General features: G+C 47.9%; 1 protein-coding gene across 1 annotated transcript; it reads right to left on the reverse strand.

Annotated features, from left to right (window-relative positions):
* Positions 1-14,794: 14,794 nt before the first annotated feature.
* On the reverse strand, positions 14,795-56,691 carry LOC147663055 (uncharacterized). Its single transcript, XM_086950712.1, has 2 exons — positions 56,605-56,691; positions 14,795-16,745 (listed from the first exon to the last, which is right to left on the reverse strand). The coding sequence occupies exon 2, from the start codon at positions 16,712-16,714 to the stop codon at positions 14,795-14,797; it is 1,920 nt and encodes a 639-aa protein (XP_086806838.1). The 5' UTR covers positions 16,715-16,745; positions 56,605-56,691.
* Between the last annotated feature and the right edge of the window lie 15,398 nt (positions 56,692-72,089).

Consider the following 72,089-nt stretch of genomic DNA (forward strand, 5'->3'; position numbering starts at 1 on the left):
AATTTCCATGAAGGAACGGGCTTTGATATTAGCGAAGGTGTTAGTCTTTTTGTCAGTTAGTCCGTAGGCGGCATCTAGCCGTTAGCATCTCTGCCATTATTCACTTTCATGGTGGACAAGTCGCCATCTTTGAAGTCGGAGAAAGATTTAAGACCGAAACTCTCTGAAGATAGACTGAACGAGAAGTGGCGCGGAGCGCACTAACCCAGAGAGAGAGAGAGAGACGGTAGTTAATTAACAGCAAGGTTCCGAGGTCCTGAGGGAGAGCAGACGAGTTTGAGCCTATCAGTGCAGACGTGTACCTGTGACGGCTGAGGGTGACTGCAAGGCGAGCCAGGACCCAGAGACGAGACAGGAGCCTAGATGACTGCCGAGTCCCGATTTCCCATTAACCAGGTGAAGTCCGACCGATTCTTATAGTGCGTGCACCCTAATCTTTCTCTTTTATTTCTTGTGCAAATGTAATGCTGCCTAGTAATGTGATTTATGTTTATGGTTAATAAATGCCCTAATTCATATAGAATTATCGTGTACCTGGTGCTTGTTTTCAATCTTGGTAAATTATGCTCCTAGTTGAGCACTGTTTAGACGAACGGATGAGAAATCCCGATCAGACGAATAGTTATCAAATAAAGAGGGAGTGAGTGGACCTTTGATGTCGTAAGCACGGAGTACACTATACCATCTGAATCCATATCCAAAGTTATTATTTTAGTTTTATCCTAAGTAGACTGCTGAGATATCATCCTAATAATGTTTCATAGGAATGTGGTCGTCGTTGATATGCGGCGTTAATGAGAACGGCGGGAGGGACACCGCCGTGTAAAGCCACCGGATTGTGGTATAAGACTAAATGAGAGCGTCAGGGGGGATACTGACGTTTATGTTTCGCAGGATCGCGAACGCTTTGGAAAAGGGAGCATTGGGTTCTGCAGGCCCGTGTGTAGACACGCCGGATTGTGTGTCAGATCTGCCCTGGGGTAGAACGGTCTGGGTCAGAGTGACCGCGAGGCCAACCGATGTGAATAAGATATTGTAGAAAATCCATATATGTATATTGTTATTCCCCATTCTTAGGTGCAATCTGTATATTTATCTGTATAGCTACTTATTGTGAATACGATCTAAGAAGGGAAGGTGAGTACGTTTTGGCTGGGTCACAGGGGCCCCTGGGGGCTGATCCCATCTAGACAGAAAATCCAGCCATTACATCGGGAGATGTAGGTATTTCAGAATCTGTAAATACCGAATCTGTACCGATTCTGTAAATACCGAATCGGTATCCCCATTGATTCCTATGGGCCTTGAAGCCCATAGGAATCAATGGGGAATACCGAATCGGTATTTACCGGTTCGGTAATTACCGATTCCTGCAAGGGTGCAGGGGGTGTCACTTAGACACCCTCTAGCACCCCAAATACAGGCATGTGTGCCATGTGGCACACAGACATGCCCTAAGGGCATGTCTGTGTGTCACATGGCACAGGTGTGCAGGCACACATGTGCATGCACACCTGGATTCGGTATTTTACCACCCAAATGGATTGGGTGGTAAAATACCGACTCCTAAAGGCCTGTGGGACTCAGAAGAGTCCCACCTACATCTGGAAGGTACCGAATCGATAAAAATACCGATTCGGTATTTTACAGATTCTGTAAATTTACCGATTTGGTAAATTTACAGAATCTGTAAAATCTGGCCCCCTACATCTCAAGATTCCAAATACCGGTCGGAAACGGCCGAATTCGGCCGTTTCCGACCGGTATTTGCCACCTACATCGGGCCTCTAGTCAGGGAAAAGATAGCGGTGAAGAAGGAATTTGGGCCTTCTTTCAGAAAAGCAGTACCTGTCTGAGCAATCCACGGAACAAGATCAGTGTCACTACCGCCGCATGCTGGTAAAAGGGAGAACAGAGTTGTATCAATTGACCTAGTCAAACCACATCATGTGGCCGATAAAAAGTAGTAGGCCCAGTGGACTCCCAAGAAGTAGCAGACAACCAAATCTTGCTACAATCCAAGAGGTTCAAACTGAAAGACTAATCACCTTTGATAAACCTGCAGTAAGAAAAGAAGGACTATGCAACAAATCCATGGAACTTGTGCCTCTTGAGGCCCAAATAACAGTTCCTCAAGACACTCCTGTCTACAATGATGTAGCGTCTGACTATATAAATATGGCAAGCATTTACAACGCAATAGGTCTCGCAGCATTAAAGTTTGAGTTATTGGCATTGTGTATGACAATGTGTTGCATAACTTTTTTAGCAAACTTTGAATTGGTGAGCAGTCAGAGTGTGTGCAAGAGTATGCTGTTCTTGAACGCAGGGTGGTACAGAGTGCAGGAATTTGGATGACCTGAGCATTAAAAACAACACATGAATAAAAGGCATTGTCATTTACAATGTCAATAGCTCAATCTGTTGTAAATGCAAGACCTATTGCATTGCAAATGCTTGTCTCATGGCCAGCTGAGATTCGGTTCTCTCAGGACTTTAAGTGGCCCGGTCCGTCTGGATCTCAGACCAGTAAGAGTCAACAACGGATATTGAAACGGAAATATTGAAATATTGTGTGTGCGCGCGTGTGTGTATGTGTGAGGGGGGGTGTCTCTGTATGTATGTATGTGCGTGCGTGCATGGGCGCTTGTGTGTGTGTCTGTGTGTATGCGCATGCGTGTGTGGTGCTTGAGCTTCCCAGGAGACAGCGCCTGGCCACAGCGCGCGTTCGCGTGCGCGTGGCAGTTTCAAATCGCCTCCAAGGCGGTGCGCGCGGCCGGTACTGTCTCCTGGGAAGCACAGTCAGCAACAAAAGATCTCTGGCAAGACACAGCGCTGACGCGCTGTGTTTTCGCTACGAGACCTAAAAAAAGGAAGAAGAAGCTCCAACGATTCCAAACTATCCTGATGCTATTCCAACAATTGACAGAACTGCCTCTAGCTATTTCATCAACTTTGATACCTTTTCTGAGGATCCCAGTGAACCTGAAACAACGCCAGCAAACAAATCGTTCAAAGAAAAAAATAACAGAACTCTTTCATCAACAGGAAAAAAATATCTGGTTTCACCATGGGTTGAATTTTGGATTGTATTAGGTGTACTTTTTCTCCTACTTTGGCTCATTCTTGTTTTAATGCCTTAGATATGTTCAGTACTTATACATTTAGTTTTATTGAACTTAATACAGTGGAGTGGGTGTTGTATATGAATCTAGGACCCTAGTGTAATTTTTCCGATTCATGCCCATATATAGGTATAAATTACCCTATCATTATATAGGCAGAGAAATCATAACCATATTTAGACTTAGCCTATGCAGCCCAAATACGGCATGGCTACTTCCACTAGTTCCGAGAATACACAACGATTTCTTGGAAAAACACGCCTTCAGCAGCTAGGGACTTCCCCTTGCTTGAATACTAATTTATCTAAGAAATCATGGATTTTCAAAGAACTGAGTCTTTGATGACGTTAATATTTCCAACCGTACGTCAAACTCGGCACCTTCAAGGTATAAATATGCCCACATTTGCCCAGACAAACACACATTGGTTTGGAGCAAGTCGACTATCTACTTGCCTGACGCATCACGCCACAGCAAGTGCCGAAGGAAGCCGACCCTCCAGCAGACGGACTGAAAGACGCTTTTTTCTCTGGCTGAGAAATCCAGCTCCAGTGTTTCCAGAATACCCTTGCGGGTTGCTGGGAAATCGAGTCCTGAGAGAGAGATACACGACCTCCTTCATTCTAAACCAAGGTACGGAGCGGATTAGACCCTTAGAGAATTCTTGGAATAGATTCTTGGCAAAAAGAATACTGAAACTAAGCTACACCTCACTTACTTCTTCCCTAGACCTAGGTTAGGTCCACCGGGGTAGGCGTATTTTAGAAGCACCAGTTGAGTACTTTTAGTCATTATTTATTAATGTATGTATTTTATGTTATTTTATATGGCTTAGAAACCATAACATGTTTTTACAGTACTACTTTATAATACTCTTCGTATTATATGCCGTGTACTTTATAACCAGTATCCCGATTGTAGCAGTTCATTTCTTGTGCTTGAGAAAGAAGACTGTTCAATAAATACTTTTATTGAAAACGCCAGTCTCTCTATTTTCTCTGCACCTCTGGTGAAACGAAGCATGCACGATTGACTGAGTGAAATACCTATCTATTGTTTCCGCGACTCTAGAGATTGATTTCTAATTCTTGCGAAACAAAGTTGTCATGTTTATGCGGTTGTCAGAAACGAATCCCTTCTTGTCTATTTGAGAAAGTTTTTAGTGACCTCTGAGCTAGCTGGCACTCACAATGAAATTTAAAATATTCGTTAGAGACCTAGTCGACCTCAGTCCTACGTCTAAACTAGAGTATGTGTTATTCCAATGCGCAGAGCCTATTGGGAATATAGGAACTACACTACACTTGATGCAATCATCTCTAAGCAGAACACCTTATCCCTACCCACTGACTGGACTCACCACCACCTAATTCTTTTCAATCTCAATGCCATCGAACCAAAGGCCCACCCCCAAAATACCCGGCACAACTACTGAGCGAGGAACATACACTGAATCTCCCAGGCAGAGTTAGAAGCGTTAGCCAGTTCCCAAATTCCAAGGTGATGATCTCACTGCCCACTACAACAGAAAAATGGGAGAACTACTTGACATAGACGCCCCTTTGAAACTCAAGAAATCAAGAAGTATCTGTCATGCCCCGAGATTCTCGATGTACTGTCCCTTTAAAGGAAACCACTATAAATGTTTACTGAGCCCTGGGAACGACGCTTTACGTTTTTGAGTCAAGCTCCGTTGTTTGCAGTTCCGTCTTGTTCCTGTGTGCCGGATTTCCTGTTTGATCCTTCCGCCTGGTGTCTGAAGTCGGAAGTCCTCTGTCCTTCGTGTAATTGCACGTTGTACACGGCTCCCCCTTAGACACTCTACTTGTACTATTATTCTTGTCTCCCGGTTGCTGCTCCGCCCGACGGCCGGGCTTAATCTCCGCTGTCTGGCCGGGCACTATTTTACTGCACCCTATCCCGTCTGCTGCTCCGCCCGACGGCCGGGCTTAGTCTCCGCCGTCCGGCCGGGCGATAAATCCCTGCAAACCTCCACATCCCGTTTGCTGCTCCGCCCGACGGCCGGGCTTGGTCTCCGCCGTCTGGCCGGGCAATTTACCCCTGCATTCTTCTCTATCCCATTGGCTACTCCGCCCGACGGCCAGGCTTGGTCTCCGCCGTCCGGCAGGGTGGTGTGTGAGTTGCCCTTTTCTTCTAGGTATTTAGGTTTCATACCGCCCGTAGGCCGGGCTTGTTCTCCGCCATCCGGCTAAGTCCCATTGTTTGTCCCTTCATTCCGTTACTTGGCTGTCTTACGGCTAGCCCCTTCATCATTCATTTCCTGGGCCAGCATCCATTCGTGTTTGGGGATACTTGCGTGGACTCGATTGGGGTGCAAGATTCCAGCTACACATCTAAGAATCACGATATTCTTGCACAGTATTGGTGTTGGCATCGGATGTTTGTCAAGTACATATTGTTGAATACCACATCCATCCTGAAAGTCTTGTACAACAAACCAAGTGAGAGCATTGTGCTTTAGGTGCTTATTAATACACGTTCTTAGTCATAGGAGAGTTGTCACTAATCTTGGTTCTATCACTCTAGTTATAGCTCAAGACAAACTCCCACTCCTCCTACACATCTGTCCTGAGACGTAGACAAAACATTGGTGGTATGTAATGTTTATGTATAGAAACATAGCGACATATGTGTGTTGGAAAACTGTTGTTAGATAACTTGTATATTTCTTTCAGCCCCACGTCTACCAGAAATCCTTACAGTGTTGTTACACCTTCACGCAGAAGATTACAGTCAAGATTTATTTTTTCCCTTCCCAACATTTCCTTGTTTTGTCTCCCTGTTGTCCCCTGGCGAGCCTCTTGATACTCTAGTGTTTGATAGAGACGGTAGGCCGTAGGGGAAGGCTGCGGATTTATCTTCGGATTCCTGACGCTACTACGGAACCTGCCTGGAAATCATTACAGTATCCTTTCCAGATCTTGGTTTAACCAAGACCTTAACAAAGAGTCATCAACTCCGGTTGGCTGAAAGAAACTGGAGACAACAAACCTTGTTAACACATCTTGCGATATCGGGGGCTAAACGCATAAAATACAAAACACACATCTTCAGAGAAAAATCCCTCTTCTTCTGAGCCCAACTTGAACGCTCTAGGAACAGACCTAAAGACCTTCTTAACGTCATCAAACAGCAAACCTCCTCTTTCCCTCAAAACTCAATAAATGACTCTACCATGCGCACCGAAGAGTTTGCAACATTCTTCTCTGAAAAAATATCTAACATTGAAATCTCTCTTGACCCACCCATCTCTCCGTCCTACACCAAAGATGCTCCCCCTAACAAAGAGGGTCTACCCAAGGCCCCACCTCCAACTAATGGTCATCTCGCCAAGCTCACCCTATGCCAGTGGGACTGAATTATACAATGTCCCTTAAGAAGAAGTGCTCCAATAACTCGCTTGTATGAAACCAACATCGCACATTTCTGATCCCCTCCCTCCTGAGCGTGTCAATAATCTCAGTCACATCATATCTTGCCTGCATGTGCCAAAATCATCAACTCCTCCTTTTCGAGAAGCTCCATGCCAACCTCCCTCAAACTCGGCCAAGTCACCCCACTCATCAAACAACACAGAGGCCGACAAGACACCCCCCTCATCAAACAACACAGACGCCGACTAGAACAACCTTAACAATTACAGACCTATATTTATTCTCATTTACCTTCAAAAGCATGTCTCATCAAAGCACAAGAGTGCCTGACGAACTTAGAAGTCCATACGCTGGTACTTTTTAGACTAGATTATTGGACCTCTTTCCTGTCTGGTCTTCCCAGGGAAAATTAGCATCACTGAGAGAAAGGCTTCATACAGTTATCCACTTTGTGACAGGTCACAAAGTTTTTAAATCACATTTTTTCTATACTTCGCATCCTACAATAGCTTCCAATTGAAGCAACAGACCAATGTAACACTGAATGCATCACCCACAAAGCCCTCCACAACTCCACACCTCCCTACTTGGTAGAAAAGCTCAAAATCTCTCGTTCTAAGCAAGGATCGAGAATTCCGAAAGTCCTCCTGCTGGAACAAGCGACATTCAGGCAAGAACGCTTTATAAAGCTCGTCTTCTCTGCCAGCGCTACAAGGATCTGGAACTCCCTCCCACAACCACCTTGAACAACCACAAGTCTTGCCACAATTATAAACTCAAAATCCCCCTATTTGAGAGACGCTCTGAATAATAAATCTGTGGTCGCTTTTCTGCATCCACTTTTCCAGATATTAACTGCTTGAACTTTCTCCCCTGACGTGATCTGTGGGATTCGTCTATTGCTTATCTGTTATTTTATGGCACATCTAATCTGCATTTTGGTCTTTCTTCTTTAGAAAAGTGCTTCAATGCCCTTCAGCAAAGATTGGATCATATAAAACCATAAAAATAAACACATTTAGTACCCATGTAGGGATCCAGCCTTATTTATTACTAGAAACACGTTGACTAGATTTCGCACTGACTCATTTTACAGACTGGTAACTTTTCCACAATGTAATGACTGGTCTAAAGACCTGGTAATGTGCCCATGTGACGACATCTCCCATCAATCTAACATTCATTGCATTTTGTTTTGTAAATTCTATCAGATCCCCAGGAAAAGGTTTTTAAAACTTATACTTACAAAGTGGGACATAAGGGGTTGCAAAGTGCCGTTCTGTAAAATTAAAACAATTAGAATCTGAATATGTTATAAAGGCAGTATCTTCTTTTCTAAAGATACTTATCAGATTCCGGAACACCATATGATGTATGTATTCGTTCATTCTGTTTTTAACAGGAATATCATCTGAACATATGTACACAATGTATATCTAGATTATAATATTCTGAATTGACCATGTATGTATATGAGTGCTCCCCGCTAACCTTGAGACTGGTAAAAAAAAAAAAAAAAAAAAATCAATTTGGAGATTGGTAAAAAAAAGAAATAATCCATTTGGAGCGATGATTATGGTGATTGACGGGCTTGCATAAATTGTACATCAGTTTTTAAAATATTTGTATGTCTTTTTAAATCATATAGGGCCAGATGTAGGAGCCCTAATACCGGTCGGTAACGGCCGAATTGACCGGTATTAGGGTTTTCTGATGTAGGGGGCTATATTTTACTGATTCTGTAAATTTACCGAATCGGTAAATTTACAGAATCGGTAAAATACCGAATCGGTATATTTACCGATTCAGTAAATCCATATGTAGCTGACACTCCTAAGAGTGCCACAGGCCCTTAAGAGTCGGTATTTTACCACACAATCCTATTGTGTGGTAAAATACCGAATTCAGGTGTGCATGCACACCTGTGCAATGTGACACACAGACATGCCCTTAGGGAATGTATGTGTGCCACATGTCACACAAGCCTGTACTTGGGGTGCTAGAGGGTGTCAAAGTGACACCCCCTGCACCCTTGCAGGATTTGGTATTACCGATTAGGTATTGCCCAATGATTCCTATGGGCTTCAAGGCCGATAGGAATCAATGGGAAATAACGATTCGGTATTTACCGAATCTGTAAATACCGAATGTTACAGATTCTGTAAATTTGATTTTTGATTTACCTACATCTGCCTCCTTCTAATTTACCGATTCATAAATACTGAATCAGTAAAATTCGGTATTTATGAGTCGGTAAATTAGATTTACCTACATCTAGCCCATAGACTTTTTAAAAATTGCTTTTAATATGTGCTTTTATGATTTTGTAAACCAAATATCGAATAAAGGGTATTTGACTTGACTTGACTTGAACACATTTGGTATAATAAAGAGGAACCAGAAAAAAAAAACTTTTTGAAAAGTTTGTGCAAATTTGTCAAAAGATTCTAAAATGATTAGCAATGAAATAATTGCTTTTCAAAAGAAACTCTTATAACCACAAACTACGTGGGAGGGAAAGAAGGAAGAGCAGAAGAGAGAGAGAGAGAGACAGTGAGAGAGAAAGAGAAATAGAAAGGAAGAAAGATTGAAAGAAAGAGAAAGAGAAACAGAGAAAGAGTGACAGAGAGAGAGGAGAGAGAAAGAGAGGACAAAGATAGAGAGAAAGAGAGAAGGATAGAAAAAGAGAAACAGAGAGAGACAAAGAGAGAGAGAGAGAGAGAGACACTATGGTTTAAGTGAGTTTCGAATAATTTTTAAAAATAAATTAAGATGTTAAAAGCAATCCCAATATTACCTTCATTGTGACCTTTGTGTTTTAGATCCAAGACTTCCAGACAGCGCTAAAGACATCTTGGGGATATTCAGAAAGCATCCCTGGGAATACATTCCACCCATTCCTTACCATTGGATTTGAGGTTTGTAACTCACATCCGTCCCTCCCGCTGCCCCAACCTTGTTTACTATATTCTTCCACAAACACACTTTCTGTAAAAAGGCCTTTAAATCTTGTTTTTATCTGGTCACATTTGCATTGCATTCAAAGACAGAGGTCAAATGTCAAGCTCTCTCTTTGAGAAAGCTTGGTGTTTACTGTTCTTCCTATGACTTCAAAATGAGAGAATGTATGTGACAATTCTGCTGAGTATCCATACAAGAGGAGAAGGTGTAAGATTTTTTTCCTAGCACACAACAAAAAACAAGCACTGGCAAAGCCAATTGGTCTTGCCTTGCGAACCTACTGACTTTGCAAATGACTTTTAGCAGTGTCCCACACCATCAGTCGAAAAAGAAATATCCTACTGTATTTTGCTGGGTTGCAAAGATTAACACGTAGTTACTGAGGCCTACCCTTTGAATTTCAATCAAATGTGGTGGATATGATTAATGAAAATAGAATGCCGGGAATGGAGAGTTATTATTGTGCCATCAATAAGCTCCTTAGGTGCTCCACCTAAAAATGCTGATATTACATTTTTTTCTGAATGCCGGGAAAGGGGACTATTAGTCTGATAAGAAGCCTGAGATGTCCTGATGATTTTCTGCTTCAATATGGCCACCACGCAGGCAGCGTCAAGGGTGCTGGCATAGCAGGGCATGAAGGTAATTTTTCAGCCCTCACACACCTCACACACCTTCTTCACAGCAGGCACCAGGTGTGTGTAGAGGGGATCTCCCCACACTCAGGTGTGTTATTTATTTATTAATTCAGTGTTTTATATAGCGCAAACATGACCCAACTGGGTATCAGAGGGCTTCACAATTCTATAGTACTGTACTTCTAACATTTGGTTTGATTAGTCCTTTAAACAAACTATCAAGTATATATATTCAATTTTAAGTGGAAAGCATGTCTACTTTAAAAATAACTTCTGGATATCGGGTTGTGCACCTGATAGGCAAAGCTAGCCGTTAGTTACGGTTAGAGCTGAATACCAGTAGGGGTATAACCAACAGACACATAATGTAGCATAATGTAACAAGCGCGTAACTAACAACAAACTAACAGCGAGTGTTAACAAACATAATAGATACTCAAAACAGTTGCCTGTAACGGATAGACTAAACATAGCGACATTAGCCACATTTCACACTACAGCTGAGATTTAACTTACACACACAGCGCGCAAGAACAGTTCTAAGTAAAGTTACATGGATTTAGAAAATGTTTTGTTTGTTTAATTTTAGACGTTCCCTGACGAAGGTGTAGTTACACACTGAAATGCATTGGAACAATGGATTGTCTTGAATTTTGAAAGGAATGAAAAGTGAATAAAACACCTTTAGTTTTTGAACAAAAACATCGTATGGAGTATACATTTCTGAGCAATATTGAAGTTGAACTTTGAACTGAAACCATAGCTGGAGATTCCAGCATTAAATTACTGGTGCCTAGGGCGACACACTTATGAGGCAATAAGTGTGCAACTTGAAGTTACTTTACAAATAATACATGTCCTAAACATTACTGGAGATCAACTTGCATTACAATAGTATGTGTCCTAAATATTACAACAATTGACATTTTAGAAATACATGTACTAAGAATACCTCATATCATTTAGTACAGTGGATTGTACGTAGCAAACAGACTGGTTACAGAATTTATAGCTATTATCCTATACTGCTTTCGGCCGGGAAAAGTTGTACAGATGTGGCAGGGTCGCGTCATAATGCTGCCGGTGAGAGCTGCCAGAAGATGCTTCAATGGCACGGCCCTCGGTACATGCCAATGTCCCCTCCACCCCAAGCCGTCCTTCCATTACCTTAGGTGCCAACTTTACAGTCGACGGTGAAGTTTCTGGTCGGCAGCAGTAGACATGAGCACTTTAGTTGAAACGGCTGCTACCGTTATGCGAAGGGGAGGTGATGAAGGCAAGAAAATGAAGTAATTTGCTTTTATAAATAACAAGCAAGGAGAGGCAAGCAGCGATGAGTGAGACGGTGAGGAACTGGCTCTCTTACTTTGAAGTCAGGGAAAGAACAGGCTTTTTAGGGGAAACATCATCTGACATTTGATCTCGGTCTGTGAATGAACAGCAAATGTGACGAGATATGAACAAGAATTACAGCCATTTAAAAAAAAGCTTGGAGCGAGTGAAAAAAGTGCTCATATGAAGTGCTCTTAGAGAAAGAAAAAAGAAAAAGTGCCTAAAGCAGTTGATAATATGGGACCATTGCAAGGATACAAGTAATGGGACGGTGCTCCGTGGGAGGGAACAATTCACAAAAAGGAGGGACAAGTAGGAAAGACTAGCCATTTGGAAGCAAGGCTGTTTAAAGGAGATTCGAAGAAACAAATAAAAAGCAATGGGTGGGCAGTAAGCCCACAAAGTTAAGCGCTGCTGCGGCAAGACCTAAAAAAAAGAACTGGGCTGATGTTTCAGAATATATCAGAATTAGTACAAATGAAGCACTTTTTTTTGAATTACTGAAGTGTGGAGAAAAATATTTGAATATGATTGAAACACATTAATACACTAGGGGATGACATTTGCAAACATTATCATTTATGTGCAGTAAAACCATATTTCGGTGTAAATATAATGATCATTGCAATTGAAAATGTGTTGTCTGTAATGGCGGTGCGCTACCACACCAAGTATACTCCACACTACGCCACTCAACTCCACACCACTCCACTCCAATCGAATCGATGCCACTCCACTCCAATCCACCCCACTCCACTCAAAAGTACCCCAAACCATCCGACTCCAATTCACCCCATTCTAATCAATCCATTCCCAATTTACCCACCGCAATCTACCCCACTCTAACTCAGTCCACCCCATTCCACTCCAATCTACCGTAATACACTAAATCTAACCCAATCTATCCGACTCCACCCCAATCTACCGCACTCCACTCAGATTTACCCCACTCTGCTCCAATATACCCCAGTCTACCCCACTCCACTTCAATCTACCCCAACTCTAATCTACTCCAATCTAACTGACTTCACCCCAATCTACCTCACTCTACTTCAGTCCAATTTACCCAACTCCATTTGAATTTATCCAACTGTAATCTATTCAACTCATCTACACTCCTACCACAACCTACCCAACTCTAATCTACCATAATCTACTGTACTCCACTGTAATCTACCCCACTCCACCCAATCTATCCCTCTCCACTTCATCCAATCTACCCAACTCAATCCAATCTACCCCACTCCATCCAAACCACCCTACTACAATCCACCCAATCTAACCCATTCCACTACACCCTAATCTAATCCACTCCACCCTACCTTACCCCACTCCACACCAAATTTACCTATCCCAATCCACCCCATCCAATCCACCCCACTCAAATCTACTCCAATGAATTCCACCACACTCTACCCCACCTCAACCCAATCTACCCTACACCACTCAATATAACTCTACTCGAGCCCAATGTACCGCAATCCAAACTACCCCAATATACTGCACTCTAATCTACTCCAATCTATTCCCCTTCTATCTACCCCACCCGACCTTGTGCCACTAACTTTTAGCCATGCCGACCAGCAGTCACACTGGTGTACATAATGGCTAAAACTCGTTGCCAAAGCCAATAGCTTTCGGATAGGAGACACCTATTTGTTTTGCCAATGCTTGTTTTCAATGTTTTTAAACCCCCCATCATATACACACGCAGCAGTTCCCTGCAGCCAACACCAAGCAGGCACAGCTGTTCAACGGTGCCTGGGCACAGCAGGGGATTCCCTAAAGGGCCTGGCTTATGTTTTTTTTTATTTTTAAGGGTTCCCGGACACTTTCTTGGGGTTCTCGGACCCTTGCAAACTTGTGTATCCTTATTGGACATCGATAGGGTTTCAGACCGAGCAGCAGGTCTCCGAACATCACAAATGTTCACCAGGGTACAAGGACAATTACTGTGCCTGCGCAGACACCTGCCTAAGGTTTGCGGACCTCAAGGGTCATGATGTGGAATCTAACCTCTGTTCAAATTCAGCAATTTCTTTCTACATTTTAACATTAGTCAGCCCCTGTGCCAGGGGGAGACAGGATGGCACCACAGCTCTTCATGGCTTCTTTAGTATTTTTACAGGATGCAGGGAACAAGTCTCTTCATCAAGTAATGGTTCAAGATGTAGCCAGCCAATCAGGGAGCTTCAGGTCTGCAGACCCAACTTTGGGTTTACGTATCCGAAATGGATGACGGGAGAAAAAGCTTCCTCATCCAATCGGATCCAAAATATTTTTACATTTGTGTCCGCGAGTCCAGATGCACGGACCATTCATGGGCTAAAGGTCCCGCTAGCTCTATCTTAAATGACTAGTGGCTTAATTTGAGGACCACAAAAAACACTGCATGAAACTAGCCATGCCAATCCCAAATAGTTTTGTGAAGATTCATTGAACTGTGCCAAAGTTATTATATGTGTATATATATAATTATATTACATGGGATTCTGTAATCCCTGTATAAATGGCAGTTTCTAATTTCTTTATAATCAGGAATTTGTGACGCACCAAGTCAGTGATTATGAATAAAAGACGTCAAAACTCAGCTTTTATATGTTATTACAGTCGAGTCCTGAGGGCACAATGCCTGCTGCCAGGGCCAGCAGCTGATGTGAAAAGAAGGTCAAGTCACGAAGCATAATTGAAGCAGCTGTTGACAGCAACAATCATAACTTTGCTTTTATTACTTCTGCTGTATGTTACTAGCTTACTATGAGAAGCAGAGGGAATATGTTTAATAGTTTCCTTAGATAAAGGAAGGGTGGAATCTTTCTGCATGTTTCTACACGTTTTGAGCTACTGCAGCTTTTTGTTTTAAATGGACTTTTATTGAACTGTTTCTAACATCTTTTTGCAACAAATATCTAACAGTTTTTATTTTTACTTTTGCACAAGAGGTTTAAGGTTCATTCTTCATATTTGCACACGTTAGCTGCTGCATATGTAGGAGCTACGCACCAAGCTTTGTGGGAAAGGTGATGGTGTGACCATGTATTATACGGGATAAAGTACCACCTGGTGCATATAATAAGATTATTGCAAGTCACCTCAGAGTTCCATAACCTTTGTGTATCTGTCTATCATGAGGTGGTGTGCACTCCAGGAGAACCCTGCAGTGACAACAACATCCCTGGTCGGCCCTGCTGTTGAGGCCGAATACAGACTAGGATTTTCATATCAGGAACTGGAGACGACTGCGTCTTACCCAATGTAACTGTGCAACTGGAAACACAGTTCCCTCTCCAGACTGCGCATGCCTGCTATTCTCAATGAACACCACATCACTTGCATCCAACTATTACATGTGATTCTGGCCAGTAATTCCTCCCATGAATTGCGCTATTTCCAGTTCCTCAGCCTGGAATGGGGACAAACAAGGAACGAGAAGAGCTACTGGCCTGTTTGTCTCATGCAGAGTCCCATAACCAGGCCTGTTTCTACACAGGGAGGATGCAGTCCTGTGTGGAACCAGAGGAGGAGAATGCAGGGAAACATCTGCACCGTGTGTTCTCGTACTCTGGGGGTCAGTATCGCTCAGTGGGTTCCATCCAAACCCTAATCCTCCCCTCAGAGACTTTCTCAAATCTGCCCATACGCATTTTGAAGAGGTTACATGTGTTAGTATGCACTCCACAAGTCCATTTATAGTAAAACACATACCTTGGGTAGCTTTTGTATTTCCTCTCGAAATTGAATCTTCATCTGCAGTATCCAGTCCTAAGAATGATGGAGGCACCCACTGACCCCACTCATCAGGACAGAGCAGTTCTGCCTTGCAGTTCTGATGTTGATGCTGCGATTCCGGGTGCAGTGGTTCGAGTATGTAGTTCTGATCTGAACCCTCTGCATTAGTACAGGGAGGTTCTAGCTTGTACTTTTGATCTGAACCATGTGCATCTGCACAGGTCTGTTCAAGCTCGTCATTCTGATCGGGTTTCTGTGCTTCAGGAAGCACTGACTCTAGCTCTCGGTCCTGTGCCACAGTGTGCAGTGGTTCTAGCTTGTACTTTTGATCTGAACCATGTGCATCTGTACAGGCCGGTTCTAGATTGTCATTTGTATCTGGTTCCTGAGCTTCAGGGCGCATAGATTCTAGCTCATAGTTCACGTTTGGATCCTGCGCATAAGGAAGTTCCTGCTTCAAGCATAGGTGTTGCTGTAGGCACTGGGTTTGTTGTGACTCCAACTCATCAAAGGACAATAGCCCAGACTCTAAGTGTTCGTCTGATGACTTCCCATCAGGTGAAACGGGTTGTAGGCACTGGTTCTCCTGGCGATCTTGAAAATCAGAACACATCAATTCTTCCTCCAAGGGATCATCAGGTCCGTTCTTATCTGGCAGGGTGGGTTGTATACGGTGATTTTGCTGTGGTTCGTGCCCATCAGGAAATAGTGGGTGTGGGCAGAGGTTCTGTTGCTGGTCCCAGCTATTATCAGACAATGGAGATGGTTCTTGCTTCAGGGGCTCATCTGGCTCCCACTCTTCTGGGAACGCCGTCTGTACGCTCTGGTCTTGGTCTGGTCTCTGCCCATCAACAAATTCTGAGTGAAGGCACAGCTTTGCCTCCTGTGATCTGCATGGAGGATTTGTCTGAGGGCACCGGGATAGAGGACAATCCTGCTGTACTCCATTTCTATCTGGAAACCCAGGTTGCACGCACTGGTCCTGCTGTGGGTGATGTCGATCAGGAAACATTGGCTGTAGACAAAGGCTTGGCTCCTCTAGATGCCCTTGAACATCAGTTGGCGAGGAGAGCGTACACTCCTGCTTTGGTGCATGCCCATCAGAGAACACCGGCTGAAGACACAAGCTCGGTTCCTCTGACCTGTCCAGTTGAGGTGTCGCAGGAGACTGGCTAACAGCACAATCTCTAATGCTCGCCGGACAGACCATCTCCAAAGACACTGCACCATTATCTAGGGAACCTTGATCCTTTTCTATCCAGATTTTCTTAATCAGCCCAGCGACTCTAGAAGGTACGCCCTCCACAGTATTCATCAAGTTATCCAGTTTGGCTTCCAACTCCTCCAGCATGGATAGAAGAATAATGTGGGGCAGGTTCTCCGAAAGCGGTTCCAGGTCCTGGTCCCTCTGAGCATCATTTCGGATTCTTGAAGTTGAGATGTCATGAAGAGGTAAAGATGGGACTGTGGCTCTTACGGATTCACGTGAAGACAGCGCTGTCACTTTCTTTTCTGGAGCCCGTCTTCTGCCCATTCTGGTAAATTGATGTGCAAGTCTCAAGTGTCTGCAGAGGAGAGGAAAAGAGAAAAGACAACACGTTATTACATTACAGTTAGGTCAAAATACTCCTGATCAGAGAAAATTGGGAATTTCTAAAACCTGAAAAAAATGGAATCATTAAAATTTCACAATACCCGCAGCATAGTTCATATATTATGAAAGGCAAGGATTTGAAATGTGTTTCCAACACTATGTCTGTTCCTTGGTATGCTCAAATTGTACACTGTGCAACCACAAAAAAAGAGAATATTGTAACAGCCGTGCAGCAATGAAAGGTTTATAGCACCCTAGCAGACCAGAGTGCACTATCATTCTCACTTGCACTATACAGCTCTCTTTTGCAATATTCAGTTCAGTGACTGAAGCATTTTCCAACATACCAAACCTCTACAGGATTTACAAAACGCTTGTTATGCCATTGCATATATAGAGAGCATGTTCAACCTGTGGTTTCTTGGAACTGAATCAGAAATACATTAAAGAGGAGATAAAAAATCAGACCAGGGAAGAATCTAGGGCCAGATGTAGGTAGGCATTTACCGGTCGGTAACGGCCGAATTCGGCCGTTACCGACCGGTAAATGCAATTTGAGATGTAGGGCCCTGTATTTTACAGAATCGGTAAATTTACCGATCGGTAAATTTACCGATTCTGTAAAATACCGAATCGGTATTTTTTCCGATTCGGTAAAATTGATATGTAGGTGGGACTCTTTTGAGTCCCACAAGCATTACAGAATCGGTATTTTACCATCAAATACTATTTGATGGTAAAATACCGATTCTGGTGTGCATGCACATGTGTGCATGCACACCTGTGCCATATGACAGGCAGACCTGCCCCTAGGGCTTGTATGCCTGCCACATGGCACCCAATCCTGTTTAGGGGGTGTCAAAGTGACACCCCCTGCACCCTTGTGAAATTCGGTATTTACCGATTCGGTAAATACCGAATCGGTAAAGCCTATTGATTTCTATGGGCTTTGAAGCCCATAGGAATCAATAGGCTTTACCGATTCGGTATTTACCGAATCGGTAAATACCGAATTTTACCGATTCGGTAAAAGGGAACATCTGGATTCCCTACATACCAACCCCTCACATTTACCGAATCTTAATTACCGAATCGGTAAAATTCGGTAATTTTCGGTAATTAAGATTCGGTAAATGTTACTTACCTACATCTGGCCCCTAGTCTGAATAGGCTTGTGGGCTGTCAGATTTCTGGATGAAAAGAGATTGTACCAAAGCTGTGACAAATAGTCATTCTAAACTAATAAGTTGTCATGATAGCTGCACCTGTCAGTCAAATGACGACAGTCACCACCTTCCCCCAGAATGCCCTGATTGCAGCCGCAGCCAACATACCGCCTGCGCTGCGACAAAAGCTCACCATGCACTACATCCAGGCCCAAGTACAGCCTGCCATATTATACGTAGAGACCCAGCCACAACAAGATGTACAATACGTCCAGGCCCAGCGACAGCCAGCTGATCAGTACATACAGCCACAGCCCCCAGTACCATACATAGCAGCACAGCATGCCTACAGAAATGACCAACAAAATTATTATATAAATAACAGAAGGAATGCCACCAGAAAATGGGGTATACAGGGAAGAGTGAATGGAATGGTACAACTGAGGTTCCAATCACAGCCAACACAGGGCACTTGTTATTATTGCTACAGAATACGTCACATGCAAAGACAGTGCCGTACTACACTTCGAGACAAAGGCCAGCAACTTATGAGTCCAGCCCAACAAGGACTAAGCCCCTATGAATGTGGCCCAAGTCCAACAATAGCTCCTGTGAATGCACGTTCCCATGCAACAGCAACAATAGACACCTATATACAAAATGATGCCCCAAAAAGAAAAATAACTGCAGCACCCAGGTACTAAGTACAAAATAATTTACTCATACCTGCGTCCGAATTCAGTACCAGTTAAAGCAGGCAAGGCATCGGTCTGAATGCAAGAACAGATTGGGGAGGGTGTCACAACAGAGCACTGACAGTTGATGTTCGCGATTACAAAATGAGGTTTTCGAAATTATGGCTCGCGTTCAAGTTGAATGGCGCCACTGGCCTTAGAGCAACGTAGATATCGGAGCAGATAATGATAAACTAAAAGAATCTCCCCCAATTTCTTATGCACAGAAATAGTGAGAGAATAGGGGGATAAAATGATGGAATGGAATACACACTAGCATGTAGAGGTCCAATACATTATTGTAGGCCCTTAGGAGCAAAGGGCTAGAATATACGGCGTTTACTCAGCGTGCACGACATACAGAGAACATGAGCCTGTGTTTAATGTGATATTAAATATTCAGTATATATATTCCAACAGAACGGCGATCCAACGAGCACTAGGAAAACAACACCAGGACTCAGGTATAGTGCACCAGAGCAAAAGGGTTTATTACGTCATAAACCGTGCGACGCGTTTCGCGCTTGAAAATATATGTGCATAAAAGAAGTAATATGTATGTATATGAATTGTTTTGTTTCTAGGTTCTTCAAAGCTGCAGGAAATAGCGTGTACTTATACTGTATCGTGAATGTGCTAAAATGCTTCTTAAGCAGTACATAAGCCAGGGAGTAAAATATTGATTGTGCATTGACAAAGCCAAAAGGTTAACAAAATATTTGAGGCCTACTGGATTTGGCAAGGCTTGTTTATTTTTATGTTGCAAAGAAATGGTACGTACCTGATTCAAGTAGTTTAGTGAAATGTTTTAGCATTTTGTTTTCTTAAACTGGGGCAGGTTGTGAACAGGTGTCACTGTGACAGAGATTTTCAAATATGTTTGACATTGAGACAAACTATAGCCCAACATTTTTTAAATTCCTTCTTTTAGATAATGGATTTTTCCTTAAAATATCTTATAGAAAAGGCAATATAATTCCCAGATTCTTTCCTTCATTTGGAGTTCCCTCCATACCCCGGCTAGCCAACATACAGCATACAGCAGTGAATAGTACTGCTATTGCCAGGCCGGTTGAAGTACAGTTGCAGACTTCAGATGGTTGAGTATATGTTTTACCTGCTTTAAAAGTTTAAATACCCTTGGAATTATGACAGTATCATGTTTTTGGTGCTTAGTGCATTTTTTTAAGTTAATGGATGTTCCAAGGTTTCACAAAATTATTATTTATGCATCAACACAAGTGAAAACTCTTCTGAAATAATGACAAATATTAAAAACAAAAAAAGTTTGTATACACTAACATGCACTGCTAGGTTTTCTTTTAAAGTCAGGTTTCCAGGAAGTGGGGCCACATCAGTTCTGGCCTTTGACATATCAATAATGGAACACAGATCTTGGCCCAGAGACTTTTGGAAATAATAGACTACTAACCAGCAGCTGCCCCCATTGCCAAGAGGAAAGAAATAACAGGACAGACTTCAGGGTCAACCCTGCAAACTAGAGAAGATTACCTTGTTTCCATTTGACTGTCCAAGAGGAAGAAGGTGGTGACAGCTTGGTCGTTTATGGATTCAGACGTAGCCACAACACCTGCTGCAGAGAAGTGTCTTATCTAAAGTTATGTAGTTTGTATTATAATATTTTGCAATACTGGCAGAAGTGGCATTAGGTAGAGGGAATTGATTTTGTCTCATTGTGTTAATAGGAAGACTTGTATTGCTCATATTTTTGAAGTTGCCAATAGCAACAAAGTCACCTCCAATATATCTGTTAGCACATGGAGTAAATGGCCCTTGCAAGCATGCAGAAAGGTTCAACAGTCCCTCTACCAGCACAGTCAGCACCCCAGAATAATTGTATTTGCAACATGTGTCCTCATCGCCCTCCCCTGATGGAAGTAATAATGCAATAATAAGAAATAGTGCCCAAGCAGCTAGACAGCATCCTGCTCACGATTCTCTATACAGCATGTGATACAGTCAGATGACAACAATAGGTAGACAGAAGACTAAGGCGCACTGTTACATGACTCATACACACCCCATGCAGGGAGAACAGATAGATTTTCTCACCTAGGCAGATACAACCACAGACTATAGAACATCTCCTGCAGGATACACAAACTAATGTCAGATTATTGAGGCCACTGTCTCTAAAGTGTTTATACATAGAACAGGAAGGGACCACCCCTCCACCTCAATGTGTAGTTCCTGAAAATTTCTGGAACCCGTGAAATAAACTTTGTCGTATTTTGACGATTTTTATGCCAAAATACCGATAATGACTAGTACATTGTGCACAAGCATTTGCGTCACAATCAGGTAACGATTTCACCACAAAATCGCCATTTTTGTTTCTGAACCCTTGACCGCCATTTTGCGTTTTGGCATCCATCTTATATGTTGCCCTTCACATAGTCTTGCAACTGCAGCTGAATTTGATATCAAGGACACGTACACCTTAATCGACTTCCCTGTGACCTGGTCAAGCTGAAGCCATCACCCCAAGCCAAACCTGTTTGGTCAGTTCCTCTCCCAGTGGCCGAACGAGATAGCATCAACACACAACAGGCCATAAATCGCGTACATCGCACACACACCCTGCCCAAATCTTGCTCACACCTGGCTCTGCTCTTTTCTTCTCTTTTTCTTTATGATGAGGAGGAGCCCGGTTTTATTGAGGGTACACCGATATCTGATGGAAATGTTGGGCCTGGCCGGGTAATTGATCACGAACTGGACACACTAAATGTATACATGTCACCATGACTCTACTTTTTCTCTTGTAATGAAAATATGTGAATAGCCCACTGTAAATTCTAGAATGTTTGCACCGTAAACTTAAGAATGTTTCCTGAAGCCTAAAAAGATGTATAAAAGAAGAGACCAGGCTTTGTACATTGGAGCAGTCTCCTGAGAACATACATGCTGTTGTACTTCTAGGACGATTGTTACCTGGTTGCAGCCAATAAATTTGATCCTTGATTTTACCTAGAAGACTCGTGTTTCTGTGGTTTGAATCAGGAAAGTACTCGAGGTCTACGGGTGTTATCCCTGACACCGCTGGGTTACCGGATCAGTACTGGTTCTGAAAAACCCAGTACCTCAGTTGGCGCCCAATGTGGGGCGGTATCAGCGGTACCGGTCCAAGCCAGAGGTTCGTGAGGAGCTTCGTGTGAAAATTCCGGAGGAAGGCCAGCCACTTCAGCGACCCCTGCATGTCGACGTGGTTCCGAAGGTCTTTGCTGCGAGGTTCTCCGCGTCCCGACGGCTACGAAGGACTGCTGCCCTGACTGCCGCCCTGATTTGGACCCTTGATGTTTGGTAGAGCGAAACGATAGACGAGTCTTCTGGTGACGTCATCGATATTTCAGTTAAGTATAAGTGGAGCGGGGGAGGAGCTTCGCGGGCAACCAAGATGGCCGCGTAAGCTCGGAGCTCCGCGGACCCTCCGACCCTCCGCAAATATCCTGTTGGAAATCCTGATCCACATTAGTGGATTCTACTTGGTGAATGGTCGCAGACACGGGAGCAGCTTTCCGCTTCCAAATTGGTGGTTCCTAGACGAAACTACGTTGAGTTGAACTCCGTGCCAGGGATGCACCATTGTCTCCTGGGTGGTCGCTGCCCTCACCGACGCTCCGCACGATTGGAATGCGAAGCCCTTTTTTTGTGGTCCCTGCTGACGGAGTGATTGAGTCTGCGGAGTTGCCTACCACTGGCCTGGTGTGATTACTGACGCTGTCTCTGCCCTGGTCGTGTGTTTCTTGTTCGGGCGGAGTAGCCCTTTGTTCTCCTGGGACCCAACATGGCTGGCAGAGGGGACTCCGACAGGACGTCGAACAGAGGTGTTCGTAGGACGACCCAAACGCAGCAAAACAAAATCGATCTATATGCTCAACAACGGACCTCGCCCACTGTGGTGGCCTCCCCTGAGGACCTTCATCGTGCGGGCTCGCCTGAAGGCTCTGAGCCTACCCTGGGCGACGTTATGGGGGCCATCACGGGCATTCGCTCAGAAATGCAAAAGCAACATGAGGTCCTGACTCACAAGGTGGACACTCTGGCTGTGGACCTTACTCTTATCAGGGCTGACTTGGGGAAAACTAACGACCGAGTAAAGTCCCTTGATCTCAAGACCTCCAGCCTAACCAATGACGTCTCGGACCTTCAGACGGAGGTCCGGACCCTGAGACTGGCCAACGACCAATTTTCCAGAAGACTGGAGGACTTTGAAGGACGTGCCAGGCGGCAGAATGTCCGTATTATTGGTGTACCGGAGGGAGCGGAGGAGGCGGCAGTGGACCTTTTCGTGGAGGACCTGGTGCAGGCGCATCTCGCACCTTCAGGCTTGAGCAACTTTTTCTCGGTGGAGCGGGCCCATCGGGTCCCGGGCGGCCCACCGAAGTCGGGTGTGGCGCCTAGACCCATCTCTTCAACTTTAGAGACCGGGATGTTATCCTTCAGGCGTCCAGCCGGCATGGACCGCTCAAATACCAGAACTCTGAGGTGCACTTCTATCCGGATTTTACTAGGGCCGTGCAGAGGCAGCGCCAGAGTTTCGCAGGTGTTAAACGGCGCCTGAGAGAAATGGGATTTAAATACTCGATGCTGTTCCCTGCCAAACTCCGGATTGAGCACGACAGCGGTGCCCTGTTCTTTGATGTGCCGGAAAATGCAAGCGACTGGCTGGACACCTTGCCACGACGCCGGGAAGAACAGGACGAGCACTCCGGAGGCGCAACTGGTGGCTCAGAGCTCTAGGACTTGTTTCTACTGTGCGGATCATGGCGGTTGGTGTCCCTGCTGTCTGTGACTGACAATACCAATGTTAATTCGATGTTGATGATTCTCCTGTCGTTTACAAGGAGGGTGGCGGGAGGGATTTGTGGAGATTCCTTACTCCTTTGGGGACTTTTTGTGGACTAGTTCATGGGGCGACAGGCACACTGCTGGTTGGGGGGGCTTTTTAGTCTGCTGCAGGGGTGCAGGGTGGGGGGTGGTGTTGGGAAAGTTCGTTTGTTTGTTTATCTTTCTCTCTTTCTATCTCTTAGGCAATGGGTTGTATACACTGTTCAGTTTCGATGGCTGTTGAGGTTTGCTGGGGCTGGGGGGGGCTGGCGACACGATGATGGGGGCTAAGAAACTACGAGTACTCAGTTGGAATGTTAACGGGTTGGGTAACCGTATCAAGAGGGGGGTTGTGATTCAATTAATTAAATGCCACATGCCCGATGTTGTTCTCCTTCAAGAGACGCATCTGGTTGGAAATACGTGTAAGGCGCTTAACCGTAAGGGATACAAAATGGTTGCCCACTCGGGGTTCTCTTCGGGCTCTCGGGGGGCGGGGGTTCTTGTTCGCTCGTCCCTTCCTCTTGAGATCGACGTCACTCTGATAGATGAGAGGGGGCGCTACGCCGCAGTCACGGGACTGTGGGAAGGGCGTGCCTTGACATTATTTTCAGTTTACGTTCCCCCGGGCCTGCAATCTAGCACTTTCCAAGACCTTGGTGGCGCCATTCTAAATTTGCCTGCTGGTTTGTTGATAATGGGGGGTGATTTCAATTCGGTTTGCTCTGGCTCCTTGGACCGCCATCCGCCTAGAGATCTCCGGGGCTCCCAACTGTGGTTGCCCTCTTTCCTTGAGACTATGGGATTGGTGGATAGCTGGCGGCTGTTACATCCCACGCTCCGTCATTTTTCCTTTCATTCCGGCGCCCATGGCAGTCTATCTCGGATAGACTATGTTCTCACATTGGCTGCATATGCGCCTGCTGTCTCTGAAGCCCGATTTTTGGCGCGGGGCATTTCTGACCATTCCCCGATGTGGGTCTCTTTCGACTTTGACATTGTTTTGTCGGATCGGCCGGTGGCCGTTAACCCATGGTATTTCCGCAACCCCAAGACTCGCAATCTTCTGGCCAAGGCCATCGACCTCTACTTTTCTGAGAATGAGGGTTCGGTTCGCTCGGCCGCGACTCTATGGGAGGCGTTTAAGACTGTCCTGAGGGGTGCGGCTTTTGCTCTTATAGCAGAGGCCCGTAGAGCCAAGGATGCCGACTTGGTGCACATCGAGGAGGAAATCATGGAGTTAGACTCCCAACTGGAGACAGACCCCGATCCCATTCTCCTGCACGACCTCTCCCTCAAACAGTCGGAATACCGTGACCTTGCCACGAATGCTGCCCTTACTATAGCTAAGGAACAGCAGGGTCGGATCTACGACGTTGGCGATAAGGCCGGGAAGTTGCTAGCCTGGCTGGATAGGAGGGAGATGGCTAGTCGTGTCGTACCCGAGATTTTGGGGGACGGCGGAGTAGTCGTCTCCGATCCCAGCGCCATTGCCGAGTCCTTTGCCGACTACTTTCGATGTGTCTACACATCTGTTTCGGACCGGTCTGAGACCGATTCGACAGAGCTTCTCTTGACAGTTGAGCTTCCCTGTCTTTCAGACGAGGAACGCGATGACTTGGACAGGGACATCTCAGTTGATGAGATTGCCCTTGCAATTCGCTCATTGCGATCGGGCAAGGCGTCGGGCCCCAATGGCATCCCGGTTGAGCTTTATAAGGTCAGGCCGGATGTGGTTTCCCCGCACCTGCGTAACATGTTCCTGGAAGCGCGGGACGCCGGCCTACTTCCCCTGGACCAGAGGTTGGCCACCATTGTGGTCATCCATAAGGAAGGGAAGCCGAGAGATCTGTGTCGCTCTTATCGGCCCATCTCTCTCCTCAATGCCGAGCCTAAGATTCTCGCCAAGCTACTCGTCAATCGTTTGATTGGGGTTATTGGCGACTTAGTGCACCCGGACCAGTCGAGCTTTATTCCTCATCGCAACACTGCCCTTAACCTGCGTAGACTCCACAGTGCCATGTCCAGGGATCACACCCTGGAGAAGCCGGCGGTCTTTGCTTCCTTGGACGCCACGATGGCTTTTGATTCTCTCGAATGGAGCTACCTCTGGGCGGTGTTGTCGAAGCTCGGTTTTGGCCCGGTGTTCATTGCCTGGGTAAAACTCCTTTATGCTGAACCGCTGGCTAACGTTGCCGTCAACGGCCGCATCTCGGCATCTTTCGCCCTGCATAGAGGCACTAGACAGGGTTGCCCCTTGTCACCTCTCCTGTTTGCGCTCGCTCTTGAGCCGCTCGCGGCCACGATGCGCACACATCCGGATCTGCATGGCATAAGCTGGGCCCTTGGTTTTGAGGATAGAATATCTCTCTATGCTGATGACATTCTGCTCTACCTCACTTCCCCTTGCAAGTCACTCATAGTGGCATGCGATGTACTTCGGCTTTTTGGCAGGTACTCTGGCCTCGTTATTAACTGGGCTAAGTCCTTCCTATACGTACTGAAGGGGGACACACCACGCCTCCCTAGAGGCTGCAACATCCAGGTGGCCAGCCAGGGCTTTAAGTATTTGGGGATTTACATCTCCGGTAATGCGAGGGTGAGATATGACCACAACTTGCTTCCCCCTCTTCAGCGCCTCCGGCGTGATGTGGAGGGTTGGCGCAAGCTCCCACTCTCTTTACTTGGTCGCGCGGCATTATTTAAGATGATGTCTTTGCCCAGGTTTTTGTACGCCCTGCAGAATACGCAGGATCCGGTTCCCGCTCGCTATTTTCGGGAGATTGAGAGCCTTCAACGTGCCTTGCTCTGGGATGGTCGCCCCCGCGTCGCCATCACGAAGCTCACGCTTCCGTGGTACGACGGTGGTATTGCACTGCCGGATGTGCGCAGATATTACTGGGCCTCCCAGTTGGCGGCTATCAATCATGGTTTCTACGGCCCGGGAAACAACCCCGGATACGCCATGGACAGGTGGCTTTTGGGTGGCGGCAACTACTACAGGGCACTCTATTCGAGGTCACTGGACGGGCGGATGTCGGGTCCAACGAGAACTGCGATCCACATCTGGCGTACGATTACCAAGGCGCAGGGCTGGCAGGGCAGGCTGACTAGATTAACCCCTTTGTTCGACTCCGACATTCTGGGCAGGGTATGGCACACCAAGGGTTTTGACAAATGGGACCTCATAGGAATTTCCAGGGTGGACGATATGGTCTCTAAGGGCGAGATTAAGACCTTCTCCCAGCTACAGCCTGAGCACCAGCTGGGCGACACGGAGTTCTTCCGGTACGCCCAGCTGCGACACGCGCTGCTTTCTGCTAAGCCGGCAGAGGGGGCGATCCCAGAGAGCTCCCCGCTGGACGACAGAGTGTTGGACGACCATATGCCTGACAGTGCCATCTCACTGTCGTATAAGAAACTGATTAATGTTCGCACTGACCTCCTCCTCGGTGTGCGGGAGCCATGGGTGCGTGATGGCCTGGAGATCGACGATGACTGGCAGAGTGCTGTGTCCTCCCCTAAGGAGGTTGCCATTTCCTCTCGTCTTCGGCTGGTGCAGTTTAAGATCTTACACAGAGTGTACGTGACTGGCACCCGGCTTGTACATATGTGCTACTCGACCGATGGGCTTTGTCGCCGTGGCTGTGGCGCTTCTGCTACTTTTCTGCACATTCTCTGGGAGTGCCCCGTCATAGCTTCCTACTGGAGACGGGTGCATCGGATTATGGACGAGGTGACTGGGGTAGTGGCGGCTGCGGAGGCTAGGAGATGCCTCCTTAACATCTGGGAGCCGTCCGATCACAATGTGGCTCAGACGCAGTGGGTGACCCTTGGCAACGCTAAACGCGATATTGCACAGAAATGGGGGGCAGTGACGGCTCCCCTGGTGGTACAATGGAAAGCCAACATGGATTGGTGTATGTTTAGGGAAAAGACAGTCTATGTTGCCAGGGGTAAGTCCAGAAAGTGGTCGAAAGTGTGGGGGGCCTGGAATGCTTACAGGGGAGAGATTTGCTTGCCCCCTGAACCTGTCTCTTTGGAGGAACATTTGTCGCCATAACCTGTGACACCAACTGTTTTATGATATACTGCTAAATCCTGTTCTTCCTCCCCCCCCCCCCCCTATCCTGCTCTACTCTTCTGTATTTGTGCTACAGTGTAAGCTGTTCCCTGCCCCGCTCTGGCACTTCTAAGGCTTTCCCTGCTCCATTGCCACTCTTCGACGCCTTTGGCGTCTTCCTCTTTCTTTGTTCTATTGTTCCTTTTCTCATAAAATATAAAAACAACCTTCATGATACTGTGTCACATGCTCTTGCACTATTGCACTCCTGCTTCACGATGCTGCCTTGCCTCCGGGATGTTAGGCTGAATAGCTGTGTGCACTTTTTCAAATAAAGGTTTTAAAAATTAAAAAAAAAAACAAAAAAAGTATAAGTGGAGCGCCTCCCAGTCCTTAGTTTGTTTGGTGTCCCTTTTGGACCGTTTTGTATTGGTACTTGCAAGCACCAAAACCGAAGGACTCGTGTATTCACGAGAAATATCGTAATCGATAATCCTTTGAAGTTTGGAGCTAGACTAGTGAGCGAAGATGCCTGGTCTTAGCAGACTTGGAAATTTGTTTTGCCTTGGTTGCAATAATAGGGATTCCCGATTGGAGGACTCGTGTCCGGTTCCTCCGATTGGAACTCCAACATATGAACTTTATGTGAAACATGGGGTAGGCCCCATCACATACAATGAAGTGTGGATCAAATACACCTGAAAGGATGGTGTTTTAAAATGGCCCCAATATGGTAGTTTTGATACGGAAATCCTAGATAATCTCGAAGTTAAACTTTTCAAGAGGAAAGCCCGGCCGGCAATGTTTGACTCTTTCCGCCTATGGCGTAAGGAGGCCAAACAAAAAGAAATTAAATTAGAGAAGAGGATTAAGAGAGAAAGGGGTATTTCGATAATGCAAGCTGCCAGGCAGCATAAAGACAATGAAGAAGAACAGATGAGCGAGCAGTTGCACAGGCAACGTAAAATGGTAATAGATAAATGTTATCCAGTTTTGCCGCCTCTTCAGCAAGAAGCAGCAAAAGAGCGCGAAAAAGATCCTCTAATGTCGCATTTGTTAAGTTCACCACCCCCATTTTTTTTTTTTTTTGTAAGGCGTTTATTAGTGTTCAAAAGTGCAGTACACATAGCAAAGCCTACAACCCTGCGGGCCGGCTGCAAAAAAGCGGAAGATCGTAAGGGTGAAGGTCTGCAGGGGAGGGTGTGCTGTGGCGCCCCACTTGTCTCTAGCATGTTAGACTTCAGGTATTATGGTCACATTACTTTCGTTCAGCAAATAAACAGTTTCATAAGTGACGTCTTATTTTACAATTTTTTTAGAACTAAACCATGAATTCAGCAAACGAAACAGAACAGTTCGTATCGGCGTGTCCCAATGTTCCTTTCGTGGCTGCGCCGCGTCGTGCCTGTCCTGCTTGAACAGTGTCAAAAGAAGACCCCTCCAAACGGTGCAGCGTACACTGATAATGTGTCAGTATATTAGGGGGTCAGTGGTGCGCATGCGCAAATGATCGCGGACTTGAAGTGGAACAGCTCCTGTGGGCCGTGGTGCCTCGTCGGTCGTCGGTCTGGCCAGCGGCGTGTGTAGCAGTTTAAGTTCACCACCCCCATATGCGCAAAATGCTACCGCACCTCCACAACCTCTAGTTATACAACCCATGGTTGTTGTGCCTCCTGTTCCTCCACAGCACCCACCAGCTACTCTTCAGCTGGCTCCTGTTCCTCCGGTGCAGCCTCCTCAAGGGCCACCAACTTTGCTACCTGCTCCGTCTCTACCTCCTGCGACTTATTCACCTGTTCTTGCCACCTCCTCTGCTACCACTTCTCCCTTAGCTTCTTCTCAATCTGCTTTATCTCCTGTCCTGTCGACCTCTCTTTCGGTTCGACAGAGAATGACAAACACTGTTGCTAGTCTTTTCTCTCCTTTCTTTGGGTCACATAGTACGACCCCTGATTTGGAACGCACGCAGTTACGTAGTCAACTGCCTGATTCTAGAGAGAAAGAAATATTAGATCGTCTTGCGGGTAAATGGATTAACGACCCTGCAAGATATGACTTAGAGTCTGTTATGGATGTTTTCCGCCAATGGGAAGCATCGAAGCAGAGGTATGTCTTTGATACAATGTGTACTTTTCTTTATGAGGATTTGGAGGAAAATGATTTGAAGCCCATTCCGTCTGAGTTGTGTCACGTCCGGTTTGAGTTTGCAAAAGGTACGATTGTGGGTTCCGATGTAGACAAAGCAGTTGCAACATTACTGTCATTTAGGAATGAGGGTGTTTCTCAGTCGTTGTTTGAACAAGATTCATCCGTTAAGAGAAAAGGACAGTACCCAATGAGAGAGGTTCCTCCTGTATGGAAGGAAGCAGTGGCCGCTGGTCCGGCCAATAATCCACCAGCTGTACCGGCTCATTTCCAACGTGTTTGGGTGCATGTCCCCTGGAAACGTGCAGAAGTGTTAGCAATTAAGCAGTCTTTGCCTGATCCACGCAAAAACCCAGCAGGGTACTATAAAGAGTTGACTCAGACTGTGGGTTCGTGTATTATGAATTTGGCAGACATCGACATGTTGTTTGGCAATGTTGTTCCACAACCTATTTGGAGTAAGATTCATCACACAGATCATGTGGTTGAATTAGGTGATACATGGGTTAACCTTAGAGATGCTGACAATAGGCAAGTAGGCGGCGCCAAGCCCGAAGATTTGATTACTGAGCTCCCTAGTAAGATCATCGATTACATGAAGACGATGATGCCTGCGTTGCGTGTAAATTGGGATAAGTTGTCTGCGTGTAAGCAGAAGAGAGATGAAACGGTGTCTGATTTCTTCACCAGGTTTGAAGAAACGTTTGTTGACCACAGTGGTCAAGATATGAGCACAGAAGGTGGTCAGCGACTGTTCGTCGATAAATTCGTGCACAATCTGCTTCCAGAGTTGTGTAAGAAGTTGAAAGATTCAGAGAGTTCATGGGCAGTTTCCTCTTCAGCACAGATATTGGCTACTGCGCAATATTACGAAAATAGAGACAAAGATGAGAAAGATAGAGCAGAAAAGAAAACTAAGGAGTTGAAAACGAAGGTCTTATTACAGCAAGCATATCCGCCACGTGGCGGTAATGGTCAGAATAATGGTAGTCAAAATAACTATCAGAATAATTACCAGCAGCCTCAACAGTATTCGGGGAACTCGCAAAGAAAAGAGTTTCCCCAACAACGTTTACCATATGGGCCCAATCAGTGTGCGTATTGCAAGGAAGAGGGTCATTATAAGAATAACTGTCCCGTTTTATTACAACGCATGAATGGTGTTTCTGGTACAAGAGGTAGGGGTGTTCAGCAAACACCTAGAGGTAGAGGACGTGGAAACATCCCTCAGAATGCACGCTCCTTTCCGCCTCAGGATTCTATGAATAAGTTTGACCAGCTGAATAACACATCTGGTAGGACAGCTCAGTATTATGCTGATGATTATTATTGGACCGGAGGTAATGATTGCTAGGACAGCCATGGACAAAGAGAGGGAGTTGTTTCAGTTCCAGTAGATCAGAGTGGGCCATATGTGGAGGTGATTACATCAGGTGTGTCTGAACCTTTTCTGTTGGATACTGGTGCTACAAAGAGTTCTATGATGCACTCAAAACTCCCTGGCGCACCTTTGTCTGGCGAAATGAATGTTTCTGTAGGTTTTTCTGGCGCCCCGGTTAGGAACCCGATTTCATGTCCCATGTCCCTGTCTGTTGGTCCTTGTGAATTGGAAGCACCTCTTATTTTGACAACAGGTTGTGGTGAAAATTTGTTGGGATTAGACCTGCTAAAAAGATTGTATGCGACTCTGTACTGCTCTCCCTCGGGAGTACAACTCACACTAGGTAAGAAAGTGGTTTCTCCAATGTATTTGTCGAAAGATAAAATCCCGGCAGAATTGCTGTCTCTACCTAATATTCTTTGGGCTACTGGTCCTAACGATGTGGGTCTCTTGGAAATACCACCATATGTTGTAACATTGAGGGCCAATGTTAGAATGCCTCGCATTCCCCAATACAAGATCTCCAGTGAAGGTGAGAAAGCGTTATTAGCGATCATTCACAATTTGATTGAAAAAGATGTGATTGAAGAGACAAGAGGCAACGTTTGCAATAGTCCTGTTCTGCCTGTTTTGAAACGAACTGACCCATCTCAGCCACCTGTGTATAGATTTGTGATTGACCTTAGAGAGGTGAATAAAATAGTAGTGCCACAATTTCCAGTTGTTTCTGACATTACTGCTCTGTTGACTATGATTCCAGCCTCTGCAACGTGGTTTTCGGTGATTGATTTGAAGAATGCTTTCTTCAGCATCCCAATTGCTGAGGAAAGTAGGGATATTTTTGGCTTCAGTTTAGGAGGACGAAGTTTCCGCTTTAAGCGCACTCCCCAGGGCTACTGTGAAAGTCCATCAATATATAGTCAAGCTCTAAAAACACAGCTTGATACGATTGTCTTACCTGAAGGTGCTACCCTCATTCAGTATGTAGACGACTTGCTTATCGCTGCAGACTCTGAGGAAATATGTAAAAAAAGCCACATTGTCATTATTGCGTCATTTGTGTGATCTGCATCACAAGGTGTCCCTGTCTAAATTACAATATTGTCGACAAGAAGTGACCTACTTAGGTCATCTCTTATCGAAGGAGGGAAGGAAACTGACCCCAGAAAGAATCCAGGCAATAGCAAAATTAAGTGTGCCAAAAACACAGAGAGAAGTGCGTGCTTTCTTGGGTATTACATCGTACTGTAGACAGTGGATTCCAAATTTTTCTTTACTGGCCAAACCATTGGTGGCATTAACATGTAAAGATACACCCAATCCCGTGCCTTGGTCCGAAGAGTGTCAGAAAAGTTTCTCTGAATTGCGCACAGCATTATGTTCGGCTCCTGTGTTGGGTACCCCCAACTACAGTAAGCCCTTTACATTATATGTCCATGAGCAAGAGGGTTGTGCATTATCAGTGTTGACACAGTTGTTTGGAGATAAGCAGCGTCCATGTGCATATTTTTCACCGACTTTGGATCCGGTAGCTAGGGCATTGCCGAGTTGTCTGAGAGCCACAGCCGCAGCAGCTGTTTCTATTCGACAGTCTGCTGGTTTGGTGATGAATAACACGTTAGTGGTTATGGTTCCACACGCAGTGGACACGCTATTGAACAGAACCAAGACACAGCACTTAACTAGTGCTCGATTGTCGGGTTACGAACTAACTTTGTTAGCGAGCCATGTTCACATTAAAAGATGTGGTACACTGTAATGGCAGAGTTCTTGGCTCTATTTAGCAGTGATATAGATCTTAGTCTTGCTCACATCTAGGATAGGTATTCTTAGCTTGTGTTGGCCCTTTTAAGCCCTTTCTTCCAGACCTAGAAGAGGATAGCTGCTTAATATGATGATAGATCCCTTATTCTTGACTCTAACCTGTCTATTGCCTATTGGCTTTGACATACTTGACACATTGGTATGGTTTATGTAGGTATTCTGGCAGAGCTAAGGGGTATTTCATTCCTTTCAGGCCTACAGGCCTAAAACTAGAGGGACTCCATCTTGATGGAGCTGAGAGGCTTTTTAGAGTAAAGGTAAAGTTTATAGTTAAAGCTGTTGTTCACCCTAAGCGAACCAGAGAGAACCGGCCAGAGCTGAATCTAATCAGGAATTGTTCCCGGGCTCAGGTCTCTAGACGAAACAAGCAGACTGGTCACTGTGGGAGCGTCTAGCGCAAGGAGCCTGGTGCATGGGATTGGTGGGAGGAAGCTGCTGGCTGGAACTTTCCATGAGGAAACAGCATTCTATATCAGTGAAGTGCAGAGGCGGAGTCAGTCAGTCGAGTGGAGGTGGCGGAGCCAGTCAGTCGTGTTGAGGTGGAGGAGTGGTAAGCAGTCGAGTGGAGTTGGCAGAGAGAGAGGGTTCAAGCTGGAGAGAGCGGAGTTGAATAGTGAGCTGGAACTGAAGGAAGCAGTCAGAAGCAGTTACTTATCAGGAGGAGGTGTGAATAGCTGGAGTCTGAAGTAATGCCTTTTAGAAGAGACGGAGGAGAGATCATGGACTAACCTGCGGGAGCAGATGGAGTTAATTGGACATTGGCGCAGAGACAGAGTGAACAAGCTATGGGAATGAAAAGCATTAGAGCGGCAGGAACCATTAGATTGAAGCTGGAAGGTGGAGACAGTTCGTGGGGGAGAGGAGTCCAGTGCAAAGTGATCAGCGCAGAGGTGTATCCAAGAGTGCAGGAGAGAGAGAGAGTCTGAGATGAGCCAAGGCACAGACGAGAGAGGAACCCAGATGACAGCTAGAACAAGACTTCACACTAATCAGGTGATATCAATTTCATCACATTAGTTTACTTTACACTTGCATCTTAATCTTGTCCTTATTCCCTAGGCTATTGTATGTCTAATCTTTTCCCTTTCAGCGGTGTGCTCTATCTATAGTCTTTGCCAGTTACAGATCTGTGTAGGTGTTTATATTGTTCTAATAAAACCCCAGTTTGTAGCAAACTGCCATGTGCCTTGTATTCTTGTTCAATCCAGGTAAATGTATCTCCTAGGTGTTTAGTGTTTACATGAATGGATGAGTAACCCCAATCAGGTAAGTGGTGTTCACATAAATAGGGAGCGAGTGGACCTATGATGCCAAGAATAAGAGGTACATTATATTAATTGGCTAACTCCTAATATTGTAGTAGCAAGCCCTTAGTGAATAGGGAGAGAGAGAGACTTCCCCAACATATAACTGAAGGTGTTCATAGGAATGTGGTCGTCGTTGATATGCGGCGTTAGTGAGAACGCTGGGTTAGATTACCAGCGTGGATACCCACAGGATTGTGGCTTGTGTAAGTGAGAGCGTCAGGGGGATGACTGGCGTGGAGGTTTGCCGGATTGCGAACCGTTTGGAAAAGAGAGCATTGGGTTCTGCAGGCCCATGTGTAGACGCACCGGATTGTGTGTCATATCTGCCCTGGGGTAGATTAGTCTGGGTCTGAGTGGCCGCGAGACTATAAGGTAATCAGTAAGTATTCTTAGTATCCCTATAGATTTAGTGGTGTTTCTAATAATATGAGCTTGTATATTGCGAGTTCCCCATCCTCAGGTAGGTACCCAGGTGCCTGGATAGATGGTCCTGAGGAGGGATGTGGTTACGTTCTGGCTGGGTTGGAGGGGCCCCTAGGGGCTGATCCCATCTAATCAGAAAATCCGGCCATGACATCTGGCGTCACGAACTGCTTACCTATCCTGTGTGCCTGGCCATGTGCTTGGATAGTTTCCCATGTGTTGTGAGGGAGTGCCCTGAACGCCAGTTTCATCTGGCGTAGTTTGGCAGTTTATGTAGCCTGTGTGACCTATGGGCTTGAACAGTTGCAGCGGGAGGAGATTGCATTACATCATGGCATTTGGTTTATTCAGGGTGGAAGGAATGGTTTTCATCTTGGTGTTTAAACTGTCAGGGTTGAAGGATGGCATTACATGAGGGAGCCAGTTACATCTTTGTGATGGTCCAATTGTATACATGTGTGTAAATAATGCTTTTAAATTGTCCATTAAATTGCTTGCTGCATCTGCTTATGCTGTGCAATGTGAAATGTGTTCATTGTTATATGATTTGTGGAGTTCTTTACATATTGCTCCTTGTAAATATGGCTTGTGAATAGCGCCATGTTATTGTGGCTTGTGAGGTGCATGTTCTCATGTTGATCTGCTGTGTTCCTTGTGAATTGCGCCTTGGATATATTGTTTGTGAAGAGTTTGTCTTGTAAATATGGCTTGTGAATAGCGCCATGTGGTCATGGCTTGGACAGGGCATGTTATCATTACGTTAGGCAGGAGAGAGCTGGATCTCTCTCGGGTGCTTGGGGATAACGTTTTGAAAATGTGTGTACGTGTTATCTGTAAACGTGAAGAGATGTGCTCATGACTTTCCCATGTATCCATGGACATTGGGGAATGATTGTGCTTGAGCTGCCAAAGGGTTAATATCTTGAATTGAGATGGCAGTCTTTATTTTTAACATGCTGTTAACACGCATGGTTATCTGACCTGACTATAAAAGTCAGTGGATTATTTGTGGTTTGATTTTGACTTTTACTGGTTCCTGGGTCTGCCTACGTGCTTTGTCAGCTTCTTGACGGAAAGGTACCATCTTGTGCTTTGCGAAGGGCTCTGTTAAATGCGTCTACGAATTTGTGTGGGTTTGCCTTGGAACTGATGACTTCATGTGTCTGACTCTTAGGGGTCGGTCGGTTATAAATCAACCAGTCGGACTGAGATAAGGGTTTGCACGGAGAGAGCTGTGTTCTTTTAAATTTGCTTCTTAATATGCATCCACAGACGTGTGGAGAATTATTTTTGAATGCATGATTTAAAATGAGTAAAATGTTAAGGTGGTGGCCCGTTAGAATGCATGCTACGGGCTGTTTTCATTAATTATTTCTTTGAGGGTTTTCCATCTAGAAAGGAATGTGCTGGCCGATGTTTTGCAATGATCACAGGTTGAGAATAATCAATCTTGCCCGACAGTGCATGGTAACATGTGCTTTTAATTAGTGAAAGGCAACCGTGTGCTTTTAAGATAAATGTGTTCTCATTATTATTTTCCCAAATGCAAACTGAACCTTTTTTTTTTTTTTCTAATGTGACTGCATGCAGCAAAACCGGCATTGGTAAGTTAACCAACTCAGTTAGAAAATAAATGGCTGTTTGATAATATCTGAATGTGGCCCTTTTATTAGGTTAAATTGAAAAGTTTGCGCTATAAATTACGCTGTAATGCATATTTACATGTTGTCCCTGGTTGAACAAAATACAATGGTGAAATGTGTCTGCATTTTATGTTGTTTTAAAATTATTTCTCTTTCAACAGCTGACAATATATGTTTTTAATACCTTGCACGATAAACATGCTGCCTGATAGATATATGTGCAGAGAAATATTAAACCCAATAGTCCATGATAATTCGTTTTTTCAAATGCAGAATGCATAATCTTGTGTGCAGAAGTAAATTGTCCCTTTTTGTATGTTGATCTGCATGCTCAATAACTGCTCACGTTTCTAATGTCTTGCTTTTAGCTGAATTAGTTAGACAAAAGTCTTTTTAGAAAGTGGAGCTTTTAAGTAGCAGTACATTGTAACAGAATTGTTTTTTTTTTAAAATACTAGCTTTCGTTAGTTAGAGAAATCAAGCCTGGGAACAGTTTCCAAAGGAATTTGTTTGTCGACCTTGGTAGACCAGCTGGTTTGTGAAGACAGTTTTTTTCCTCTGCGGGCTCCGAACACGGCCTGTCTATGATTGGCCATAATCCAATTTTGTTCTGCGGACGGAATGTTTATGTAAGGGAGGGGTGAACTCGCTCTTCCTGGCTGTCGACGCAGGCAGCTTCATTGCCTGCTGATAAGGGATTCTTGCAGACTCTTGGCCCTTGGAGTTAGTTAGATACAGTAGGCCTGGGCGGGCTTCCCTGATCAGGGAAAGGGAGGCTTGCAGCGCCCTGCTCCTGCTATGAATTAATCATTTGGCAGTGATTCAAATTACTTCACACTGTAGCCTGGCTCCTGCGTATTCTGAAGGGAGGGGCTGTCTCACAGAGGATTAGGGTATGATTAGACCATTCTGAATGTCCTTCAAAATTAGATTTTGAATGTTTTTAATTAAATGGGATATTTTCTTTTCAATAATGAAAGGCACCCGGGGTGCTTTTTAAATAGAAAATTTTATTTTGCAAGAATAATGATACTTGTTTTCTTGTCCTAGGATTGCTGGGTTGTGGTGTTGGTGCTTGGGTCGGCCCCCCCCCCACTTCCTTTCTTATTTTAGTTTTTTACTTTCATGTTTTTATGTTAGTTTGTTATTTTTGGAAGATGGAACCAGACCAGACCAGACCGGAAGGGTGGTGGATGGCCGCATCGGAGGAAGTGTCCAGATACCGAAGATGCCGGGTGGTGACCTACACTGATGTCCCAAAATTGACATTGGACTTATAATTTATTTTTTTTTTTGAAAAAATATACCAAGACACTTTTTTTTTTAATTTGCGATTTCCTGCAAAAGGATTTTCTTATATAATTCCTTGGCCTGCATTATTCCCATGTTTTTCTTTGCGATCACTATGAACAGGCCTCACTTTAAAAAAAAAAATATGTATGAAGAGAAAAAGAAAAAAAAGAATGGTGGTGCACACATGTGTTCCACAGTGTGAAGAAACTAGGTGTTATATATATACACCAGCTATCTTGTAGAAATGGGGTTGTCTTTTACTGTTATTACATTTTCACCTTGATTGATCAAAGGGTGGTTACCCTAGACTTTAGTTGTCCTGGGAGGTGTGTCTTTTAGTATGATTATGTATTAATGTTTGCCCAGACCTTGAAAATAATTTGTCATGTCTATTTCTCAGATTTCACCAAAATGTTTCCTTAAATTGACCATAGTAGGTAGGCCTCATTTAGGCCCATTGTTATTTTCATCCCACAAACAAGCCCCTACACCAATAGATTTCATGTGTCATCATTAGCTTAAGTTGACCATAGTAGGTAGGCCTCATTTAGGCCCTTTGTTGTTTTTTCATTAGAAGTTGAAACACATTTAGTTCTTAAGTTGTCCGAAGTAGGTAGGCCCCATTTAGGCCCCTTGCTGTTTTCCTTCAACACATAAGTCCCTACATCACTAGACTTCATCAGTTATCACTAGAAGTTGAGGCACATTTAGTTTGAGGATGCTTTTGTTAGTTTCTGTTGTTATCAGATCCAATCTCAGATATGTTTCAGCATTCAAGTCAAGGGTGCTTTGATTTGTTTTCAGTTGGTTGTTAGGTTTGTATTCCCTACAATCGAGTTTCAGGTGGAATTTCCTTAAGTTGTCATTCTTTTTAGAGAGTTTTTTAGTTTTTGATTTGTTGATAGATTGTGTTGATGTTTGTTTATATGGATGTTGTTGTTTATAGATGTTCGCAAGATAAGGATCTAAGGGTGGAATGTAATGGCAGAGTTCTTGGCTCTATTTAGCAGTGATATAGATCTTAGTCTTGCTCACATCTAGGATAGGTATTCTTAGCTTGTGTTGGCCCTTTTAAGCCCTTTCTTCCAGACCTAGAAGAGGATAGCTGCTTAATATGATGATAGATCCCTTATTCTTGACTCTAACCTGTCTATTGCCTATTGGCTTTGACATACTTGACACATTGGTATGGTTTATGTAGGTATTCTGGCAGAGCTAAGGGGTATTTCATTCCTTTCAGGCCTACAGGCCTAAAACTAGAGGGACTCCATCTTGATGGAGCTGAGAGGCGTTTTAGAGTAAAGGTAAAGTTTATAGTTAAAGCTGTTGTTCGCCCTAAGCGAACCGGAGAGAACCGGCCAGAGCTGAATCTAATCAGGAATTGTTCCCGGGCTCAGGTCTCTAGACGAAACAAGCAGACTGGTCACTGTGGGAGCGTCTAGCGCAAGGAGCCTGGTGCATGGGATTGGTGGGAGGAAGCTGCTGGCTGGAACTTTCCATGAGGAAACAGCATTCTATATCAGTGAAGTGCAGAGGCGGAGTCAGTCAGTCGAGTGGAGGTGGCGGAGCCAGTCAGTCGTGTTGAGGTGGAGGAGTGGTAAGCAGTCGAGTGGAGTTGGCAGAGAGAGAGGGTTCAAGCTGGAGAGAGCGGAGTTGAATAGTGAGCTGGAACTGAAGGAAGCAGTCAGAAGCAGTTACTTATCAGGAGGAGGTGTGAATAGCTGGAGTCTGAAGTAATGCCTTTTAGAAGAGACGGAGGAGAGATCGTGGACTAACCTGCGGGAGCAGATGGAGTTAATTGGACATTGGCGCAGAGACAGAGTGAACAAGCTAGTGGAATGAAAAGCATTAGAGCGGCAGGAACCATTAGATTGAAGCTGGAAGGTGGAGACAGTTCGTGGGGGAGAGGAGTCCAGTGCAAAGTGATCAGCGCAGAGGTGTATCCAAGAGTGCAGGAGAGAGAGAGAGTCTGAGATGAGCCAAGGCACAGACGAGAGAGGAACCCAGATGACAGCTAGAACAAGACTTCACACTAATCAGGTGATATCAATTTCATCACATTAGTTTACTTTACACTTGCATCTTAATCTTGTCCTTATTCCCTAGGCTATTGTATGTCTAATCTTTTCCCTTTCAGTGGTGTGTTCTATCTATAGTCTTTGCCAGTTACAGATCTGTGTAGGTGTTTATATTGTTCTAATAAAACCCCAGTTTGTAGCAAACTGCCATGTGCCTTGTATTCTTGTTCAATCCAGGTAAATGTATCTCCTAGGTGTTTAGTGTTTACATGAATGGATGAGTAACCCCAATCAGGTAAGTGGTGATCACATAAATAGGGAGCGAGTGGACCTATGATGCCAAGAATAAGAGGTACATTATATTAATTGGCTAACTCCTAATATTGTAGTAGCAAGCCCTTAGTGAATAGGGAGAGAGAGAGACTTCCCCAACATATAACTGAAGGTGTTCATAGGAATGTGGTCGTCGTTGATATGTGGCGTTAGTGAGAACGCTGGGTTGGATTACCAGCGTGGATACCCACAGGATTGTGGCTTGTGTAAGTGAGAGCGTCAGGGGGGATGACTGGCGTGGAGGTTTGCCGGATTGCGAACCGTTTGGAAAAGAGAGCATTGGGTTCTGCAGGCCCATGTGTAGACGCACCGGATTGTGTGTCATATCTGCCCTGGGGTAGATTAGTCTGGGTCTGAGTGGCCGCGAGACTATAAGGTAATCAGTGAGTATTCTTAGTATCCCTATAGATTTAGTGGTGTTTCTAATAATATGAGCTTGTATATTGCGAGTTCCCCATCCTCAGGTAGGTACCCAGGTGCCTGGATAGATGGTCCTGAGGAGGGATGTGGTTACGTTCTGGCTGGGTTGGAGGGGCCCCTAGGGGCTGATCCCATCTAATCAGAAAATCCGGCCATGACATACACTAAACCCCGCCACATTACTACCAATCCCAGTTGAGACCGAGAATGCTGAGGAACAGCATGACTGTTTTCATAGAACAGAAGAAGAAACAAAAGGGAGAATAGACCTCCAAGATACTCCTCTTGCTGAATGTGATGGTACCTTATGGGTGGATGGTTCATGCTTCAAGCTTCCGAATGGTGACACGACTGCAGCATATGCTGTCACCACCTTGCATACAGTCGTTGAAAGTGCACGTATTCCATTTAACTCAGCTCAGGCTGCGGAATTGGTTGCACTTACAAGAGCGTGTGTGTTGTCGAAAGGAATGAAAGTGAATGTGTACACGGACAGTCAGTATGCGTTTGGTGTGGCCCATAGTTTTGGACGATTGTGGCGTGAACGTGGGTTCCTGACGTTGCATGGCACAAAGATCCAGCATGGTCAGTTGGTGAATGAGCTTCTTGAATCACTGACTTTGCCTCTGCAAGTGGCGATTGTAAAATGTAGCGCTCACAAGAGGGTGACTGACGATGTTGGTCGTGGAAATGCATTTGCTGACGAAGTCGCGAAAGAAACGGCAGGAAATGTAACGAGCCGAATGTATGTTGCAGGCCCTGCCAGATGGATAGGTGATGTTGGAATGTGTAAGGACACAATAGAGAGTGTGAAATCGATTCAATCTGAGGCTACAGAGGAAGAGTTGAACATGTGGAAAGAAAGTACGGGCAGAATGGATGCAAATGGTTGTTGGGTCGAATTGTCAGAGCATCAGAGATGGTTGCTACCAGATGCGTACGTGCCTGCAGTTGTTACAATGGCCCATGGAATGGCCCATATCAGTGTGAAAGGAATTTGCAAGTTGTTGGCCCCGGTATGGCAGAATGCTGGAATACCTAAGTGTGCGGAGAATGTAGTTAAACATTGCATGATATGTCTGAAACACAATCCTGGCAAGGGAACCCCAACTCCAGCTGGTCACTTTGCACCTCCTACGTATCCGTTCGAGGTTTTGCAGCTAGATTTCATACACATGGAGAGGTGCAACAACTTAAAATACGTACTCGTTGTTGTTTGCGCCTTCTCCAGATGGGTAGAAGCATATCCCCTAAAGGACAACACTGCCTTGTCCACAGCGAAAGCCCTTGTGAAAGAATTCTTCCCTAGGTTTGGAATGCCTAGAATGGTCTGGAGTGACAACGGGAGTGAATTTGTGGGACGAGTGATGAAAGTAGTGTGTGAAGGGCTAGGCATCCGACAAAAGTTCCACGCTGCAAACCACCCCCAATCAGCTGGATTAGTAGAATGCTACAACGGCACCCTAAAACTAAAATTAGCCAAGATCCAAGAGAGCACTGGTCTTAAATGGCCTGATGCTCTGCCCTTAGCGCTCCTATCCACCAGAATGACAGTGCATTCCAGAGTAAAACTTGGCCCTTATGAAATTGTCTTTGGCCGTCCGGCCAACATATGGGGAGTACCCAAACCCACCGAATTTAGCGAAATACAATATCCTGTTTTGCTTGACTACTTGTATGATTTGACGGCTAAATTGCGTGTTTTACACCAACAGGTTCACGACTCACTGCCTCAAGCCTCTGAAACTCCAGGACACCCTATTGATCCTGGAACATATGTCCTCGTGAAAAATTTCCAAAGGACAAGAAACGACCAGCCCATGTGGACCGGTCCTCATTTGGTCCTTCTCTCGACGAGATCTGCCGTCCGAGTGGAGGGAAAGAAAAATTAGATACACGGGACCCACACTAAACGGGTCCCGCTGCCTTTGCCTTATGACCGGTGGGTCCAGGAGGGTATCGCTGACTCAGAGACAGAATCCGTACCAAGATTCATCCCTTTCAGTGATGCTTGTGTAAAAGGAACAATTACGGAGACAGAAAGTGACAATTTGCTACAAGCAGCTGTGCCATCATCAGCTCGATTGGATACCTCAGAACCTGAAGCTCTGTTTCAAGATCATACAATACCGGGAAAGAGACGGTATAATCTGAGGCCGAGAAATACGAACTAATAAAAAATAAACTAATAAGCATTTTTTTCCCTTTAAGAACTATTTTTGAAAACGCAGCTCTCTCCACCCGAGAAACTTGCTCATTTTTGTTTTTTTCGAACCGCCATCCGGGTTCTGCTGCTAAGGCCGCGGTTGAAGCAGTCTTTGGAGCGCAGCTGGAGACGATTTGGTCTACAGTTCTGGTTGGTCTAAGGGAATTACCCTGGACTGAACAGAGGCCCTCCTTGACAGAAGCAACCTCCCACCGCGGGCAGCAACATAGAGGATGGAGTTTTTCAACATGGAGAGACCTGCCAAACCTGTAAATTTTAAAACGAAAATATGTGGATTGGTGACAAGAAAAAGTTTTCTATTATTATGCATTTTCCTATTACTGAGTACAATGATGTTTTTAATAGGTTACACACTGTTTTCTTTACAAGTGTCCTTTGCCCCGACTACATCGCCCATACCTCCTCCTACTGTTTCTGCACATTCTTTTCAACCCCTTCCTGAACATGAGTCAGCTAGGAGATTGGAGTTTATTAATAACTCATTCATTCAACTTCTTCACCAGCACCAGGTTGTAATAAACACGACAAATTGCTGGGTATGTGGACCTATGCCACACACGACTGATAAGGGTATCCCGTATTTTGTCCTACCTTTTAGTTACTACGGATCTTTGTGGGCATTTCAAACATTGTTTTTATTCTCCCTCGAACCATATTCCCCACGTTCCACAGGGAGCAATTCAGTCAACGGGGCATTACTGGTGGGGATCAGAAATATGAGCCAAAATATCGACACATATAGAATTCTCCCCAGAGACGAACTAGAAGCCTATCGTAGATGGAATGTAACAAAGTATGGAATTTTCTTAAGTGAGAGCCAGCGAGCAAAGACATCTACCCCAATCTGGATAGTGCCCCACCAAGGTCACCTATGTCTGCAAGGAAATGGCAAAAATCCCAGAGCTCAGCTAGGGAATAGTGTCTGTACCGAAACATATGTCTACCCGTCTCAGACCTCCCCCTCATTTTCAGCAGCTAAGGGCACGTATTTCATCTGCCAAGATAGAGCATACACATGGCTGCCCCCTGACTTCTCGGGCACATGTTTCATCTCGTTCCTGCTGCCACCCACCTACACGGCCGCGGCAGATTACCATAGGACAAGGATAGTTAGGGGTGTTGTGAGTAAAGACGACACCGCGGGACAAGAGTTTGGTGATTTCAAGAAAGGTTTTCTGCCATTTTGGGGGCCCATGGTGAACAGTAGGAACATTCACCAGCTGACAAGAGTAGTTGAATCCACCGTGATCGAAACGGCTGGTGCCCTTAGTAATCTGACTGCTGAGCTTCAGTCGGACCGACTCATGACCCTTCAGAACAGGGTCGCATTAGATGTCATTCTTGCAGACCGAGGTGGGGTATGTAAGCTGATCCAATCGAGTTGCTGTATATTTATTCCAGATAACGCTCCAACAGTGTACCAGGCCATCTCCAAACTGCATAAGATTTCTGAATCGATTCATGTAGATAAAGGAGATTGGTCTCTCATGGGATGGTTCTGGGAACTGATATCTGGCTGGGGATGGAAAATTCTGATGGTTGTTGGGATTGTTCTAGCCATTCTCTTCCTGTTCTGTCTATGTGTGCAGTGCGCTCCTGCAATGTGTGGCCTCTGTGCTACATCATGTGTAAGGAAGCCTGTGTCACAACACGAACTAGGCACCAGAATGATGCTCCAGCAACATCTCAATGACTTTAGGAATATCGACCTGGACTCAGACTAGCATGAGATTAGGTTTAATTGCCTATGTTAGGGCAAAAGTAGGGTTTGTAGTTCCTGAAAATTTCTGGAACCCGTGAAATAAACTTTGTCGTATTTTGACGATTTTTATGCCAAAATACCGATAATGACTAGTACATTGTGCACAAGCATTTGCGTCACAATCAGGTAACGATTTCACCACGAAATCGCCATTTTCGTTTCTGAACCCTTGACCGCCATTTTACGTTTTGGCATCCATCTTATATGTTGCCCTTCACATAGGCTTGCAACTGTAGCTGAATTTGATATCAAGGACACGTACACCTTAATCGACTTCCCTGTGACCTGGTCAAGCTGAAGCCATCGCCCCAAGCCAAACCTGTTTGGTCAGTTCCTCTCCCAGTGGCCGAACGAGATAGCATCAACACACAACAGGCCATAAATCGCGTACATCGCACACACACCCTGCCCAAATCTTGCTCACACCTGGCTCTGCTCTTTTCTTCTCTTTTTCTTTATGATGAGGAGGAGCCCGGTTTTATTGAGGGTACACCGATATCTGATGGAAATGTTGGGCCTGGCCGGGTAATTGATCACGAACTGGACACACTAAATGTATACATGTCACCATGACTCTGCTTTTTCTCTTGTAATGAAAATATGTGAATAGCCCACTGTAAATTCTAGAATGTTTGCACCGTAAACTTAAGAATGCTGCCTGAAGCCTAAAAAGATGTATAAAAGAAGAGACCAGGCTTTGTACATTGGAGCAGTCTCCTGAGAACATACATGCTGTTGTACTTCTAGGACGCTTGTTACCTGGTTGCAGCCAATAAATTTGATCCTTGATTTCACCTAGAAGACTCGTGTTTCTGTGGTCTGAATCAGGAAAGTACTCGAGGTCTACGGGTGTTATCCCTGACACCGCTGGGTTACCGGATCAGTACCGGTTCTGAAAAACCCAGTACCTCAAATGATGCATGAGGTCATCACTTACACACGCAGAATAGAAGTGAAGGCAACAAGGCTATTTTAGATGACTGTTCATGATATGGCCCATAGTGTAGTTTTTTTTTTGCAGCATCAATGGGTTTATGATAGCAGGTTCTATGTCAGACTAACGTTGCTCAGTCCCCCACACCCTACATTGCCCATGACAGATTAGAACGACGTTGTTGTTATTCGCACAAAGTTACGCCCATGGCAAAATTGAGTGCCCGAGGTTAGTTAAGGTATAAAGAAGCGCTCTTAGGGCAACATAGGGTAGACTAAGATTATAAAATAAGATAGACAGGTTGTCTACTTAGGGTTTAAAATAAAAAATGTCCAAAAGTATGAACTGATTTCAAACTGAAAGAACCTCTTCTCTGTTTTCTAGAATGGCATGTTACCTGTGGGACGGCACCCACATTGCAAACAGCACAATGAATATGGCACCTCCGGCGAATGGACTTTTTCTGGGCCTGCAGAGAATGGCTCTATCTCCAACAGCCCTCACGAAGGAGCAGCCTGAGCTCACCAGAACATTGCACAAAGTCTCCATGATGGCTCCAGCAGCAAATATCTCCCACATCGATGCCCATCTCTGACTCTGTTATCTGGTTCCACGGACAATGGCAGTGTGCTGAGTTCTAAGGTGGACAGCATTCAAAGACCCACCAAAGGAGGTTTGCCGGTTGAACAGAGTCCAGCACTTTTTCCTACAGCATCATTGTGATGCTCCACACCAAGGCAGAAGGACTCTGGCCTCGAAATACCAAGAGGAGAGTATGCCTTTGGATAAGGAGTGAGCTGTACATTACTAACAACGAAGAACATGGCTCACTGACCAATGCCATCAACAACTTGAACAAGATAGAAAAGAAATGGATTGCTGGAGGAGGTGCCGTAGTAGAGAGCCACTGATTTGTTGAACTTTGACTGGATACCTTTGTGGCAATTCTAAAAAGTTTTTATTTTTTGCTGTTTCTTTTTGTGTTGCATCCCGCCGGTGAATGTCATTGTAGGAAAAGAAAGTTAGCACCAAGATAGTAGGGACAAACTACACTAGCATAGGGATTTACAGTTAACTGAGTATGAGGACAAAGATCGTGTTCATTGGGATGGGACTGGAATACAAATGGAGATGAGCGAGTTAGCAGCACCTAGCACCCACTATGGAATACAAACAGCTCCTCCACTTCTCCCAGTTAGAGACTGTTTGAGTAAGAGCCCAACAGCAGCCCAATATGAACGCCTGCTTAATGAGCAAGATGCAGAGTATGCGAAAATACTCATTAGGCCAAATGAAGACAAAGCCAACGAAATAGATAAACAAAAAGGTAGCTTTAAGTGTTATGTTAATGACATGCACTGGATACCGCCACTGGCTGAAGGGTCACAGAGATAGTCAGTTAAAAGAATGTTCATAGAATGAACAAGAGGAGGGAGATGATAGAGGGGCCTTTTGTATCGACCCTGGTAGCCTGAAGGCCCTACATGGCCCTGCTAGAGAAAATCTGAAAATATGCTTAAAACCCTCAATTTTGTGCTATGCATGATCAGCATGTTAAATCCCACAAACTCCCTGAATCCTGGGGTTATAGACCCAAGGCAATGGCCAGAGAGACATGTCTTAGGCTAACAAAATGCACTAGGCCACAATAATGTTAAAAACGCATTCTCTGATGCACTGAAAAATAATGTGGTAAATTGGCCTAATGTGAAGTAGTGATTTTCCACAGAGTCAAGACCAACGCCCACACACACGTACACAAGACCCAGCTGGTGTAGAGGTAGATTGACACATTTCGGGGACTTTCCACTGAAGTCTTGTTTTAAAACTTAGCTTGCCGAAATAAGCCACAAACTTCTTGCAAAACTAGCACCTAGCGTACGTTTCCGGTCACACATACATTTTTAGAAATATGTACAGAACAAGATGTTCTCGCCCATATGTACAGAACAAGATGTTCTCGCCCTGTTCTGCGGTCAAGCATGGCCAACCGACCGTTAGGACACCCGACCGCCCCCCACTGTCCTAGGACAATGCGGCCAAACCACATGCATCAGAAAGTGCGTCAGAACAGTGTTAGTTCTGCATTTTTCAGGTATATTAGATTCAGCCCGTCAAATCTGAAGCCAGAGCTCTGCTGATGCGACCTTTGCATGCAAGTTCTCCGGCCAGCCGATTGTCTGACTTAGGACTTCAAATCCTCTCTCCCGGGTGGTGGACTTCCTAAGCCAGATAATACTTTTGTCTTTTTATATCTCTGTCCATGCTCTGTATTTTCCATTCACACCTAATTCCTTGCATTTTTAGATTCCCTTAAGCTATTAGGCCCTGCTGGGATAGTCTTCATAGTTAAGGTGCTTCTAGGCACTAGACTTTATAAAGTGTTCTGCTTTCCCTAACTAATTTCTATTGTGCCTTTTAAAAGATCCCAGTCCTTTTGCACCTTGGATCTCTTTAGAATGTTAAACTTGCATGGGTAATTCTCTTCAGAAAAGTACATTTGTAGGCGCTATGTTTTCATAGAATGTATTCTGTGCCTTTTGAATCGCTTACTGATTTCAATTATACCGTTTTACAGGTCCTCATTCCAGCCTGTTTTCTAGGCTCTTGCACATAATAAATGTGAACTTGCGTTTTTTAATCCTGACAGATTGAAGTCAGACTTTCAAACGTTTCATAGCTCAGGCTGATCAATTAATAAATGCATTTTCTGATGTACTTAAGACTTAACAAATAAAATGCCACTTCAAATGTGATCTTTGTCATCTCATATCATTGTTCCTTGTTCCTCAGTGAAGTGTTGCGTCGGTGACCTGTGACCACGGCTCATGACCACAGCGGGGTGGTTTGTGACTTGTGACCACACCTTAAAGAGGCTTCTTTTCTCCCCTTATCACCACCTGATCTGATCCTCTGTAATTTTGGAATAGAAAGTAAATTCAAGTGAGGCGATCTCTGGTTTTGTATGTGTTAGGGCTAAGGCACAGGATCTGATTGTGGATTTGTTTTTTCAATATAGGTGTGGCGCGTGCTCACCTCTGAAGATGATGCACTAAACAAGCTGCGTCGCTGTGAATTATTTGCAGTCTATGAATGGTGATATTGTGTAATCTTACATATACACGGTTGGCATTATGCGATCTAGATAGGACTGTGGCCACCGCTATTGACAAATACAAACTCTGGAGTGTTTAAGGATTACTCTATGTATAGGTTTTATACTGGAATTGTGTGTTTCCAGTACAAATCCTATGCTTGACAGCACACACACCTCTGCCCTATGGTGTAAAGATTATGTGTGGCACTAGGTAGACTGTGTTCTAGTGCTGAGGTAGTGAGCAGCAGCGTGCTGTATTTCATAAATCTGGCTCAGCGCGGCTCTCTCCCCCTCGCACATCACAGCGCTGCACCTAACTACTGAACTATGCTGCACTAAAAAATAGTAAATCTACTCCGTAGTGTGCATGCGTGGTCTGCCCAGCCTCAACCCTCACATTCTCTTGTGCACGCGTGGTGTGCCTGGATTTAACCCTTACATTCTCCTCTGCATGCTTGGTCTGCCCAGCCTCAACCCTCACATTCTCTTTTGCATGCTTGGTGTGCTCAGCCTCAACCCTCACATTCTCCTGTGCATGCTTGGTCTGCCCAGCCTCAACCCTCACATTCTCTTGTGCATGCGTGGTCTGCCCAGCCTCAACCCTCACATTCTCTTGTGCATGCTTGGTCTGCCAGCCTCAACCCTCACATTCTCTTGTGCATGATTGGTCTCCCAGCCTCAACCCTCACATTCTCCTGTGTATGCGTGGTCTACCCAGCCTCACCTCAGAGTTGAGTTCTGTGTGATTATAAGATAAACCACGTCATCTGTAATTCTACGTGCTTGGTCATCAGCACTGATGATTGAATGTGTTTTACACCAAGCGCGTAGAATTACAGATGACGTGGTTTATCTTATAATCACAGTGAACTGTCGTCAGCACTTATTTGGTTGGAAATGGCAAGGTGTCGCACATGACGATGCGGAATTAATGCTTTTCGCAAAAGCACGTAAAAAACCAAGAAAAATGTTTAGGTTAACAGCAATGACCTAATGTTTAATTTACATACTGCATGATGATTTTAATACAATGTCTCATGATGTATCTCCCAACATTGACTAAACAAGTCTGTTTTTCCAGCTCCGAGGATGATCAAACACCTTGAATCTGTTGTCACTGTCTATTACGTAGAGGAGTGTCACATGATATTGTATAAACACTGTGATTTGCATTGCACTCGTACTCATGAACCAGGTGGTTTCCTCCGAAATGCGCCGAGTGACTTGGCTTAAAATAAAAACACGCTGAAAAGGAATACTTGTGGCCCTGGCATCGTTTGTGGGAAACCGGCGAAACGATTGTTGTTGAGATTTGGGGTTCGTGACACCGCCAAGGCCCGCCACTGAAAGCGGCTCGGGTTTCTGCATGATCATTTAGCTGTAGGCTTACACATATACAGAAGTTGAGATGGACAAGGCAGGGGAAGAGAAATAAAGAGAAAGTTATTCGATTTTCACAAATGCGATGGCGAAAATCCTGAGATCGGTGCTTTGAATTTTGCTGCTGCAGCAGGAATGCCTATTGTGAAAGGGGATTTGTTTGAATTACAAATATTCAGGAACTAAAGCTACACTTTCAAGTGGTTTATGTATAAGTCTTTTTATTTCAATGTTATGCACTAGTCCACTAAACTTAGAACACATAACCAATAACAGGATTTCCTGCAATAGGAGTAACAAGCTGACTGGACAGCCACATAAAACCTTTTTGCAAGAAAAAATATAGACTCAATGATCCTAAAAGCAGGTAATAAATTCAAATGTATTCCAAATAGGGAGCCCCAAATATGTGTTGCCTGGCCCCACAAATCATTAGTATATCAACGAACTAGAAGGCAACTTCATATGCTAGTTATGAATAAAACAACCACCTTACTTTAGGGAACAAAGTCCGGATATCAAAGGGTTCAATGTACAGAACTGTGGAGAAAGGTGCTTAATAAAGACATGTATTCTGAGAGGAGAAACTAATATTGTTCTGTAAAAATATGCTTTTGTTTCATCCTAGCATACCTCCTAATCCATTGCAGAGACAACCTCCCACTGAGTACAAACATCACAAAACAAGGTCTGAGCAGGTATTCGCGAAAATGAGTAACAACTCCAAACGGACCCATTCTGGACGAATGTATGATGTTACAACACATGCACTTACAATGCAGTGTTACATCGCAACATCCACTACAAAGCATTCTATTACATCGCATGACATTACATCACATTTAAAAAAACTACCTTTACAACGCATTCCATTACATCGCATACTACCTTTACAACGCAAACCATTACAACGCATACCATTACATTGCATTTAAGGTAAGTATTGGATAGTATGGGGATACAAATTACTATTCTAACTCCAGGGGGTGCAACAGTAGGGTAAGTCTTGGGTAGTGTAGGGGTAAAAATTACTATTGTAACTCCAATGGTATGCGTTGTAATGGTATGCGTTGTAATTCCTGCGTAGTAGTGAATTGCGATGTAGTATCATGTGTTGTAATGCCTGCGTTGTAGTGTCATGCGTTGTAAAGGATGTTGCGTTGTAATACCTGCTTTGTAAGAGTAGTGCGCTCTAATGGCTGCGTTGTAAAGGTTGTTTCCCATTCTGGATATAAAGGAGTTAAGACCACACACTGAGGCCACACAAATCTTTGATGTATTATAACAAGGTCAGAAAGTGCCCCCTTTGCACAGTACACCTCAAGTCCTGAATTTCAGCAAGGATACATAGCATTCTGGCACATGTAGCTTGGATCTAAACACTGTTAATATGGGTGCTTCAATATCATATTGCAATGTTCTTTAAAGAGCCATGGCTGGGGGGCGTGGCCAAGATGGCGGAGTGAGAAGTCGCACATCCCGGGTGCTCCTCCGTAACTACCCTGCCCGGACCGTAATAATAACACTTCTCCCCCTCACGAAGCTTTAGCAGGGGCAGGAGACGGTGGTGAGCCCCCTGACTACCGAGGGAGCCGAGGCGGCCGCTCCTTGAGCGACATTGACAAGAGCGCGACGAGGTCCATCACAGCAAAGAGTGCCGGAGCGGTGGCGGAGGGCGCGTGAGCTGGTGGTGCACAGAGAGAAGTCCCGGTGGCAGTGGCGTCTGGAGCAACCCGGGGGAGCGGCGCTGACTCCTGCATTGCCTGCTACCGGTCCCGGCGGCCCCGCTTCTGTCTTTGAGGGGCCGCAGCCAGAGGCGGGTGACAGGCGGCAGCCCGACGGTGGAGGCGCGCCCGGAAGTCAGCGGCACCAAAATCGAGGCCAGGGACACGGCCTAGTGCTGGGTGTGCCCGGGCCTGCCCGCGCTGCACTGACCCGGCGGTTGGCCTTCAGAGCGTCGTAAGGGGACCGAGATAGCAACAACGGAGCAGCGGGGCGACCCCCTCGCGGCTGTCCGCTCCCCCCCCCAGTGGCCCAGAGAAAGGGAGAGCCCGGACGGAGAGGGCGGAGAGGCCCGAGACCGGGGGCCGAATCGAGGGGCCTAGAGCCAAGTGGAGGGAGAGCACCGGACCTGCGCCAGGCACACCAGGGGCCCTATAGCCCCCAGACCCAGAGCGGCAAGCGAGGTGAGGAGCAGCGGGAGGAGCCATAGATGGAGTAGCGCCGCCCACACCGACCCCATAGGCATCGCCTGAGGTGGGCAGAGTAACAGAAGATCCCCATGCAGGCAGCTTACTCGCGGCCGCCTACACCCTTAATGACCGGCGGGCAGAGGTGAAATCGAGGCCGGAGACGCGGCCTGCATCTGGGGGCGCCCGGGCCTGCCTGCGCTGGCATGCTTCATGGCCAGGCCCCACGAGACACCTGAAAGGGGTCACAGAGGCAACAGGGAGAGGCGGAGTGTCCCCCCTGCAGCCGCCGGCACAACCGGGGGCCGAGAGAGACCGCTAAAATCGAGGCCGAGGTCGCGGCCTAAGACCGGGACTGCCCGGGCCCACACGAGCTATCTGGCCCCACAAGTGGGCTCCGCCTGGTGTTGGAGCAAGGCCACGAGGGCACCCAGGGGGGGACTGGGAGTCCCCCACACAGCCGCCTGACCCCTTAGCGGCCATAATAGGACGGCAAACCGAGCAGGAGGTGACAGGAACCCAGGGGCTGGCGGAGGTACCGGTGGCCCGGTAGACACATGGTGCACGACCAGCCGCCCAACACAAGAGCACCCCGGGGGTCCTTGTGGCCCCCAATCGCGGATCGAGGAGAGGTGAGGTGGGGGAGGTCTTCGAGGGGGTGGCAACCCCGCACATGCACTCCAGGCCGACACCGGACAAGAGGTACTGCACCTGAGAGCCTGGTGCAGGGGCTGTATCCACAGCGAATTTGGCGTGAGGGGTGACAGGAGTTGCCAGGAGAAGAGGTCCGCGTCGGGGACCCCCCACACGTGTAGTAGTGAGCAAGCACGGCGAAATACGCCAGGTGGAGTGCCCGCGTGGAGAAAGGGAGGTTGAGGTGCCATAAACCCCAACCGGGGACGCTCAATGGCGGGCCACAGGAAGAAAAGGGACCTCCCGGAAATGTTAAGCAAAGGACAGACAAAAGGAGACAAAGGTCAGTCGCCTCCAGCGGCACCCAAGCTCCAGCATGATTCCAATGAAGGAGAGGTGCCCATTACCAAATTCTTCCTAGAGTCTCTCTTCAACTCCCTTTGTGAGGTCTTCCACACCCTGAAACAGGAAGTCGCCAGGGAGGTACGGGAGATCAGGGGAGAGGCGGACGGACTCGGCGAACGAGTGTCCACCATCGAAGACGCGGATCGCGCAGGAGACGAGGAGGTGGAACAGCTGCAGCAGGACATAATACGCCTGTAGGAACAACAAGTAGACCTACAAGCCCACGCCGAGGATTTGGAAAACAGGTCCCGGCGGAACAACATCCGGGTCCGGGGGGTCCCGCCTAAAGAAGAAGGAACGGACATCACAGGCTATTTGCAAGCCCTATTCCGGGATGTTTTGGGGGAACCGGCGGACTTTGCGATCAGAAGTGACAGAGCTCAGAGAGTGGGGCTGGCGAGCCGTGCATCTGCCCCACCTCCGGATGTTCTAGCCTTCCTCCAGGACTATCCTCTCAAAGAGTGCACCCTCAAGGAAGCACGGCGGCAGCTACCACTGCGGTTTCTGGGACACTCAGTGGCCTTATTCCAAGACCTTTCAGCGATCACACTTCAAAAGCGTAAGACCTTCAAGGTTGCGACAGACTTTTTAAGAGGAAAAGAGATCCCATACGCCTGGGGGCATCCTTTCCGCCGGATTTTTAAATGGAACAGTGCCCTGCACCAGCTTCGCTCCCTCCAAGAGACATGCGCACTGCTGGGCATCACCCAGGCGGAGGAGGGTACATCACTGAAACCACCCCGACGACAGTCCAGGGATGGCTTGCAGCAAATTGTTAGATGGCGCTCACCGGTAGCAAGCTCAAAGCTCGACGCACACACCATCAAGAAAGAGATGGACAACGCCATCCACGAGGTGGCCAAGGACACCACGTCTTCAGATTGATTGAACTCCAGGGGGAGTACCCATTAGCATCAATCACTATGCGAGTCCGGGGGACACGGGGGAAACCAGGGGGAGCGAGGTGGCGGAACGTCCACACAGGTAACTCACCACAGCCCTGCACTTCATGAGGGCAGGACTAGGACTATGTTCACTAGTTGGGGTACAACACGGAGCTGGGGGGAGCGGGAAGGGATGGGAGCGGGGGAGTTGGGGTTGAGTTCTCGGGGGGTCGTTGGGAGGGTTTGTTGGGGGTGGGGCCGCCCCTCTGTTCACCTTTCTTTTCTGTTTTATTTCCCACAGGCTACACAGAGCTCCGGAGTTAACCTTGAAAGACGATGACTCACTCCAGACTTAAAATTTTCTCCCTTAATGTGCGAGGGCTCAACAACCCCATTAAACGGCAAGCGGTCCTCTCCCTTCTGGAGCACTCTACAGCTGATCTCTGCCTCCTCCAGGAGACTCACTTACTACCCAAAGATCAGCACAGACTTAAATCTCATGCCTTCCCCACGCAACTTTTCTCGTCCTCCTCCAAGAAGGTGGCAGGGGTAGCAATATTGGTATCCAAATCTTTTAATGCCAAGGTCCTCCAGCGAGAGGCGGAGATAAAGGGGCGACTATTGGTATACCACTTCTTAATAGCAGGTCAGACAATAGTGGTGGGTTCTGTATACGCACCCAACGAAGGGCAGGAAGCCTTTCTCCAGAAAGCATTAACAGCAGCAACAGCCAACACTGAATGACATTTACTGTTGGGGGGGCGACCTTAACTTAATATTCCATAACGCGGCAGATCGCTCCTGCCAAAGGTCAGGTCAAGTGGGATCCTTTTCTAAGTCCGGACACGCACACCTCCGGGATTTGGGCCTTATTGACCTGTGGAGACACCTACACCTACGCAGTACCGCATACACCTACCACTCAGGGGCCCATAAGTCCTACGCCTGGCTAGATTACTTTCTCTGCGCCTCCCCGCTAGTGTCGCGAGCACAGGAAGTAGACATCTTGCCAGCCTCCCTCCCTGACCATTCCCCGGTGGTGGCCACATTCCTCTTCCCAGCCGCACCGACCCCACAACGACACTGGCGCCTCAGAGAATCCCTCCTTCATACCCCATCGACAGTGGATCGGATCAAATCCGCAATCACACACTTTTTGACCCACAATGACAACACTGACACTACACGGGCAATGCAGTGGGCTGCCCTTAAAGCTGTCTTACGAGGCGAATTTAGATCTATCGCTGCGGCCAACAACAAAGAGCGAGCACTGAACCGGGCCAAAATAGCGCAGGGGGTAGCCGAGTTGGAGCAAATGCGCCAACGCACGGGGCAGCTCGGGCTTGGCGCCGACTGTGCGCTGAGCGGAAGATGTTAGCCGCTTTGGGCCAAGACAAAGCGGAGTATGCGGCCCTCCGTCTCCGACAAGCCTATTACACAGGGGGGGACAGATGTGGAAGACTGCTAGCGAACAAGCTGCGTGAGCAGTGCCAGAGACAGGGGGTACAGACCATACGGACTGCCCAAGGTGACTTAGTATCAGACGAATTGGCGATAGCTGAGGCCTTTGGGGCTTTTTATGAGGCCCTCTACTCCGGCAACGCCCTTGACCGGCAAGTAGGTCAGGGATACTTGCAAGGGACGCGCCTTCCATCCCTGAACTAGGCCCAGGCGGATTTCTTGGATAGACCCATCGGCCTTGAGGAGGCGGTGTCAGCGATTTCACGCCTGAAGCTTGGGAAATCCCCCGGCCCGGATCGGAACCCGCGACATTTTACAAAACATTCTGTCACTAGGTGGCACCCCTGTTACGGGATCTTTTTAACTCCTTTGCCCAACCTGGCGCGACCCCAGAATACCTTTTTGGAAGCAGCAATTTCGGTCTTACCGAAGCCTGGTCAGGATGCAACCCAGTACACCTGCCCCCTGCACCCCCTGATGATGTTGTGAGGTCAGTACACCCGACCCCTGCACCCCCTGATGATGGTGTGAGGTCAGTGCACCTGCCCCCTGCAGTACCTGATGATGGTGTGAGGCCAGTACAGCTGCCCCCCTCCCCCTGATGATGGTGTGAGGCCTGTACACCCCAAGGCTACACCCCCTGATGATGGTATGAGGTAAGTACACCTGCCCCCTGAACCCCCTGATGACGGTGTGAGGCCAGTACACCTCAGGCTGCACACCCTGATGATGGTGTGAGGTCAGTACACCTGTCCCCTGCACTCCCTGATGATGGTGTGCGGTCAGTACACCTGCCCCCTGCACCATCTGATGATGGTATGAGGTCAGTATACCTTCCCGCTGCACCCCCTGATGATGGTATGAGGCACCTACAGCTTCCCCCTGCACCCCTGATGATGGTGTGAGGTCAGTACACCTGCCCCCCTCCCCCCTAATGACGGTGTGAGGTCAGTACACCTGTCCCCCTCCCCCCTGATGATGGTGTGAGGTCAGTACACGTGTGAGGTCAGTACACCTGCCCCCTGATGATGGTGTGAGGTCAGTACACCTGTCCCCCGATGATGGTGTGAGGCCTGTACACCTGCCCCCTGCCCCCCCTGATGATGGTGTGAGGCATGTACACCTGCCCCCCCCCTGATGATGATGTGAGGTCAGTACACCTGCCCCCTCCCCCCTGATGATGGTGTGAGGTCAGTACACCCCCAGGCTATATTCACACACCTTAGGTTGCACGATGGTTGTGAGAGGCTCACTTACCCCTAATATGTCTACGATTGAAACTGAAGGCAACTGCAGCCAGGGCTCCTCCTTCCACTGGACAGATAGACAGACCCTCAGGACTCCTCCTTCCACTGGACGGACAGACGGACCCTCAGGGCTCCTCCTTCCACTGGACAGACAGACAGACCCTCAGGGCTCCTCCTTCCACTGGACAGACGGACAGACCCTCAGGGCTCCTCCTTCCACTGGACAGACAGACAGACCCTCAGGGCTCCGGCTCCTCCTTCCACTGGACAGACAGACAGACCCTCAGGGCTCCTCCTTCCACTGGACAGACAGACAGACCCTCAGGGCTCCTCTCCTCTGCAGGAGGCTGGGGCTCGCTGCTGGGGCTGACTCTGCCCCCCGTGACCCGGACACTATCACACTCACAAGCCTGAGGAGAGCTCGGCAACATCCGGTACTGAAGCTGACTCTGCCGCCTCTGACCCTGAAGCATACATTACTGAGAGGGAGGGGGCGGGGCTCATGTTATCCTGAGAGGAGGCTTCATTCCGCTTCCGCTGCTGGTGCTGACGCTGCTCCCGGTGACCCGGACACTGTTCACTTCTCAGGCCCGAGGAGAGCTTCATCGGCTCCGCTGCTTATGCCGACTATGCCCCGGGTGACCCGGAAGTGAAACTGTGCGTTAGTTTCCAACAGTGAAAGAGAAGAGAGGGTGAGACTGAGCGGGGGGGGGGGCAGAGGAGTAGGGCGAGGGGGGGGGGGGCAGAGGAGGGGGTAGGAGTAGAGGGAGAGGAGGGGGAGGAGGGGGAGGAGGGAGAGGAGAGGGAGGAGGGGGAGGAGGAGGAGGAGGAGGGAGAGAAGGAGGAGGGGGGGGGAGAGAAGGAGGAGGAGGGAGGGGGGGAGGAGGAGGAGGAGGAGAGGGGGGAGGAGGAGGAGGAGGAGGAGGGGAGGGGGAGGAGGAGAAGGGGAAGGAGGGGGAGGGGAAGTAAGAGGGAGGAGAGAGGGTGAGACTGAGGGGGAGGGGGCAGAAGGGGGTGAGGGGGGCAAAGGGGGGGCGAGGGAGGGCAGAGGACGGGGGGCGAGGGAGGGGGGCATGGGGGGAGAGGGGGGGCTAGAGCAGTCCTGCCAAGCGTCTCGCATCAGGTGTGACTCTCACGCATCTCAGTGCGGTGATCCGCATCACCGCACTGAAATGCATTGTCACGCATTTTGCCACCTGCCAGGCGTGCCACCAGCGCGCCTGGCAGGTGGCAAAATGCCTGGGCTCCCTGCTGCTCAGAGAGAGAGACGTGCTGCTTGTTGAGCTGAGTTCCTAAGTAGTTAAATGATATGCGGCGCGCTCAACTCTGTGGAGTGGCTGAGAGCGCTACAATGTAGCTCTGCACTCTGCGCAGGCAGCTGCCTGCCGTGTTGCCTGGAAACAATGAATGCAGGCAATAGTGGTTGTGGTGCCAGTGCGCCGCGTGGCTTACTCAGACTCACACTGCTCTAACTAGGGGGGCTGCCCTCTTAGTCGATACTGTGCTGCCAATCACTGTGGCACCATGGGGGCCGGGATTAAAATCCGGATGTCATGTCCGGAGGAAGAAGGCAGAAGTGGCGGGGGAATCCGAGTCAGTGGAGTGCACTGCAGTCAGCACGAGATTTGAGTCTCTCTCATGGCCGCCTGCCATTGCGCAAGAGGGAGAATATATGATCGATTGCGTTGGGCGGACGGCTGCGGTGCGCAAAACACTTTAGGCTGCGCACCTTGACCTGGTAGCTGAGCCGGTGACAGTCATCTCTGGCCAGGACTGCGAGCGGCTGCGCCGGGGGCCGAGGAGTGTCGGGCTCATTTCAGTAAAGTAATCTGATCTCCTAGCCTAAACTGTTAAAAAACCTTTTCATGCATAAATAGCAGAGTGAAAGCGCAGGCGTTAGAGTAGAAGCCATCAGCGGTGATCTGACTTAGCATATGTTTATGATATTAGGCTGCTGCTCATCCCTTTTGACCGCAGAACTGCACAGTAGAGATAGGCCTGGGTGAGGGGGGGAAGAGGGGGTAGCGGTAGTGTCCGGTCAGTGAGTGAGTCAGTGTCAGTGGACCGGCCCAGAGCTTCAATTAAGCCGAAACTACTGCCTTTGTGTCACTTGGTATTATTCGCACCCACTGGGTGTAGCAGGCAGCTGAGACCATGGTGATTTTACCCCTGAGACACGGATGTTACAGGTTAAAGCTTTCCCTTCCGTTGCTGTTCCACCCCCAGTCTCGAGACAGCAGGTCAGTAAATATATGGGGTGATTATTTTAGTCTATTTGTGGGCCTGTCGGGCGTGTGTGGGTGTGCTGGGTTCAACTCATGATTTTTGTTCGGATAAAAAATAATTATGGCAGCAAGCTTAAATTGTCGGAGAGTGCAACATATGCAAAACACGTCTCCTTCAGCTCTGTCTATACTGGCTGATACAGCAGAGTTACTTACTTAAGATGATCAATGGTGCCTCAACTGTTTTATATAATCAACTCAGAAAGCGGTTTTCAGGAGTTTTGCATTAGTTTCACGTCATTTTTAAACCTTCTCCCTTCTTAATAGTTTGAATATTCTTGTATTTTAGATTTTCAATATCACTGTCAGTTTCACTTATTTGCAGTTTAATGCCACTCAGAAGTGCATTGAAACAATGGAAATGTCATACACAACCAATCTGAAAACTTGGAGGTAATGGTGTAAGTCATGATCTCCTACCGGTGCACTGACTTCCTATAGTGTGAAAATGTGCCTTTTCCTGGCGCAGTCACTTTGTTCAAATGGGTGTAATTTATGATATGTATATACTTCTATCCTCTTCGTTGCTTGATTTTGCTCGCAAGAAAGTGTCACTCATAGTTGTTGAAATGTCACTCATAATTACACTTAAATTATGAAAATGTCACACATGGCAATCTGAAACCTTGGCAGCTATGTGACTTCTGTGCAGGGTCTTCTGCTCCACTGCGCTGCACTGCAAACTCACTTGCCAGCAGAGCTGACTCAGATCTGTTTCTCTGGCTCTGAGAGTCAGTGAGGTGCTACAATGATACAATCTCTGCGACTGCCCTGGATAATGACCGGTCCTGGCGCGGCTGTCAATCACTACACTGACTCACTCTGTCGAAAACTCACGGGCCTAATGGCCCCTCACAGTTCAGCAGAGGTTGCTACTGGCTGTGCTGTGGCGCTCTGGGAGGATTATAATGATCGGATGTGACCTCATCACGTCCGCCTGCATAGGAAGTGAGGTCCCTGGTCGTTAGAGCTACGGGGGACTCGAGAGGGACAGTCAGTGACTAGTCTGATTGCCCGCTGCCTCAGCCTGCGCATACTTTCAGAGGCGACCGTAGCAGCAGCATAATCGACTCACCTGCAACAGTGACTCACCCGTAGCAGCAGCATCATCGACTCACCTGCAGCAGTGACTCACCCGTACCAGCAGCATCATCGACTCACCTGCAGCAGTGACTCACCCATAGCAGCAGCATCATCGACTCACCTGCAGCAGTGACTCACCCGTACCAGCAGCATCATCGACTCACCTGCAGCAGTGACTCACCCGTAGCCGCAGCATCATCGACTCACCTGCAGCAGTGACTCACCCGTAGCAGCAGCATCATCGACTCACCTGCAGCAGTGACTCACCCGTAGCAGCAGCATCATCGACTCACCTGCAGCAGTGACTCACCCGTAGCAGCAGCATCATCGACTCACCTGCAGCAGTGACTCACCCGTCGCAGCAGCATCATAGACTCACCTGCAGCAGTGACTCACCCGTAGCAGCATCATCAACTCACCTGCAGCAGTGACTCACCCGTAGCAGCAGCATCATCGACTCACCTGCAGCAGTGACTCACCCGTAGCAGCAGCATCATCGACTCACCTGCAGCAGTGACTCACCCGTAACAGCAGCATCATCGACTCACCTGCAGCAGTGACTCACCCGTAGCAGCAGCATCATCGACTCACCTGCAGCAGTGACTCACCCGTAGCAGCAGCATCATCGACTCACCTGCAGCAGTGACTCACCCGTAGCAGCAGCATCATCGACTCACCTGCTGCAGTGACTCACCCGTAGCAGCAGCATCATCGACTCACCTGCAGCAGTGACTCACTCGTACCAGCAGCATCATCGACTCACCTGCAGCAGTGACTCACCTGTAACAGCAGCATCATCGACTCCCCTGCAGCAGTGACTCACCCGTAGCAGCAGCAGCATCGACTCACCCGTAGCAGCAGCATCATCGACTCACTTGCAGCAGTGACTCACCCGTAGCAGCAGCATCATCGACTCACCTGCAGCAGTGACTCACCCGTAGCAGCAGCATCATCGACTCACCTGCAGCAGTGACTCACCCGTAGCAGCAGCATCATCGACTCACCTGCAGCAGTGACTCACTGACCTTCAGTCAGTCTCAGCAATGGGCCTGCGCATCAGGCAGATCGTGATCCTCCTCCAGATGATTGCGGGAGAGTCTGGAGACCCCCCGTCAGTGCGACTGTGAGACAGTCACATCGAGATAGAAGTAAGTAATAAATAGCCAGGCAGCCACTTCTTCAAAATGTGCTTTAAATTGTATTCATAGCGCTAGCACCCCGCCAGTGCTGCGTGTCCAATTCATTTCGACGTGAATTCAGCACAGCTCAGTCACGCGGTGAATGTCTGCCAGTGTCTGTAATAGCTGTGACAGCCCATAACTTCTGAACACAAATGTGTTGATATGGGCAGTGTGCGGGCTCTGCATTCACATTACGATAGGCTATGCAAGTTATTTCATAACTTGTTACAGAGGCCTGCTTGGCATTTTTTGTAGCAGTGACACTAGCGAATTTAAACCCAAAACACTTCCATTTGCTGATCCTACCTGCAAACTGATAGTTTCTTTCTACGATTCCACGCTTCTCAAAGGGTGAGATAACGCTACACTGTCATACTGAAGATTAACAAACAGTAATGTCATGTTATAATATCTGATTACGATAGTGCTTATAGTGTCTTATGGCTACCTCATTGTACTTAAAGTCAATTAAATATTAATGAAATCGGTGTGGCGCACCTTTATAGGTGTGTTATTTTGGACAGCTCTGCTTCTGATTCTCCACTACGGTGTTTTTGACAGTCTTAAAACGATTACATTTGGGCGGTTTCTTTAGCGCATTATGGCATCTTGAGGTCACCTGTAAGTGCTGGAGAGCTAGTTTTTATGTTACACCCATGCTGCCATCCGTACGTGAGGGTGCACATGCCCTGCTCTTCACATCCGGCCTAAGCAGTATATTGCTTGTAAGACCTGAGAGCTTCTGCTTATATAAATTACAAAAACCTTAATTCTGAAAAGCAGTGTGAAAATGCAAAAGGGAGAAATGGTCCCTTAGGGAAGGGAAAAAAGCACACTTTGACTAGTTACAGTTCACATTTAATGGTTCTAAAAATTAATTCTTAATTATCATGATTGATCATACGTGTGCAATTTCTATCTCCATGGAGTTTTAAAAGATAAGCCTGTCGCTAGCCTGAAATATGAAATGGCTCCTCTCAGATCCCCTTCCTGTAACCATCATCCTAGAAAGGGGCAGTAGGTTAGTGACTTTGCATTTCAGGGGTTTCGCAGCAGCTTGAAAGTCTTTTTATAGCTTATTATTGTTGTAGAGAGCATATTTTCTAGTATTTAGCTTTTTCCATGGATTTAAGAGCTTGGTTTTATTCAGGGGGAAATATGTCTCTGAGAACTGCAGTCACGCCACGCCATCTGTCTCCGGTTAGTGTCCTTCCATTTGTGGTGCCTTGCTGCAGTTTTAAGATCTTCTAACAGTTTCTTGTTGCTCAGATGGGTGTAATTTCTGATATTTATCTGTTTCCCTTGTCTTCATTGCCTGATGTTGTTCGCGAGAAAGTCTCACTCATAGTCATTGAAATGTCACTCATAATTACACTGACATTATGAAAATGTCACACATAGCAATCTGAAACCTTGGCAGCTATGCTGTCCTTTAGCTGCTCTCTTTACACCACACTTTTCCTTCAGTTGAGTTACTCTCTTTAGCTCGTCTCTTTGACTTCATACATATGCTCACACCAGGCGCGGTGCGTCCTTGGGGTGTGGGAGCGTAGCCCCCCCTGCCCGCCCGCAGCCGCCCGCAGCTCCCTCAGCGTTAAGTAAACTGAATCAGTTCAGTTTACTTAAGTTCAAAGTAAAGACGCCAAGGCGGGGAGAACTGACATTCCAATCATGTCAGTCAGCATGACATCACACTGCCCACCCCCTTCAGAGTCTGAAGGGGGTGGGCAGGGTGGCGTCATGTTGACTGACATGATGATATCATGTCACCAGGGCAGGCAACACAAGTGCGCATGAGTGGGGACGGAGGGTGAATTTTTTACCCGTGCCCACTCATGCGCACTTGCGTTTGCACTTTTTGCGCATGCCCATGGGCGTGCTGCGGGCGAAGAGAAACCTGTGCCCCAAGCCAATCCTGGCGCTGCAGCAGCGCCAGGATTGGCTTCGAGGGGCTGCCAGTCCCCATTCGTGACGTGAGGCGCCAAAGGGTCGGGGAGCAGAGGTGGCGTGGACCCAGACTGGCGGTAACTGAGCCTGAGGTAAGTTTTATTTTTTATATTTAATAATATTTAATCCCCCCCCCGCATGTGACATCACCCCCGTCCCCGACTGGATTTGTGCAATATATCTCTCTGACTCTGATGCCTCCCGAGTCTCTCTTTCTCTCTTTTCCGTGTCCTCCCCGCCGTTTTCATCTATCCGTCTCTCCGGCATTGTCACTCCTCAAGCAAGGCCTCCCGACCCTGGGCCCTGGTTGTGTCATGGGCTGAGTCAGCCTCCCCATCCATTCCTCACCTCCTCTTGTTGGATACAAAATATCCACAGTAGCCATGGTGTGTAATCCTTAAACAAAGAAAGCAGAGGTGGGGACGGTGGAGTAGCAGCTGGACTAATATGGTCAGGAAAAGCAGTGCCCAAGTGTGCCTGGAGAGAAGGGAGGATACGCTGACCTACTGAGGGCCGGGAGGAGGAGGGGGGACAGAAACTGCTGAAACTCAAGACGCCTGCAAATGATACTGGGACACAAGAAGGTGGTGAGTGTTTGTCTAGGATCACACAGCTCGGTCGTGATGGGAAGCGAGAATCACAATTAATTGGGTCTCCTGGTTCCGAGGTCAATAAGAGGGCTATACTCAGTTACCTCACGTCACTACTCCACACCTCAGTAGCTGTTCTCCATTAGACCCCCTATCTATCTCCTGCAGTAGAGCTGTACTCTCGGCGACCCTGGCATTCACCTGCGCTAGCGGTGGGTTCCTAAAAGAATCTCTGAGACCGACCCCGGGTTAGATTTTTCACTAATTAAGCCCTGGTTCTTGTGTACGGCCATTTGTGGAAAGGTGCATGTTGGAACGGTCTATCCATGCGTGACCTGCACTGAACGGTGCATGCTGAGGCCTGGCTATGAGAGGTGCTGTTTTTCATCGTGTGTTGCACCAAGCATTTTGGGATGGTTGATAAGGGCTGCCCCTTCCTGTAAGCTAAGGCATGGCTGTCTGATAGATAGGTGTGTTTGCAATTACTGATTAACAGAGACGTGGGAAAAGTGTACTTATGATAGTTGCGCTCACTCGCGATAACCTTTTCGCCTCCCCACTTTCAAATGTCATCAGCCACCACTGGCCCACACACCCATCTTCTCATTCTTCTTTTCTTGTTCCTTGTCTTACTTTCCATCTCCTGTGTTTTTCCATCTTTTATTGGTATTTACAGTTCATTGTTTGTGAATATTCAAGTAGAGCCAGTCTTTTGAATTAATGTATTATTTTGGAATCTCTTTTATTATTTCATCTTTGAATAATTCATGTTTTTTCTCCTTTTCACGGTAGTTTTTAAATGATCTTTCATACCGTCTTTTATGTCTTTCTTCTTACCTTCCATTTCCGTATATATCTTTATTGACGGGTTGATACACGCACCGTCCCCTTTCTATCACACTTCCTGATCGTATACTGCGCATGCTCCTGCTCTGCTTTCCATCACACTTCCTGATCGTATACTGCGCATGCTCCTGCTACACTCTCTATCACGCTTCCTGATCGTATACTGCGCATGCTCCTGCTCTACTTTCTATCACACGTCATGACTGTATACTGCGCATGCTCCTTCTCCACTCTCTATTACGCTTCCTGATCGTATACTGCCCATGCTCCTGCTCCTGCTCTATTGCGTCACTTCCTACACTCGCGGCGTTCGAGCGGGCGCCATGTCACTTTGGGCACGATAAGCTTCTTTGGATTCCCCTTCCTACCTCGGGTACTGTGCTCGGCGGGCTCATTCTATGTCAGGAAGCGGAGGCGAGGATTATGCTAGTCCTTTCTTCATTTTATTGGACAGCACGTTAAAAGTATGAAGAAAAAACAACAACCATGAACTACCCTAACCAACATGGCAGCGGTAGTCATGGCAGCACATTAACCAATCAGAGTCCATACAACAGCATAAAAGTATCCCACGTCGGTAGTCCTTCCTCTTTCTCCATTGCTGCCGCGTCAAGATAAGTCCCTGTTTTTCTCTCCTCACTTATTCTGTGGCGTGGCAGTTTGGCAAATTTATTGTTGGCAGCTTGATTTTGATAATCTCATTGTAGCAACTCTTTGTTTAGCTCACAGGATGTTATTTACTCCTCTAACGACGCGGTAGGCTTCTAAGCCCGAGCTTCTCTTTATCGCGCGTGCACGGTCCGTGGTGTCGTCTCATTAAGACGCTGACCGGCTTTCTCCACAGCACTTTTTCCGCGCTTGTGGTGACGACGCGCTGAGGCTTAGCGCTTTTGTTTAGTTATTGTGCCTCATTCCCCCACACTGACGCTGCTTGTTGTGGCAAGACAATTGTTGGTAGCAGACTTTTATAAAAAAATTAATGATCTTTTCTTGTGTCTGTTACATTTAAACTCAGGCAACTTACACACTGTGTTGCTTTTGTGTAGCCTTTTTTCTGGGTACCTGTGTGGGGGACCCCCCCCCCTTTTAATTAGCTTGGGTTGTATTTCATTGTATGGGTGCCCTTTCCTCTGCGGAAATGCAGACTAGTCCAGATCATGATTACGTGGCTAATAATTCTAGGCAGCCTTCACAGCCTCTTTTGCGCCCTCCTGCAGAGGTGGACAGACTCCTGTCTACGGCTATTGCCTAGGCGCTGGCACCTCTGCAGGACAGTGTCAACAAACTGTCTGCCCACGTGTTCAAAACTGGTACAGGTATTTTGGGGGACAGTGGGGTACTGTTGGACAGGCCACATGAAGGGCCGCTCTCCCCCCGGCTCAACCAGGCCCGAGCCCAGTCACGCAAGTACCACACACCACCATTGCACGTCCTCCGTCCCCTCAGGGACCCCTGCCCTCGAACATGTTAACCTCGTGGGTCCGATCCACTGCCGGCCCACGCGCCCAGCCCGGGCCGCCATCTTGGACACTTCACCACGAGGCCGCCTGGCCCCCGATCGACCTCAACCCTGGGCCTAGCCCGGCCTCAGACATTCCGGCACCACCCTCCACCCAGGAGGTGAGCGGGCTACTTGGCAAGTCAATGGGAGAAAGAGGTGCCGATGGCTCTCCCCCGCCCAGTGCCGCTCGCCCATCGCCTCCCCGGGCGCTGGCTCCACCCCCCTGCTGGGTGTCTGGACTCCCTCATCCCGGACCTCCCGACCTCCAAGTGCGAGGGTCCGGACATCAAAGCACGCCAGCCCTATAACTGGGGCAGCTCCAGAGCAGGAAGGCAGTTGTATCTTGGAGTCGAGAGACGTAGAGAGGAACTCATCCTGGACGGACTACTGGCGCTGCCGTAGCTCTGTCCTGTGCACCATCGTCCTACCTGTTGGCGCTGCTACAACCGTCGTAACCTTCATCCTTCATCGTCGTCGGGATCTGCTGGCGTGGCCGCGGACCGTTGTAACCGTCATCTTTCACCGGGACCTGCAGGCTCCGCCGCGGACCGTCGTCCTTCCTTCATCCATCTCGGGACCTGCTTGGCTCCTCCACGGCCCGATCATCTAGAACGCCGAGCTCGAGGATTGAGAGCTATTTTGTACTTATTGGTAACAAAGACTGTCCCGCTACCCTTTTCCTCAGCCAGAGACTAGAATCGAGGGGACCCCTGAGTCCAGACCTCCTTGTATCATACCATCGTAACCTAAGAATTGCATATAAAGTCTCGTTAACCTTCAGTCTTGTGTGGTGTCCGTCTGTGGGGGGGGAAGTTACTTGTCTGTACAGTCGTTGGAGACGGCTCTCCCCGGAGACCTCTCCCCGTAATCTCGGCCGACCCTCCCGGTCCGTCTAACATTGGTGGCCAGCGGCGCGATCCGAATCACCGCATAACATACAGAGAGTAGCTCACCCCACAACGAACCACAATGTCAACTAAAGAGAGCGGATCAACTGAGAAGTTCCAAATGGAAAAACTAGAGGAGTACAGCCATCGTGAACTAAAGCAGTTCTGCATCGAACTAGGTATCGCTACCACCGGACTAAGCACCAAGGACGATTTTAAGCATGCCCTAGAATCTTGGGCAGAGACCGGGGATGTCGAAGCCCCTGAGCAAAGCACCGCGAAAAATACCAACACGGCCCCTGAGGGGCAAAGAACCAGTCTCTCGCAAGACGAGATCCAAGAAAGAGAAAAAACCCGACTACACGAACTAGAAATGGCCCGACTCAAGATGGACGTAGAACTCAAGTTGGCCGAACAAAAAATAAACTTAGAGCACCTACGTCTCCGAGAAGAAAGAGAGGAGAAACAGAGGCAAAGGGAGCTCGAGGAAAAGAAACTAGCGTACGAGCACGAACGGAACCTAGCCGAGATCAACCTGCGCAAGCAAAATAAAGAGTTAGGGGTGCCCGACAGACCACACACCCCAGGGACCACGGAGAAAAAAGTGCACATCCCCAAGGATGTTGTCCGAGAATATTTTCGAGAAGACGACATCCAGCAATGGTTTAAGGCCTATGAAATCGCGATGACTGCGCACCGGATCGATAGAAACGATTGGGGAGCCGGCCTATGGGGCAAATTCCTCAATGAGGGCCGCGATACCCTGTTACAGCTCCCAGACCACCAGATGACCTCCTACGACCATATGAAAGCGGCCCTCCTCACCCGCTATGGCCTCACGCCCGAGATGTACCGTCAGAGGTTCCGAGACTGCACACGCATCCCGGGTACAACTTGGGTGGACTATGTAACGTACTTTAGCCGAGCCTTCGAAGGCTGGATCAGAGGGAACAGCGTCACGACCTACGAGCAGCTGTTCAATCTGATGGTATGGGAGCATCTGTCCAACAATTGCTTCATCGAACTACGCCAACACCTCCTCGATAGCAAGTTAACCGATCCCCGGCAGCTCGCAGCCGAGGCTGACCGGTGGGAGATCACCCGAGTGGGCCGGAATGGGTCCTACGAGCAGAACAGGAACAACAATGGTCACCACCGACCCAGAGGAGGAGGAGGGGGCCAAGGACGAGGAAGAGACAACACTCCGGCCGCCCCCGCTACCAGCACCACCCCCCCGGCCAACCGGGGCAGCACCCCGGCGCGACCGGGGTACAGAGCCAATGTTACATGTCACCGATGCCAACGAGTCGGCCACTATGCCAACGACCCAAGCTGCCCGCAGTATCAAAGTCCAAAACCCCGCCATGTGGCCGCCGCGGCACTAGGGGAAGAACAGATCTCCGAGGAACAAGAAACAAACGAGCAAGAGTATCAAGAGTGGGAGCCAGCCGCCATGACTCTCGCGTGCTTAGGGGGAAGAGACATGGTCCCGCGGGTCCCCCTACCCGCTAACACCCAGAAGTACAGCCAATGGGTGAGCATCAATGGACAACGGGCCGAAGCCCTTCGGGACACCGGGGCCAGTGTGACAGCCGTCCGCTGCCATCTGGTGACCCCAGAACAATATCTACCGAACATTCTCTGCCCTGTGCGATCAGCCGACAACTCGGAAAGTCTGTGCCGGATGGCCTGCGTCCCCTTTGAGTGGGGAGGGGTCTCCGGCATGTTGAAGGTAACGGTCCGAGACGACGCCCCCGTGGACTGCCTCCTCGGAAATGACCTGGAAAGCTCCCCGTGGGCAGCCGTGGAGCGAAAAGAACACTTGGGGATGTTGGGCGTCCCGGACTGGGCGTGCGTCACCACCCGGTCCATGGCCGCCCGTGCCAACCATCACCCGGAAGAACCAGAATGGCCGGCGCCACCGCCTCCGGTCGCCCCAGCCGAGACCCCCGACCATGACATCCCCCTCGAACTTGCTCAACCTTCCGACCTCGCTAACCTTGACCAGTGGGCTCAAGAAGGGGGACCCACACAAGAACAATTTCGTCAGGAACAGAAGACCTGTCCCTCCCTCGAGGGACTCCGACAACAAGCGCTCGCCCAAAGCGCAGGGGATACCTCCGGAACTCATTGGGTCTACTGGGACAATGATCTGTTGTACAGCGAGCAACGAATCGCCGAGCTGGGGGCCAACCGAGTACTAGTAGTGCCTCTCCGCTTTAGAGACTTCCTGCTAAATCTGGCCCACGATGTCCCCCTGGCAGGGCACCTGGGACAGGATAAAACCTACAGTCGCCTAGTGACCCACTTCTTCTGGCCCAAAATGAGAAACGATGTGCACCAGCATTGCCGATCTTGCCCCACGTGCCAAGCCAGTGGAAAGAGCGGCCGCAAACTAAAGGCCCCCCTGCAACCCTTTCCAGTAGTCACGACCCCATTTGAGAGGGTCGGAATAGACATTGTGGGACCCCTGGACCCGCGTACAAGACAAGGCCATCGCTTCATCCTGGTACTAGTGGACCACGCCACCCGCTACCCTGAGGCTATTCCCCTCCGGGCCGTGACAGCCCCAGTGGTCGGCCGGGCCCTGATGGGGATCTTCTCCCGTGTGGGATTCCCCCGAGAAGTCGTCAGCGACAGAGGCACGAACTTTATCTCTAAATACATGAAGTCCCTCTGGCAACAGTGTGGAGTCACCTACCGCTTCACGACCCCCTATCACCCCCAAGGAAACGGACTTGTTGAGCGGTTCAATCGCACGCTAAAAGGGATGATCGGGGGATTGGAAGAGCCCCTCCGTCGCCAGTGGGACGTGCTGCTGCCCTGCCTCCTCTTCGCCTACCGGGAGGTCCCACAGAAGTCCCTAGGCTTCAGCCCATTCGAACTGCTATATGGGCACCCAGTGCGGGGGCCGCTCAGCCTGATCAAAGAAGGCTGGGAGATGCCTCCGGCCAAGAGTCCTCCAGATGTCTTCCGGTACCTCCTCACCCTCCGCAACCAGTCCCGGCGATTCAGAGACCTAGCAAAAGCCAACCTAGAGGCCAGTCAAGAGGACATGAAGAAATGGTATGACCAGAACGCCTCATCCATTGAATTCGAGCCGGGGCAACAGGTATGGGTAATGTCCCCCACAGAGCCATGCGCTCTCCAAGACAAATGGACGGGACCCTTCAAGGTAATCGAGCGCAAGGGTCCTGCCACCTATCTGATCGATATGGAGTCCTCCCGGAATCCACTCCGAGTCCTCCACACCAACAGACTGAAACCCCACTTTGCACGAACAGAACTCAGCCTACTGATGGCCACAGACAATGGGGTTGAAGACGACTCCGAGCCCCTCCCTGACCTCTTGCGGACCCAGGAGCAAGACGGCTCCGTGGATGGGGTCCGACTCTCGGAGACCCTCACCAGAGGACAACGCCAAGAGTGCCAAGCCCTCCTGTCACGATTCGCCAGTCTGTTCTCCCTCACCCCAGGCGTCACTTCCTGGTGTGTGCACGATGTGGACACCGGAGACAGCCCTCCTATCCGCCACCGGGCCTACCGCGTACCTGATCGGGTACGGGCCTGCATCCAGGCGGAAGTAGCTAAGATGCTCACGCTCGGGGTCATCGAGCCCTCAGACAGTCCATGGGCCAGCCCGGTCGTACTGGTCCCCAAAGCAGCCGCCCCCGGAACCACACCAGAACTCCGGTTCTGCGTCGACTACCGGGGCCTGAATGAAGTCACCAGAACGGACGCACATCCCATCCCCCGGGCAGATGAACTGCTCGACCGAATGGGAGCTGCCCGCTACCTCAGCATCTTCGACCTGACGGCAGGTTATTGGCAGATCGGCCTCACACCCCGAGCACAAGAACGTTCTGCCTTCTCCACCCCCGATGGCCACTATCATTTTACGGTCATGCCCTTCGGCATGAAAAATGCCCCAGCGACTTTCCAACGGCTCGTCAATCAGGTCCTGGCGGGGCTCGAAGAGTTCAGCGCCGCCTACCTGGACGACATCGCTGTGTACAGCCACCATTGGACCGAGCACCTCCACCACCTCCGAGCAGTGCTGCAAGCCCTTCAGCGAGCTGGCCTCACGATCAAGGCCAGCAAGTGCCAAATTGGACAAGGGTCTGTGACCTACCTCGGACACCAGGTGGGAAGCGGCCTAGTGGCCCCTCTACAGCTGAAAATTGCCGCCATCCAGAACTGGCAGCCCCCTATCACCCAAACCGAGGTGCGAGCCTTCCTGGGCCTCACAGGCTACTACCGAAGGTTCGTGAAAGACTATGGTACCATAGTGGGGCCTCTCACCGAACTCACGTCAAAGAATCAGCCCAAGAAGGTGAACTGGACCCCAGAGTGTCAAGCGGCATTCGAACAGTTGAAGGCCGCCATGTGTTCCGCTCCTGTGCTCCAGGCCCCAGACTACAGCCGGGAATTCGTCGTCCAGACGGACGCCTCCGACCAGGGCATTGGGGCGGTCCTGTCTCAAGTGAACCCCGAAGGCCTTGATCAGCCGGTAGCCTTCATCAGCCGGAGACTCCTACCACGGGAGCAACGCTGGAGCACCATAGAGAGGGAAGCCTTCGCTGTGGTATGGGCCCTCAAGAAGCTCCGGCCCTACCTTTTTGGCACCCACTTTCGGGTACAGACTGACCACCGACCCCTGCAGTGGTTGATGCATATGCGGGGGGAAAACCCAAAATTGCTACGCTGGTCCATCTCCTTGCAAGGTATGGACTTCACAGTCGAACACCGGCCTGGGTCAGACCACGCCAACGCGGATGGCCTGTCCCGGTTTTTCCGCCTCGACGAGGAGAGTCCCCAGGAGGATGGGTAACTCTCCCCGCCTTCAGCTGGGGGGGACGCATGTTGGACAGGCCACATGAAGGGCCGCTCTCCCCCCGGCTCAACCAGGCCCGAGCCCAGTCACGCAAGTACCACACACCACCATTGCACGTCCTCCGTCCCCTCAGGGACCCCTGCCCTCGAACATGTTAACCTCGTGGGTCCGATCCACTGCCGGCCCACGCGCCCAGCCCGGGCCGCCATCTTGGACACTTCACCACGAGGCCGCCTGGCCCCCGATCGACCTCAACCCTGGGCCTAGCCCGGCCTCAGACATTCCGGCACCACCCTCCACCCAGGAGGTGAGCGGGCTACTTGGCAAGTCAATGGGAGAAA

The sequence above is a fragment of the Lissotriton vulgaris genome, unplaced genomic scaffold (assembly GCF_964263255.1).
Source record: "Lissotriton vulgaris unplaced genomic scaffold, aLisVul1.2 SCAFFOLD_4222, whole genome shotgun sequence".
Classification (NCBI taxonomy): Eukaryota; Metazoa; Chordata; class Amphibia; order Caudata; family Salamandridae; genus Lissotriton; species Lissotriton vulgaris.

Coding starts and splice junctions, on each gene's coding strand:
- LOC147663055 (XM_086950712.1), bottom strand. CDS start 16,714: ATGGGCAGAAGACGGGCTCCAGAAAAGAAAGTGACAGCGCTGTCTTCA.